Source organism: Homalodisca vitripennis, chromosome 1 (assembly GCF_021130785.1).
Source record: "Homalodisca vitripennis isolate AUS2020 chromosome 1, UT_GWSS_2.1, whole genome shotgun sequence".
NCBI lineage: Eukaryota > Metazoa > Arthropoda > Insecta > Hemiptera > Cicadellidae > Homalodisca > Homalodisca vitripennis.
In genome coordinates, this window is record NC_060207.1 from 234192474 (window position 1) to 234264562 (window position 72089).

The 72089-nt window shown below is 33.1% G+C and overlaps 1 long non-coding RNA gene across 1 annotated transcript; it reads right to left on the reverse strand.

Moving 5' to 3' along the window:
• Positions 1 to 14219: 14219 nt before the first annotated feature.
• Positions 14220 to 48415, reverse strand: LOC124356269. Its single transcript, XR_006921840.1, has 3 exons — positions 48210 to 48415; positions 30234 to 30289; positions 14220 to 14459 (listed from the first exon to the last, which is right to left on the reverse strand). It is a non-coding gene; the product is annotated as an uncharacterized LOC124356269 (long non-coding RNA).
• Between the last annotated feature and the right edge of the window lie 23674 nt (positions 48416 to 72089).

The window sequence follows — 72089 nt, forward strand, 5'->3', positions numbered from 1 at the left end:
AGAAAGTGTAGGAAAACACAAAAAACAATATATAAGAGTATAAAAATATCAATAAAGCAGAAGTATGTACGGGGAGTGTTTCTTGAACACACTTTTCTCGGTTCGTTTCTCGCAATGTTGAGGAGGAAGGGAGAATAGGCCAATTTCCCTTCTGTAGACGAGTAAACATCCCTCCCATGTGAGGATATCACTGTCCTTTGTCTTTCTATAGCACTCCTTATGTCTAGGAACAGTCTTGCCAACTTAGGTTGATTTGAGTTTCAAACACTTATTTGACAACGTAATGTTTATCAAGTATTTATTTAACAGATCACTTTGGTGATAGTAGTGAATATCACCAATATCAACATTGTTGTCATTCTGGTTGGTTATTTGTACCTTTAACAGTTTTTACATTAACTGTAAAAATTCCTGTAATTTGATTAAAAACAGTTTGTACTTATATGAGTATACGGATTTTAACATTTACGAATATTTGAACTATTTTTTGTTTTGAAAAAGTACACTATAACACATTACACATAGTACACATTAGTATACTATAATAAGTATAACCGAATGTAATTCTACTAAGTAATGTATCAAATTAAAACCAACTGTTGTTCCATATTTGCCAAATTCTAACCTTTCAGGTTGTTATTCGCATGAAAAGGGCAATAGGTTTGAAATTTCTACCAAGACAAAGACAAACCATTGGCATTGTCTTGAACAAAATAAAGAAAAATTTGAAAACATATACCCTGATGATGAAACTACAACAGATTGAAATTAAAGCACATATAGGAAGCTCATAAAATTATCTTGAAGACCCAAAATCTATTTGGAGTCAGTGTAAGATAATTTTGCGTAATTTTTAAGTGTTACTGGGTTAAAAATATCACTATTATACATTTATTTATTTAAACAAACTGCTCCAAAAAGATTTACTTTAAAAATTGAATGCAGGGAATTTCCGAATGTTATTAACTATGTTTTTATTAGGTATACACATATATATATATATATATATATATATATACATATATACACACACACACACACACACACACACACACACACACACACACACACATATATATATATATATATATGTATATACATATAATATACATATGTATATATATATATACATATATATATATATATGTATATATATGTATATTTGATTGTTCATTATTTATGTTATTAAAAATTTAATAATTTGTTTTTTAAACGTTCTGTATACGTTTGTTTTAACGTCTTCAAAATGTAAAACATACAATTTTTTTAATTAGATTTAGATGTTTATTATTATTTTAAATGGTATGATTATATATAGTAAATGCCTTATGTCCTGCCATTCTTTCAATTCATTCATAGCCAGTAATGATTTATAAAAAATAAGTTGTTCTACTCAAACTATTTTACATAATTACTATCAATACTCCTCCACCTGCAATAATAATCGTGACCTAAAGGACACCAATGTAGTCCGTTATACAAAATATAATATCTTATTCTCATTGCAAATTTATTGAAACAATGGAAATGCCACACTTAAATAACAACTGGAATGAATATTTCCAACACACTTGTTAAAATTATTGTTTAAATAGTGAAAAACAAAACAAACGTTAATGAAAGTACGTCATTGAGGAGATGTTATTATAGTTTAAAAATCTTTACTTTAATCAATTCTTGAGTCGCATTGTTCGAAGCAAAGTCCTACCCGCATTGCGCCAACCATCGCGTCGACAAGAAATTAAGAACTTTGGCTTACCCAATTTTGCTTTGAACTGCTGGGATGAGGGAGGTTGAGAATAAGCTAAGTAATGTTTCAGTGCTTTTCTTAGGACGTGAATTTTCTACACTCAAATTAGACACACATCTAATTATGTATCCTGACGTACATATTAAAAAAAATTATAAAATTCAGTCTTGAATTTTGGATACAGTTACACCGATTTCATTTTGATTTTCTAGCAATGCATATGATAGAGCTCCTTTAGGAAATTTTCACTATTTTGATCAAGGACACTAATATTTCTACAATCTTTCATGTAATGGCTTATGAATTTACTATAAACTAGATTAATAACACAATAATTATTACGTATAGTAAAATGGGCACAAGCGTACACTATGTGAAATTTATTTTTGATTACGTAATAAAAGTAACAATTATAATACAACGCAATTAGACAGAACCTACCTAGCTAGCCCTTAATAATATATAAAGTAAATACAGTATAATTTAGTGAAATCTATAAATTTCATTCGTAAGTAGAAGTTTGTTCCATTAATATCTAAGTATAAATTATGTATTCACTAATATCTAGGAAAACAGTAAGTTCCATGTTATTATTTGTAATCGCCTACATAGATTCACATGGCAGGTTTAAAATATGATTCAGGCTAATGGAAATAAAATACGAAGTACCGATTTCAAGTTAGTTAATAATAAGAATTGCGAGCTTTTACATAAATAACCCCAGGACAGGTATGCCCTCTCCGGTGCAAAATTATCGTATTTCATTCACAACACCTGCAGTTCGTATTTATCATATTTTCTTACTCACTAACTACCATTTAATCTCTACTGCCGGTTATTAAATAACGCTTAAACGTTTATATATTGTGACAAGCTACATTTATATCTAAACTTCATCTAAGGTTTTCGGTTTACCCAGCAGAGATCACTTCAGGCTGGTTTATACCTTCCAGTTGAACCTACCACTGGGCACAGCAAAAACCGATGTGTCACTTATATCTGGGCAACCTCTCAGTTTGACAAATCAACCACAAAAAGCTCCCACCAACCACATTCAACATAGCATTAATCAGCGAGAAGTTTCGCAGCAAACAATGAAAGAACACACAAGGTGTCACAATGGCAGCCATATGTTCGCACTTTACTGCCGCCCTATATTAAACACCCGAGGTTATTAACTCCCTTAACTCCAAGAGCACGATCTTGCAGGTACAACTCCCGCCTGCCTCCATTACCGTAATTGTTCCGTTAATCACCTTTAATGTTTTCTCTATTTATTAATCTCTTCTCGGCCAAAGAAAGCGAGTGCGGAACTGCTTTTATCCACAAATTACTTCCGTCAGACGCCAGCTGAAGCCAGTTGCGTATAATTTCCACCTGGGTGAATTTATTTGCTAAAGAATTCTTTTGTCTCTTATAATTGGCGTCATGATAAAAATAAGGAAATGTAAATGCGCTGTCTTCTACCTTCTTCATTCGTCTTAATGTGTATTTATCTTTCGCTATACTGAGCATTCCTAAACAGAGTGGTTCTAAAATTTGCAAATAAACTTAAAATTATTCGAAAGTAACTAAAATAAGTGTATTTTACCTACTAATTAAAATTCAAATATATTTACCCTTAGGTACCAAATTAAATTTTTATTTCGCAGTAGAAGCCATTGTGTGGGTGCTGACGGTCAATTAAAAATATTGAACGACCATATAACACGTTAAAATTGTATTTTATTATCTTAAATTTTAAGTATTTAGTTGCCTAGCAACAATTACATTTATTCCAGATCTACCACTAAAAATAAAATTATGTGGATCACTAGCTTGCCGTGGGCATTCCCGAGTATGAAGATTAGGCCTTGTCTTAAAATTTCTTCATCGTCACGTTCACTCAAAATTTCGTCACAAAGTTTCCATCCCTCACTTCATTTTCACTTTAATTGAGTATGTTCTCCATAAAGCTACTAAAATTTCAGAAAAGTACGACGCCATTTCAGGCGGCAACTAATAAAAAAAAAATATCAGATGGCACAAGTAATGAACATGTTATACATTTTAATAGATCATGGATATAATATTATACGATATTATACAAACACTAGTATACGATTTTATTTTTACGATAATACTTAAACCATGAACTATTATAAACGTTGTAAAATCATGGTAATATTTTTACAACTCTAAACGGTCTTCCAGCTGTATTGTCAATCATTCTAAACGCGTCAACAGTGAATGAATGCGTATTTTGTCTCTCTTATTAAAATTTATTATAGTAGACTTAAGTGTAGTCTATTTTTACACGATTCTTAATGCATATTAGACAAATACCTCAATATTTGCGTCCAGTCTGGCTCAATAAACTGGAATGTCGATACAAGAGACGAATTATCTTAAATTGCGAATAAAAAGGAAATAAATATATGAAATAAAAAACCACAATTCTATTTGTAGGGGCCGTGTCGACGAACGGGATATCTCAATCTAATAACTATAACGTATAATATCGATTTATCAAATTTTAATATCGTTCACTACAAGTTCGAAAGAAACTGTGAATATTACTTTTAAAACAATAATCTTACTTTTGATTGAATAATCTCGATCGTGTTTATTTACGTCGTGCATTCAAGCAGAAAAGTCAATAAAAGTTTCTACGATCAAACAATAAAGAACCTACGTCCGGTCTGACCCGATCAATCATAAGGGGAATGCCGATACATAGACGAATTACAGGGGTTCGTATCTTCATTTGCGAATTAAAATTAAAAATAAAACATTATTATGTTTGAAGTTTGATTAGACGATGGAAGGATTGTGAAGGAAACAGAATTTTTTTCGGACATTCACCATCGTTCAGTGATAAAACAGTATCTTTACGTTTCAGAGACCTGAAATCTGATCTCTTCTTCAGGTAAATAACTAATCTAACACATACGAGTAATTACAAACTGGGTTAAAATAAACAAATCAAGCCTACCAGAGCGTTGTGACACGCCTAAGTCAGAAATCACAACGACCATGTTGTGTGTAAACTTCACTAACTCTAAAACATGCACTTTCTTTGAAAAACCATGTCTTTTAAAGAATTTTCTCACGATAATTAATACCTAAAAATAATTTCAATGTGGCAACTAATACACTAAATATTATTCGTTTTTAGTGTTGACAAAACTAATTAAAACGTTGTTTAAAATGGTTCGATTATTAAGATTTTTCAGTACTTATTTTTAACAACATAATTGAATCTTAATGTCATTAAAAAGTAATAAAAAGTTGTCAATGGGTTAAGTGAAATTTCGTGGGGGGCGGGACATGACGGGGCCCGCCAAAGCAGAGTACGGCCCTGGTTGAGATACTAGATGACAGTGATTTTGGTCGTAAATGGTTCACTCTGTAGTATAATTTACTAGGAATATTGTACCCACACATTTAATTAATTGAGAATAGGCCTACAACTTTACATTGCAAAGCATCACTATTTCAATGGGTTTCATTTCAAAATGCCTTCATTGAGTCTTCCATTCGGGCTGAGTGGTCAGCAATAGGTAGATCCGACAGGAGATAACAATTCAGCCACTACCAGTAGATGTTCACACAAAGCGATCCTACATTGCAAATGTTCGGTGCAATAGCTGTTGTATTGTAGCCGAAGCATGGACTTGTGTGTTCAGCGTACCACTTTACCAGTCTCCTACTGCAACACAACCACGTGTGTGTGATTAAATTGTAATCTACATCTCGCTATCCGGAAAATGTGTTACGTCTCGTAATACAGGGTGTCCACAAAGTCATGTCACACTTTTAATTGCTTATAGCTACTCTATTTCTGATCGCAGGTCTATGAAACAGATGTGGATTCTTATTCTCATTTAAGCCTCAGCGTCAGCCATGCCAGCTTCGAAGTGTACTGATTTTTAAAAATTTATGATTATTACATTTTTGGACCTCTCCGGGATTTGAACCCGTGATCTCTCGGTTAGAGAGCCGAGACTATAACTATTAGTCTACGGAGCAGGACTAGATGTGGATTGAAACAGCTCTTTTAATAATATTCAAAATATTGGAATCTATGAAAAATATTGCCCTGCAGTGGATTCCAAATCATATAGGTATTTTAGGTAATGATAAAGTTGACAAATTAACTAAAGAAGCAATAAAAGATGTCACTAAAATTGAACAATGACATACAGTATAGCTTATACATTGACGATTTCAAATCGTACCAAAAACAATTATACTTCTCAAAAACTAACGATCTGTTTATAGGAGTATATAATAAAGCCCGATGGAATAAAGAGGTTGTTGAAACGATGCCAAAATATGCATGGTTCAAAAATGTTGAAATGAAAAGATGGGAAATATTCAACGTTCTAAGATTAAGATTTTGGTCACGCCAATATAAATAAAAACCCACAAGCACGCACGCACGCAAGCACGCACGCAAGCACGCACGCACGCACGCACGCACGCACGCACACACACACACACACACACACACACACACACACACACACATATACACTAGTATATAAAGGTTTTTAATGTTAAAATATTGGTCAGTACTTCTCTCTATTATGTCTGAGATGTACTTTAGGTCATAGTGAGACTTTGGAACATATCTTTTTTACGTTCCCTGCATATGACCATGCTATAAGCCAAGGTTTAGAATTAAAAAGAATAAGTATGGGATGAATTTTCAAAACTTAGCTAAAATTCTCCAGTCAAAAGATCTAGAGATTTTTAAAGAATTACTTGAGTTTTCGAGCTTAATTAAGACATTTATTTAAAACAAAATTAACTCTTTGCATAGACTGATAACATAAAGGTAACCTGGATAAGGTGCTTCATCCAAGGAAGCCTGATCGACCCTTAGCGAGAAATTATCCTAAATCCTTAAGACTCCTACGTCAAGAATAAAATAGTACATTGAGGCGGCATGGGATTTCCCGAAGCCTATTAGCCTAGGCCTAACAATTATTAGAGAAGAAGGAAAAAAATTGGGTAAAGTAAACTGATCCGGTTTTTATATCGATATTGACAAAAGATATTACTTAATTATAACTTTCGATATAAACAACCGATACTGATTTGTGAACAATAACTACTAGCTTATATCAACTATAAGCACTTTTTAATATAATAAACGTATTTTATTTTATAGACAATAACGTACAGTCGAAAGCTCGTGGAGGACCGTGAAATGAAGTTAAAAAAGTGACATATCAGCCGAAATTGTACCTAATTAACCATCTTTTGAGCTCAATTTAAAACTAAAATGGCTGTTATTGTAATTCGTAAGATTTATACTAATAACGATATCAAATAAAAATATGAGTAATAACGTTACTCTTTTACTTTCTGTAATATTGCGTTCCAGGTTAATGAGACGTTACTTAATTTTAGAATATGAAAATTCTAAATAAGAGATAAATTATGAGGTAAATTATCTCGTCTTGTATAATGGATATTTCGTTATAATATGTTATGTTATGTTTTGTTATAATATGAATATATTGATAATATAATGAATTAAATAAAATTAATTAACTTATTTTATATAATACAGGTTTCGAATATAAGAGAAATTGGGGCTCAGTTGTTCATCTATGTACATGAAACAGTTCTTCATGTTAGAAAAAAGGCACTGATCTTTAGAAGCTTGTTAAGTAAAATGTACCCATTCTATATTTGTCACAAGGGATTAGGCGCTCTGTGCGAGTAAACCTCTCTGTCATGTACGTGAGTGTATTTGCTCTCGTGCGGTCTTTAGCGTCAAGTCTTGCTGTATTTTTCGCTAGGAAAAACATTTATGTTTCCATCTATGTAAAACACCAAAGTTTTTTTTAGAGAGAATGCTTAATCTGTTTTGACTTAACCCTTCCCACACTCCGTAGACGGATATATCAGAATGGAATTCTTTGACCAAAACGCCAAACACGAGTATGTCCGTTATTAAACATTGTATCTCTTCGAGAGTTTTTTAGTTCACAAAAGACCTTCAAAATGGCAGGTGCACTGTCCGTGCTTATCACAGCTGATAAGGAAGTATTTATAGACCACATTCACTCCACGGCAGGGGGGGGGGGTGCACTTTGTCTAGCGCAGTCAACTGTTTTTTTTATGTATCCTACAAAACCATAATCAAATATATCCATTATCTGCCGAGACGATAAGATAAGACCTTTATCTGTGCACCCTTAGAAAGGAAATGCTCTACTAACTAGTAGTTTATATAATTTATTAGTTCGTACCAATAATTTTAATTTAGATCAAATTCACAGTATAGTAAATTGTTATTTTTTAGATTTTTATCAATAAATATGATTATTTTAGCTAAAATTCCATGTTTAATTTTTTTTTTACATTTACCTCTTATAATATAGCTAATACAAAATTAGCTTTGAACTTAAAGAAAAAATATATTTTATAGATGTCTTGGCGTTACAGGGAACTCAATGGATTTATTAGCGGCGTGCGAAGGGTTAATAATAAAATCTTCATTGTTTGTATGCCTTTTCTTATTTCAATAAGCTAATTATAATGTGATTTTTTTATTATGTATTATGTAAAAATGAGATTAAATTAATACAACTTTAATTGTTCGATAAAAACTCGGTTGCTGAATATATGAAATAATGAAATTTATTCCTTTAAAATCACAACATACAGTACAAAATATACAGCATAATGAGAAAAGATTTACAAACAGGAATATTAGTTCACAAAAATTACAAGTATGTGTGGCCAAATCCAACATAAAAAACGCTTGCAAGAAAAAATTATTTCATAGAGGCAAATATTAAAACACTATATATACTTTATCACTACCGGCATTAATTACAATAGTTATTAGTCAAATTAAATAATATATATATATATATATATATATATATATATATATATAAATGCGAATGTTTTTTTTGTATGTTCCGTTATAACTCTGGAACAAAATGCACGAAACATCGTGAAATTTTGTACAGTGATTCTACACGTTCCTGGAAGTAACATAGGCATACTTTTAGAGAGGTATTTGGTCCAATTTTAATAGTTTATTTCATTAATTTTTTAATAATAAATTTTTGTTGATGTTGGTGTGTTTTATATTGGATCCGACAGACTTGCGCTACGACACGTAATACAAAGCGAACTGATACTTAACAGCTGATAATACTTTCAGCTGAAGTTCATCAAAGAGGCAGAAACATTTTTTACATTTAACATTTAAAACATTTTTATTGTAAAGTGCTTGATCAGTAGTGTTTTTAAATTCAGATTGCATCAATGATCAATAAACTATTTAATTCAAAGAAAATACTATTAAACGCTATTATGAAAACAACCTCATTGTACAAATCCGTGAATGTTTGCACATAAGGTAATCGAATTTGGTTACATCGAAGGTAAATGAAAAGAGCCGAAAGAAGACACTTTATGATCGAAAACTTGGTTTCTTTGATACGTTTTCTTGAAGGCACACTCCTAAAATAATACTGGAAATATCTTAGACAGAAAATTAATTTTAACAGACCGAATGTGATTCTTTATAACCTAATTAGTTTACCGAGATTTCATCACTGTATAAGTAACTGTTTCTGAATAATTATCAACACCTAGCAAAAACCACGAAGATAGAGGCAGGAATATGATACATACCTTAATAATGCGCCCAAGAGGCTCACGAAGGAACGACTGTCAATTTATCTCAGCAATGTTTAGAATGTGATAGAAAAAGAATAAGTGAATATAGTGTACTGTTTTCAACGGGAAATTGCGTGCGAAGCCGCGGGAAACTGCTAGTTATAATAATAAGAAGTATTTTTTTTTTATAGTAAATTACTATCCCATCTTATAAATGTAAAAAGAATGTAAACTGGCACTTTTAACCCTAACAATAACATATTCTGAATATAAATTTGTAAAAATGAAAACATGAAACAATTACAGAAATAAGAAGTAACTGAAATCATAGCACAAAACTACATGGTAAACAGTTAATTTTAATTGCTGGAGTCGTTATATACAGGAGTTAGGTTTCAAAATAATAGTCATTTAGTTTTTGAAGAAAGTGTTAGGAAAACACAAAACACAATATATAAGAGTATAAAAATATCAATAAAGCAGAAGTATGTACGGGGAGTGTTTCTTGAACACACTTTTCTCGGTTCGTTTCTCGCAATGTTGAGGAGGAAGGGAGAATAGGCCAATTTCCCTTCTGTAGACGAGTAAACATCCCTGCCATGTGAGGATATCACTGTCCTTTGTCTTTCTATAGCACTCCTTATGTCTAGGAACAGTCTTGCCAACTTAGGTTGATTTGAGTTTCAAACACTTATTTGACAACGTAATGTTTATCAAGTATTTATTTAACAGATCACTTTGGTGATAGTAATGTAAACACTATTGTAATTCTGCCTGGTTATTTGTGCCTCAAACAGAATTTACATTAACTGTAAAAATTCCTTTAATTTGATTAAAACAGTTTGTACTTATACGATGAGTATACGGATTATAACATTTACGAATATTTCAACTATTTTTTGTTTTGAAAAGTACACAATTACACATTAGTATATAGTAAGTATAAACGAATGTAATTCTACTAAGTAATGTACCAAATTAACAGCAAGTGTGGTTCCATATTTGCCAAATTCTAACCGTTCAGGATTCGCATGAAAAGGGCAATAGGTTTGAAATTTCCACCAAGACAAAGACAAACCATTGGCAAGACATTGTCTTGAACAAAATAAAGAAAAATTTGAAAACATACCCTGATGAAACTACAACAGATTGAAATTAAAGCACATATAGGAAGCTCATAAAATTATCTTGAAGACCCAAAATCTATTTGGAGTCAGTGTAAAATAATTTTGCGTAACTTGTAAGTGTTACTGGGTTAAAAATATCACTATTATACATTTATTTATTTATTTAAAACAAACTGCTCCAAAAATATTTACTTTAAAAATTGAATGCAGGGAATTTCCGAATGTTATTAACTATGTTTTTTATTAGGTATATATATATACCTAATAATAACATATATATATATATATATATATATATATATATATATATATATATAAATAATATAATATATATAAAATATAAATTATATATATACATACATTTGTATTATATGTATATTTGATTGTTCATTATTTATGTTATTATAAATTTAATAATTTGTTTTTTAACTTTCTGTATACGTTTGTTTTAACGTCTTCAAAATGTAAAACATAAAATTTTTTTAATTAGATTTAGATGTTTATTATTATTTTACCATGTATATGTATATGGTATGATTATATATAGTAAATGCTTTAGGTCCTGCCACCCTTTCAATTCATTCATAGCCAGTAATGATTTATAAAAAAATAAGTTGTTCTACTCAAACTATTTTACATAATTACTCTCAATACTCCTCCTCCTACAATAATAATCGTGACCTAAAGGACACCAATGTAGTCCGTTATACAAAATATAATATCTTATTCTCATTGCAAATTTATTGAAACAATGGAAATGCCACGATTAATTAACAACTGGAATGAATATTTCCAACACACACTTGTTAAAATTATTGTTTAAATAGTGAAAAACAAAACAAACGTTAATGAAAGTACGTCATTGAGGAGATGTTATTATAGTTTAAAAATCTTTACTTTAAATAATTCTTGAGTCGCATTGTTCGAAGCAAAGTCCTACCCGCATTGCGCCAACCATCGCGTCGACAAGAAATTAAGAACTTTGGCTTACCCAATTTTGCTTTGAACTGCTGGGATGAGGGAGGTTGAGAATAAGCTAAGTAATGTTTCAGTGCTTTTCTTAGGACGTGAATTTTCTGCACTCAAATTAGACACACATCTAATTATGTATCCTGACGTACATAATTTAAAAAAATATATAAAATTCAGTCTTGAATTTTGGATACAATTACACCGATTTCATTTTGATTTTCTAGCAATGCATATGATAAAGCTCCTTTAGGAAATTTTCACTATTTTGATCAAGGACACTAATCTTTCTACAATCTTTCATGTAATGGCTTATAAATTTACTATAAACTAGATTAATAACACATTAATTATTACGTATAGCAAAAATGGGCACAAGCATACACTATGTGAAATTTATTTTTGATTACGTAATAAAAGTAACAATTATAATACAACGCAATTAGACAGAACCTACCTAGCTAGCCCTTAATAATATATAAAGTAAATACAGTATAATTTAGTGAAATCTATAAATTTCATTCGTAAGTAGAAGTTTGTTCCATTAATATCTAAGTATAAATTATGTATTCACTAATATCTAGGAAAACAGTAAGTTCCATGTTATTATTTGTAATCGCCTACATAGATTCACATGGCAGGTTTAGGCGTCTTAGACTAGAGTTTTCTAGTTCTATTAACATAATATATTTTTTTAGTATATTTTATTGTGTAATACGTAGGGAAGAATAACTTTAACATGATTTTTTTAAATGTTACCTTGAACTGAGTACAAACAATTTCGGCTTAAATACTGTAACGTTATCACAAGAAATCTCTATTTTCATAATTTACCGGTATTTCAATATATGAATATGAGATAAAATGTTTTAAATATGTATCATCTTTCTACTATGAGCAATTAAAAATTACACTACCTTTTGTACTATGTGCACATGTATGTAGTTCTGATCTCACCAAGAAGAGTACAATTAATAATTTTTTATATTTTTCACTGCTTTTATTAATAACTAAAATATGATTCAGGCTAATGGAAATAAAATACAAAGTACCGATTTCAAGTTAGTTAATAATAATAATTGTGAGCTTTTACATAAACACATAAACAACCCCAGGACAGGTGTTCCCTCTCCGGTGCAAAATTATCGTATTTCATTCACAACACCTGCAGTTCGTATTTATCATATTTTCTTACTTACTAACTACCATTTAATCTCTACTGCCGGTTATTAAATAACGATTAAACGTTTATATATTGTGACAAGCTACATTTATATCTAAACTTCATCTAAGGTTTTCTGTTTACCCAGCAGAGATCACTTCTGGCTGGTTTATACCTTCCAGTTGAACCTACCACTGGGCACAGCAAAAACCGATGTGTCACTTAAATCTGGGCAACCTTATGGATGTCTAGGAGCGGCACATCACTAATCGCAAATTACAAGATTCTGGGATGCAAGGGTAATTCGATAAGTCTAGTCTAAGATCTATTGGAGTTATTGGGGTTCGTCCCCTAAGTATCAGAGGTTCTTGCTAGCCTCAACAAGGGTGTAACCCCCTGCCTGCTTTGACTGGAGAGGCTGGTTCAGAGCTGGCCTCCCCTTCTTCCGGGGGGACATGACTTTGAGATTAGTGCCCTAATTAATCCTCATGGATCTCGATAGGAGGCGGCCCTATCCCCTAACCTTACCCATCCTGAATATCATGTCACTCTGGAAGCAGCGCTAAGGTTCTTACAGGACTAAATGCAATTTATAAGCTTCTTGTAGAGAACAAAAAGAGTTTTCGGTTAATCAATCATAAGAGGTTAACTTATTTGAGGCGTGAAAGGCAAGCGTTTTGGTGAAGGGGTTCATGTATCTTATGTAAAAAATTAACTAGCTTCGCCTATATTAGTTTCATCAAAATTACTGCTCCACATAAAATTTCATTTTTCCTTAGAGGCCCCGACTATGCAAAGCTAAATAGGCTCATTGATAGATATACACCATCTATGTGGTTTTAAATCCTCATGTATTATGTGGGTATTTGATCGGGTGGATCACATCATTCTAAGCGAGAAGTTTTTTAAAACATGGCGCGAGTGGTTTGCCAATCTCCTGGTTCAAATCCTATTTATCGAAACGCCATCAGTTTTGAAGTATTTGGGACTCGCTCAGAGCTTGTGGAATCGAAGTTTGGTGTACCCCAGGGTAGTGTTCTGGGGCCTCTGCTCTTCATCGTGTATATTAATGACGTAGTCCAGAGTTTACCCCTGTCAAAACCCGTAATGTTTGTAGATAACACCACGTTATTATTTATTGGTCCGGAGCATAATTTACAATCCAGAGTCTCTGAATCGAACTCATCATTTGAAACGTGGTTGACGAACATTCTGTACCTAGTTAAATGCAAATAAAATTTTTTTATTCAATTTTGACTAGGAATAACAATTCAATGATAATATCTCTAAAAGAATTTGGTATCACTAAGAGCTATGCAGTGAAATTTTCGGGGTTGACAGACGATAATAAATTAACATGGTTGCCTCAAATTTCGCAGCTTTACAACAAACTAAGCCGAATCAGTTTTGCTCCCAGAACATTATATCCTCTTTTACATTCGGATGCATTAGTTTTTTACGGTTATTTTTCCTCCGTTATGTCTTTTGGAATTGAAGTATGGGGAGGGTCACTCCTTGCATCCAGACTCTAACTATAACAAAAAAGAGCAATTAGGATAGTTAATGGACAACTACCTTTAATTTATTGCAAATAAGTCTTTCATTCATGTAGAATTCTAACCTTTACTTCTCATTACATATATTGAACAATTATTTTTAGACTGAAAAAAAAAAAACACAGGATCCTCATGCTGTTGGAGAAAATCACAAATTCCCACCAGACATGGTGGTAACCTCCGCACTCCAGCACTCCGTCTTGCACTCTCAGAGAGGGAAGTATCTCATGCTGGAACTGGAAGAAACTTTTTAAGGCGCTCTGAAAAATAGTAAAGTTATTGATAAGTGAATTTTACAGTATTGGTGAATTCATTTCTACCTGAGGCTAAAGAACATCAATTTTAATTACTGTAGCTCTTAGTCCCTTAGTTATAAATTAAGAGTCTAAAATCTAACGTATGAGATGTAAATATTGTATAAAATGTATACCTATTCAGAAAAATAAATAAATTGAATTGAAATTGAATTATGATGGCTAAATTTAGATACTCTGAACTTCTAGCAGTGATTGGGATGATTCCTTTGGGCAGAACTTTGTGTCTGATATGAACAATAGAGTTAATATAACAGCTTATACGCTTCACTTTAATCCAAGCGTCCATAAACTTGTGGTTTCTCTGATACAGCCTCTGACGTGTAAGTGAAATTAACCCCAAAAATGTCATACTATCCCGCCTTGAACTGTTTATGGCACACCGCCGGGCTATACTGGTTACTTAGTGTACTGAGCACTTACCCAAAATCACTTCTATTGACTGTGTCTTTCGTGGTTACAAAATCAATAATAAAGCCAGCTTTTACTCACACATAAATAAATTGTCTTCACTGCAGAAAACCAAGTAGTAACACAATAGGCACCAAGGCAATGGTTAATCGTTAAAGAAAATTACAGCCAAAGCAAACCGATATCGATTTGGAAGGCTTTCCAAATATTTTTAAGGAGCTGGGAAAGAATTCCACAAACGGCAGGCAGACACTGTAAATGATTTATTGAACACAACTTTGCTATGGCGAGGAATTCCCAAAGTCACCGAACCAGTGTTGATGTTCAATGGCAATAAACTAAAATTAGTTTACGAAATATTTTGGGAATCCAGGTTAGAGAACAGAGTTTAGTAAAACTCAGTATAGAGAGAAAAAGCAAAACTCTTAGATTAGGTATGCAATACATGTTAACGCCAATATCTGAAACATATCATGTCGTCTAAAATCAATCAAGAATGGTAAACAATAATTTTAAATGTTCTGCACCCTATTGCATATACATAAAATACAAGATGTCAGTAGACGCTTTATGAAGTGAGACAGGAATAGCATGATTCTCTTTAGCACATGAGCTGATGCAAATACGCGTACCTTTTACTGATAACCATAACGTAGTCGGTCTAGTCTACATTGTAGACTGCATATTCGTCAATCCCAAGATCTTCACACTACCACAGTAAGGTATAATACTGATATATCACGTGCATGTAATTGACTATATTTAGAAGACATAAATTTATTATTGGTCTAGTTTTAGTGCGTGTTTTAAACCATCATCTTTATTCATTCAATAATTAGTTTACTAGAAATCATAGTTCCAAAATGTTATGAATAACATTCTGTTTTCTCAGTAAGTAAGAAATTCTGACCCAAATACATTCCCTAGACAGCTACATCATATAAGAACACCATTAGAGAGGACAATGAGTATATTTTTAAAGTATATATTCAGAATAGGGTAAATAAGGGTTCATTCCTGTGAATTACATAACTAAATAAATGTTTAGTTATTTAATTACCTCATTATTTACGTGTTATTACCTCAATGGGCAGAAAATGTTTTAATTTGTACGAACCCTTCAGACAATTTGTCAACGCATTGCGAGTGTGAGCGCATAGTAACCGCATGATGAACTAGACTAGTTATTGCGGTTTACCGCAAACCAGAGGGTGTGACAGTTCATCAATGTTCACTGATATTATGTACCCTGCTGCGGTTCCCCACACAGTATTTAACATAAAATATGTACATCGGGTGTCTTAAAAGTTCCACCCCCTATTAACTTTCATGGTGATGGAGTGATCTACTTTGGAGGATGTTATATAAGCAACTGAGGAGTTTTTAGATGTATGAACATTTTTTATTCCCTCCCCCAAAATAGGGTATTTTGGGAGTAAGTAAAAAAATGTTAAACGATGTACTCAACGTTGACGCCAATACTTTTTCTCTTTCATCACACACAATTTATTGCCTGACGTCGTACGCTGCTTATTGCAATGCCCTCTACAGTTTCTTCAAGACAGCTATTTGAATTTATCTAGATGACTTTTCGAATTGCCCCGTTTACTTATCCAACGTGTTTTGGGTTATTAGTTGTAAAGGATTGGCTTTTGTTCGAATGATCGGCGATCTTCTCATAATTTTTTCAGTAAACATTTCAATATTTGCCAGTTATGTTGCTCAAAATATTAAAACAACCCAATATTCACGTATGTCGAACCCTGTGGATGGACACTTCCATAGGGCTAGATTTTTTAAAGACTACCATAATATCCCAGATTGGATGCTTCCAGAGGCTAGGAACTGTCAGAAGCACGCCCCGGAAATCCCATAGACTTAGAGCTCTCAAAGGCTGGACACATTTAGAGGATGAAGGTTTCTAGACGTCAAAATCTTTCAGACATAAAAAAACCTATGGGTTTGAAGCTACTAGAATCCAGAATATGTATTAGCTTGAAACTCCGTAAGGCCAGGAGCAGTACGTTAGAGGTCCAGAACAAAGATAGAAGTTTCTTGAAAGCAGAAACTGTCATAAAACTAATACCTCTGGAGAATTGTTGGTTCTAAAGACTATGAGTTAAGAGGGAGGAAACCCATAGGCCGGAAATTGAAATTTCTGACCAGAAGACTTCTAAAGGCTGCTTTTAGAGGACAAGATTTTCCGATTTGCTCGTATTCCGAGTAGTAGGAAATTCTCATAGGGCGAAAACTTGCAGTTTAGAGTCTGAAGATAAAAAATTCGTATGTAAAAAAGCTGGGAGCTCTTCGAGGCAGTATTTCCAAGAATCTATGAACATCTAAAGGCACAATAAATTGTCTAGATTCTACGAGTTCCAGAAGGTAGTTCCAGTGTCAGTAGCTGGAAAGCTACTAGGATCGGGAAGTTTTATAATGCGCAATGGTCGCGGAACGTAAGATCATGAACTAAATATCTCTTGATCATAATCATTATTATATCTTATGAGTTAATGATAATAACATATTAAGGTCATATCTCATCAATCATATCTCTTAGCAACATTTTTTATACTAGTTACAAATTTTCATCTATAATTATTGAAAGAATAGTTACTAGAGTAACTTTAGATACTAATGATTTGCTCGTAAGTGTGAAAACGATAGTACCGCCGCATTTAATATGACTTTGGCACTTAAAAGGGAAACATAAAAGAATCCCTTTCGTCGTGGCATACTGGTTGAGGTAAAATTTTATTTGTTCTGACCTGCCTATAAGAATTGGCACAAAGGTCTTTGTTATGAACAACCACATCTTTATTATCTAACTTTACCAGTCTTGAACTGTCCAGTTTTTAAATAAAATAATTTAAGTTTTTCCTTCTACTGTAAATAGCTGTTAACTGACATGATTGATTTTGTTTATTTTAAACAACAATCGCAAAAAAAATAAAAAAAAAAAACATCGCAACTCTTCCAATATTTGTAGTTTTATTTTTCTAAGAAGAACATTGTATTGTAATGATAAATTACTACTTTGAAAGGTCAACATAAAGCCCCTCTATTGGGTCTTCCATACAAGCTTAGCGGTCAGCAATAACCAGGACCAACGCGAGATTAACACTCAAGCTCAGGTCAACAGACGTTCAGTAACTTATTGAAACACAACACCTTTAATAAATGCATGCACACGTTCAGCATAGGTATATTGAAATGCAATTATTTACAATAATATTAAAATTATTACGCAGACTTTAATTATCGATACTTTTAAAAGAATGTCTTCATTTGTGTACGTTGGTTTTAGATACTTAAAACTAACATTTTATCTACGCATTTGTTATCACTCAAAAACTCTACATGTGCATTTATTCTTATGAGAGTATTTATTAAAACACACGTGTTGCTTAGACAATTATTATAAATTCAGTAAACAAGTTCAGCTGATTGGTTATAATATTTTCATAATAATAATAATAATACACAATTATTGATTGATACCTGCCATGAGGGTTACTTTCATCATTAATTATAGGCCTACTACTAATACTTACTAAATTTATTGAGCTAAAACTAAAAGAATAATATTTGTACTTTACATAGGATTCAATATTTTTATTAAAGGAATAAACCCATCAAGTATCCTGTCTCGGAAATGAGATGCTTATTTTTCAAAGCATGGTTATACTTATTCGAATACACATATTATGTTTACAATTTGCAGTTGATGTGACGTGTGAATAATGTGTGGAATGCTGAGGGAAAATTCCATTTGTGAAGAGATACGAGTAAGCTGGGGAGGTTTTATTACCAGCTTTGTTCTCGGAAGATGAGTGTTACTAGATAACAAGGGAGATAGAATGTGGTGTATTACCCGATCCCTACATGGTATACATTCCTCTCTTTGCTTTTCTCAAGATAAATGAAGCCCTATTTTTGCGTTGTTTTCAGTCACAAAAATTAGGGTTAAAAACTCCGGCTCATTCAGAGTGCCTATTTCTAATTTTGGATTCACAGCCTACAACAAAAATTATTTGAAAAAACTTATAAACGTACTAATTTCAAACTCTAAGAACAAGACGCCTAGGGATTTTCACTCCAAGTAAAACCTTAACAGGATAACAGGATATCGGAGGTTTGACAACAACGTTTGAACACAACGTTTCGAAGATTGGAATCTATCCTCTTCGTCAGGTGGAGGACGTTACGTTATTTTGTATCATATCATGATGGGAAATTTCCAAAATCCTGTTATCCTGCCAAACCTTCCATCATAAGTAACAAAGTAAACCTTACTTTCATTTGGTGTTTCTATTTGATCTGGAGCAATGCACGTCGGCAAACAATAATGTGTTTCCAATACTTTTTTACGTTGAACACATTTCATACTACAAAAATCTAAACGTTTAAGTATTTTGTGTTAATTTAATTCGTTAAAAACACTTTAAACTTTCTATTTTATTAATTAAAACAGAAAAAATATGTTAAATTACGTAAAGATAGGCTAAGTAAACGATATAAAATAGGTGAAAAATGTAATTAGATTACCCTAGTGTAACAATGTTTCACTATTTACCACACTAAGAATCTAGAGAACTCAATAACGCGCCGCTAAACCTGAGGGATGAAAAATAGGAGGTCAAGCTACGTTTCTATAACACACATTTCTTGCTTCATTCGTCACAATGTGATGGCCGAAGGGTGAGAAGTGTGAATCGGCGAGTTTCCCTTCTCTAGACGGTAAACATGTCTCTGCTGTGACGTCTCTTACCCTTCACTCAATCTCCATCAAATGTCATGGTCTGCAGTGTTATCACTATAGTCAGATGTGACACTTAAGTGACAAACTTGTGATAGAAACTGATGTAGTTCTCCAATATTATCAGCATGAAAATCACGGAATTAAGCCATAATGTCAAGGCTGTGCTGACATTGTGGGAACAGTATTTTATTTCTCATCTAAAAATTACTAAATTTCACTGCTTTAAAAAAGCTTTTCCTGATTTCTGATAGTGAAAGGACTTTTCCAGACATTTACCACCGTTCAGAGATACAAACAAATCAGTAAGGCTAGTTGCACACACACCGATTTTGGACGACCGATTTTTTACCGGTCGTCCAAATTCCAATAGTGATCTGAATGAGGATAAGTTGCACACACACACAGATTTTTGACGGTTGTTTAAAAAAATCTAAGTGATGGTTTTCAAGATAATATTTAGTAAATTCAGGTATATACGCTTTGTTCATAACTAACCAGATGGCTTGGCATACTTCTTTTATTATTTTCCTTGCAGTGGAAATCCCAACTCTGAAGGAATAATGTAGGTCGGTAAAGGTGCACCCGCTCGCTAGATACCTGAATAAAAAAATAGTTTAGTAGGAGTATGGTGATTTATGAATATTTTTTAAAACAAAAAAAGTATTATACCGGTGCATTTAGACATTAACCTGGACAATGAAACAACAGCTGAAATTTGGCGATTTTCAACCAACGAAACGGATTTGTTCGTAAGAGTCCTCTTGTCAGAGGAGTATATTAGTAAAAGAATTCAATACGCCACATTTCCATAAGCGCAGTGTTTACATACTTTCAAAGATCTGACGATACAATCTTTGTGACACGCCAAATTATTATAGTATTAATAGTATGTGAGACTGGTGTCTTGCATTTCAACATGGATTTCCTGACATTTAAAGCGAAACAAACTATTCCTCCTACAATAAGATGCTTCGTCACACAGATATTTTATAATATCCTAAATCACGGTCGTTGTCCCTCGGTGCTTTTTTATACTTTGAGTGTGTTGTATAGGATGGTATACCTACCATCTTCACCAAATTTCAGCCTGTTGTTTGAAATCCAGGTTGATGTTTCTTTTGTCAAATGCCCCGGTCTACATTTATATTTAATTGTTTCAGGAAAAGAAGTAATAAAGAGATGGGGCAATCTTCGGGACGCATTCTCGAAGTCGAAGAAGAAACTAGCAGAGTGTGTGAGAAAGTCGAGCTGGTGCCCCATACTATTTAAGAAATACATCTACGCTGACCAGATGCAATTTTTAAATAAATTATACCAGTAAAGGGAAGTTGCAGAAAGTTTAGAAGTTAGAAACAGACAACAATGAAGACAAAGCTGATAATAAATCTACCCGAAGCCCAACTACCGCCCAAGAAGCCTACCTTTACGGAGCCCAAACCACGAGAAAAACAAAAGATGTCGTCAGCTTGATGAGGTTGAACTAAAAATAAATAAAAAACATTAGAAGAACAAAGTCCTCATATTTATTTTATTCAAGGTCTTTTGCCGCATTTGCACAAGTTCGATGACAGTGAAATTCTTGAATTCCAAATGGGGTGTTTTGGAAGTAATTAATAAAATAAACAATATAAACGCAAACACACTGCTTCACCTCAACTACTTCCCCGCAAAACATATTTCCTATTATCCGAACAACTATTCCCTTTCCACAGTATCAATCATGTCGCACTTCCCAATTGTCTTATCCCAACCAATTCAGCGTAAATAACAGCTTCCAATCACAAACCACCCCCAAATCCATCAATTCCACCCAAAATCGAAATAAAATTCCAAAAATCCACAAAATCCAAATAAACAGTGATTCAAACCACCAGCTTGAACATCAACAACAAACCACTGCACAATACTATCAAGATTTTGGCCACACGTCAGCAACCGCATCTCAAGAGAACTATCCATCGGCGAGCTCTTCTCCAGCTGAATCTCCGTATTCAGAAGCCAGTTATTGACTTTAAATAATTAGTTACATCAAGACTTTATCATATTTAAAGTATTCGGTTTCAAGGTAACATGTAAAAACATTAAATTAATATTCAAAAAATAGCTTGTGTGTTTATTTGTTTTCTACAATTTCTTGAATGGCTATTTGTACCCCAAACTCGCAAACTGTAGAGTCCTTGTGATACGTTTTGAACCATTTTAAAATGATATCTAAACAATTGCACTTTTCAATATTTACTAAAAAGTTGTGTCCAAAATCAGTTCCAAAATCATAGATAAAAAAAATCTCAGAGTCTTGGACTTCTTGTTTTATTGTTGTAAGAATCTTTTGGTTTTATTTATTATAGATTATAAATAAATGTTACAAAAATATGTAATCACTAATGTTCAGTATATTTGGAATATCAATGAAAAGTGTCAGGTATATATTTTTTAAGTTACTACTTACCTCAATGTTAGAGCAAGGCTTTCTCTTGAAGAAATAGAATTTCTCATTTTAGTATTCTGATGTTGAATTTCATTTTTCAACTTATCATGGAGTTTGTCAAGGATTCAATGGACATTCTGAAAAAGTTAAAAAACTTACAATTATCAAGCCTTAGTTCTTCAAAAAGAGTGTAAAATGTCCCCGTGTATCTGCTTTGATTGATAGGATGAATCCAACACTTGCGCTTAATTCTACGTTCGCTTAATACGGCGATACAAAAACCCACCGTAGCAACTACTCGTTTAGGATTCATTATTATAAAATAAACCTCGTGCCACGACAATAGAGCAACTGATTCTTTGACCGGTAAAATTCGGTATGCTGCCGATAAAAAGTCGGCCGATTTTTTACAGACCGTCAAAAATCGGTGTGTGTGCAACTAGCCTAACACTATGTTTAGAGACTTGCAATCTGCTATTTTCCTGAGTTGGTTAAACTGCCCCAACATATAACTACAACTTAGTTTAAAATAAACAATCATTCCAGTGTTGTGATACTAAAAAGGTTTTGAGTTACTACTCTTATTGTTTAACATTAACAATGATATCGACTAGATAGCTTGAACGGCTTTAAAACATAAGCTGAGAATTTTTTCGCAAATTCTGACATACCAGAACTGCTTTCTTTGTCCCCAAAGAAATCAAATGGTAATAAAAATTAAAAAAAAATAAATAATTTATAGACTACAGCTGTTTGAGTGTCAGACTAGTCGATCCATAAAGCTTGCTGATCGCCTACTATAAAGACCGAACTTGGACTCACTCGATGTTGATGTGGATTGAGAACTGCTGCTTTGATCTGTATTTCTCAGAAGTCAGGACAGATGCAGAGATATCTAAAACCTATCTACAATTGGAGTCACTGGATGTCGATGTGGATTGTGAAATGCTTCTGTAATCTGTATTTATCAGGAGCAGGACAGCTGCAGAGTTATCTTATCTATTCTTCTTCGAAGTTGTAGCTCAAGCTATCATTCCAGAACTACTTGATGTCTTGTTTAGTTATATTTTTGCAGGTAACCACAGTTCAATATGTAGGGCACCGTTTTTCGTAAAAGTTATTCAATATAACGGACAATAACACCCCTATAATTATTTTAGTTACGATTCAAACCAATTTAGATTTTGTCACGTTTTGGAAGTTATTATCTAAAGCGTCCTTAACTCTTGACAGCTTTTAGTGTTTTATATAAATATGTTGTTTCTGCATTATTATCTCTATTCTATAATATTTCCTTTTTTGTAATATATCATCTTAACATATCAATCTTAACATTGGTCCATTCAATTTTACATTCTGGCTTTCCAAATTATTTCTTAAACGATTTCCAATTTGTCTCTCAAAGTGGTGTGGATAGAACTAGCTCTGGTTCGTCTGTGCTCCGCATGCCGTTGCACAGAACTACTGTATATGACAAGTCTTTTGTAGTAACGGCATGTCGTCTGTGGAATTCCCTTCCTCGTACCATAACATCCTTAGAGAGTCGTCCTCGGTTCGTGGCGTCGCTGAGGGAGCACTATCTGGGGCAGATGGTTGGGGCGGGGTCGGCATAGGTCTCTTTCGCTGCGGTTGCACTGGCATGAGTAGTGTGTGTGCGTGAGGGTAGTGTGTTTGTAAGATTCATTACATACAAGTATATGTTATTATTTTTGTTTGAGTATGTGTTTAAAAATAAGTTTATGTACCTTTTTAATCATTATATATTTTTTAGTTTATATTCTTCAATAAAGTTGTACTTTTTGTTATTCATATTTAAAATGTTTACAGCAAAATATTTAATTTTATTATTATTAAAAAATAAGAATATTTGTTTATAGCTACTATATGAGGTTAAATGTAAGAAAGGGCCATGAGGCCCTAATTTCGCCTCAAATAAAGAAATATTTCATTTCATTTTCATCATCGTAATCAGTCTTTATTCGTCCGATTATTCCTGTATTTCCCACTGTAGGAAGCTTATTGATTTTCTTCACTGTACAATCAATTCTCTTTTCATCGTACAGTTTTATAGCCGTGGTAATTCAAAACAAATTAACCAGACCACGATTCCATTTAATGTATGTATGGCCATGTTTAAAGTTTGGTTATATTTTGGCAAACCTTTTTTGTTTTGCGGATCCAAATATCTGATGTTTGATACGGATCAGATAATCGCAGCAGGGGACCAGATCAGTGAAAATTGATGGGACAATCACACTCTCCGCTCTGCGGTAAACCGCAATAACTACTCTACATCACGTGGTTACCGTACCCTAACTCGCATGTGTAGATTTATCGTCAGGACAGTTTTATATGTGACTAAAACGTTTGTGATTAGTATTAATATTGAATATTTCTTTATCATTTATAATCTTTGATTTATCCGGTATTATTTAGTTAACTTTTCAACTCAGATAAACTATCATGGTGTAAAATTGATTATATTTTTGTATAGTCTTGTTTTTTTTAAGGAGAAATAATAAAACATTACATCCATCCTGAGGAATGTAATACAAACCAAAGAAATGGCGTAGCTATGGTATGACGGGTTGATTCAATTGAATTTTTAGTTGAGAAAAGGAATTAATTAATTAATAAAGGATGGTGAAGTGGAGCTAAAGTAAAAATTCAAAGAAATGAATTACATTTCTCACTCGAAATATACTTCTTTATCATTTAAAAAAGAACTTATAATAAACATAATAATATACTGGTATTAGTTACGTTTTTACAGTTAATGTGTATAAGTAAATTTAACTATTGCAAAAATGAAAATCCTTTTAAATTTTATTTTTAACTTGTATAACTAAGCAAATAAAATTTTTAATCTAACGGGACATATAAATGATAAATGCTCGACATTGATTCTGTAGAATTAAGTAATTGAAAAAATTACTGTGCCGTTTAAGGGAATTAAACTGTAAGATATAAAAATAATTATATATTTTAGTTAATGCATTCGAAAATAAATCGATGTTCTTACAAATAAATGAATCACAGACGAGATTTTTACATTACCGAGCAAATTTAGTTAAGATCTTTGGAATATTAGAAATGATGGAAATAGTCTCCCAGTTTTAAATTCTTATAACGAGTTCTTCCTTGCGGTGTAATGTTTTAATTTCCTGCCCAAGATCATTAAAAGAAAACATTAACCATTCTGGCTTCGTTAAAGTAATCTAATACTTTGCGAACTTTTTTACTTGAAGTTTGTTTATTCCTCTTATACCAGGATGATTAAACACATTAATAACTTACATACGTCAAAACAATTAAGGGTTAATTTTTTATGAGTTTGTACTTAGTTTATTGTATCAAAACATTTTATTTTTTATATTTAAAGGCTTATACTAGTAATAAAGTGCAGAATACTGTTTTAAATTGTACAATTCTTATTTACTTTAGGCCAGTTAACGAATTTCCAAAACACATAAATCAAAGTAAACATGAATTTTTTGTGAAGGAAACAGGATTTTCCGGACATTTGCCATCGTTCAGTGAAACAAGAAATCAGTAACACCTGAAAGGTGTGAAGGTGATAAGAAATGTCCGGAAAAATCCTGTTTCCTTCACAATCCTTCCATCGTCAAAAATAACCTTCAAACAAAAAATGAATTTTTTATTAAATTTAAAAATTTAAAAACGAGAAGCTTTTCTTTGAAATTCCACTCTCAGTATCTCGTGTTACCTTCACTGGCTGAGGTAACTGCTTGAATACCGCTATGGAATGGTTTTCATGAGTCGTCTGAGGCTATCTTGAGGCAACCACGCTCATTCTTCTCGTAACGCCATTTCCAGCTCATCCAAGGTCCTAGGTTGGTTTGGCCGGCCCCAAATGCTTCTCCCTAGTTGATCCCAGACGTTCTCAATTTAATTTGATTTAGGTCTGTGCTGCAAGCTGGCCACTCCAATACTGGTATGTTATATACTTCCTAGTACTGTCGAACTACTCTTGCTGCATATGATGGGGCTCCGTATTTTATATATGTACAAAATCTTGACTTGATTGTTCTTGGACGAATAGGGACGTCCAACACCTCATCCACGTAAAGTTGGGCTGTTAAACTACGGTCTCAGATCACTAAAAGGTCTGTTTGATCATCAATTGTTACTCTGTCCTGCAATAATATTGAGCCCTCATCAAACAGAAGCTTAGGAGTTAGTCTAAAGTTAACAAACCGCTCATATCTCCTTCTCCACACTCTAATACGGCCGCCATTACCAGAAATTGTAGTTTTAAACTCGTATTTGAATATTATCTTACGCCATTGTTTCAACTGCCATCGTCTATGATCTCTTGCGAAATGCAATCTTGCTTTCTTGTGATGTGCAGTCAATCGCGGCACTTGGAAAGGTCTCACAGACCTCATTCTAGCTTCCCGAATTCGATTTTTCACAGTTCGGTCTTATATACCAATTTCAGTTGCTTGACTAAGGTCATTCTGAAGTTCCCTAGCAGTTAAAACCGATTAAGAAGTGCATTAAGTAGTAAAAATCTGTCTTAAATGTGCGTGGTGGACCTCGAGTGACCTTGTCTTGGTCTTTTGTCAATAGTGTCTTGCTTCGAGTATTAGTTCCACAATCTCGAAATCACTGAATGACTCACACCTAAGCGTCTACCTACATCCCGTTCAGAAACCACCTTCTTCCATCAAAGTGACCGCTCTAATGACTTCTGTATCGGACAAAACTCGTCTTTAACCCGCCATTACAATGAAAACCAAACAGAACAACCATAAACAAATCAACTGATCAATATCTAAACTGTTAAAACTTCAGGTCGTTACAGAACTACACGTGATATTTCCTTATCTTATTCTTGTTTGGAACTGATAAGCAAATCACCATTATTATTTATTTATTTTTATTAATATTATTCAGAAATAAAACGAAATAATTTATCTTTCTTATCAAGATACTGCCTTTATCTGTTGGCAAAGTATAACTCTCTCATATAATTTATATTTACCCTACACGAAGAAATAAAAGTGATCCCTTAATTGTTTGAGGTGTGTTTAATGATTAATAGTATAAGATGTGCCTTTAGCACATAACAAGCTATTTTTGTTCATTATGATACACACTTTACTGTATAATTAGCCTGAGATGATGTGTTACGCAGTTTTATAACCCAGTCCACAATGACACAGATTTATCATACTTTAGTTGTGTTTTAATTTGGAGGATGAGTGACACAGGGAAATATTCGCGGGTTCACACTAACTTAACATTTTTTAACATAAGACCTGAATAATTTGGAAAACTGGTGATGGTTAAATTTAAAAATACAAAATGCTATTTTCTATTTTACGTATCAACCGGAGTCACAAATTAAGAGTTTCCTTTTTAATCATACCGCCTGTGTTGAAAGTACGTATAAAAAATAAACAATATGGCAGAATTTATTTTAGACTTTTCCGGAAAGCCCTGTTTGTAACAATATTCGAACCAAACAATAATTTGTAAAGAAAGTTCTGTAGCTCACAACAAGGAAAATTTAGTTTTTAGGGTTGAATATATTTATTCCAAACGGGTCAAAAAATTTCCATGAACAGTTTTTATACTGGTTCACAATTAACTATGAAAAAACCGAATATTATTGTAAACCAGACATCATGTCTAGCCGTTTGAATGAAATTTCTTTCTTAAGTTTGCCTTTAACCATAAGACGAAGATTGAACTTGTATAAAAGTCAAGATTATGTAAAGCTTGATCGATGAAATATAATTTATTAATAAAATATTATTTAAATTAGAACTGTTATAAGCTTTATAAATTAGTTATAGAGAGTATAAAACAATAAATTTAAAAGTTGTAAACTACTGTACAAAGATAAATTTACGAATGAGTTGTTAAAGTCAGATAAACAATTATTAACTGTAAACTCACTTACACCATGGTGTCAACGACCAGGAAGATCCAATATTCAGATTGATTCTACTGCGATGCAAATAACAGACATTTTATGGGTTCTTGGCGTATGGCCAAACCGACCTGAACAGTATATGGTAGTAAATCCAGAAGATATTTGTAGACTTTTTGGCGTTAAGAGGAGATTTAGAGTTGAGTGTTTTAAATATGTTGAGTTAGATATTATGCAACGATGATGCCATAAATGCAAGGAATTACCAACTAAGAAGTATGTAAATATTTGGATTCATTAAAATCATTAAGAGTAGTAATTTTAATTTGTAACTTTAAACAGTAAGAGTGATGAAAAATGAGTTTCGGTTTCAATCCGAGGCGGTAATATTTTTGGTACAGTGTAATAGGAGCAGGTTACAGGGTGTTTGCTCATTTTCTGGAAATAAAAAATCTAAAATTACTGTTATTAAATTTATTATTACTACTAAAGTTAGTAGGTATGGCTATGAAAAGCGAGAATGCTTATTTACTCGTGTCCCACGAGTATCCCGACATCAAAATAATGAAGAAAGTTCGTATAAAACATAATTATGTCTTTTATAAACATTGCGAATATCGATCTGTAATTTATTTCTAATCTCTATAAACTGGGATTTAAGTATTACATTGGTCGGTTACTTTTTAAACTTTTTCACTAGTAAATATTTAAATGTAATCTGTTTGCAGATGTTTTCGTAAATTCTTGGTTAATTAATTTACGGTGCTGTTATTAGGACGTGAATGTTCTTTACTTTTGTGTAATAAAATAACAAAATTATTGAAACAAACATTAGAAGCATTGCGTTCTAAGAATACATCACTCCAGTCCACTTTATCTAGTAAATTGTTGAGCTGGTCATGGTTGATGCGATAAGAACGCCGTTATCTGTTTAATCTTCAATAAATTAGATGGCGCGACGCCCGACTCTGGCCTCAGGAACCAAACGGCTGCGGCTGTTAAACAATGATCCATTATTTGACTGTCAATAACTGCGGCCTTAGTTGAAAGTTTGGTTTTATTTCTTATTTTTACAGCTAATGTGATCAATACAAATTTTAGATTTGTTTGCAATTCTGGTGGGAGTGTTTATCAAAGATTCTAGTCCATTCGAACCTAGAGTAAGTTTCTATTTTTTTTATCAATAATACTATTTTCTTCTTTCAGATTTATGTCATCTATAATTACAAAGTTTTTACATGTCTGTAAATATTCTGCTTTCATATAGCTGTTTAGCTCAAATATAAATAGTTCGTTTAGTTGTTGCTGTAACGTGTACACTGCCAAAAGTATGAAATCATAACCTAACATCTTAAATGAAAGCTCAATAATGTCAGCAGAAAAAACTTTACATTTTTCATTTGTATTTCAATAAAATTTGATTAGATATAAATAGCAACTCCTCCAGCCTTGTAGTTGTCATTAGTGTTAAAAAAGTAATTGTAGTTAGGTATATTGATTAAATCTGCTTCATCACTATGAGTCCAAATTTCTGTTCGAACAATTACTTGAACATTGTATCCCTACAAATAAAATCTATGGTTTCATATTTGAATAAAGGTATATATATATATATATATATATATATATATACAACGTTATATATGCACCACCATAAAGAAATACACAATACAAATAATTGAAACTAACTATGAATAAGAAAAAATGTACATGTCAACTGACAAAAATGTGGTATAACTTACACTTTATCTAAGTCAGCCTCACATTTTACATGAAATACATGCTCTCCATTACATTTTCTGAGAAATATATTACCAGATTCGATCGGAATCCACTTGTAGTTTTTCTCAGTCTTGACTCTTCTATTTAGCACATTTTTATTTTTATAATTTTTTTTATAATTTTCAAAATTGTTTCCTTTTTCCTTGAAAAAGTTTAGTTAATAATTTTTTATAACTTTTGTAAATAATGAACTTTTTGAAATTACCTGTATGTGTTGATATTTTTTAATTTAGGTTTTAAGAAATCATATTAATTTGCCATAATATAAAAGACCAACTCTTTCTGAAGAAATCAGTATTCAACATGACTAGGTTATAGTAAAAAATTAATTTTGGTGAATCTTTGAAAAATACTCTGCAAAATGGCCAAAACGAGCTTGCCAATGTGGAAGTTTTGCATTACTAATTCTAGGGTTAACTTATTTGAGTATTTACATACTGAAAAGTTTGGAAGAGCAAATTGAGAATACGTGTCCACTGTTTAGCCACTGCAATCTGGAAAATTCAAAATACATTTTATTTGTCAGAGTGAAATAATATTTTACCAACGAAAATACTACCAAAACCTCGTTAAAAGGGAGTCAAATGTTATTTAAGGTTCCACTGAAACCGAAAATATTTGATGTTAGTATACAACTATCAGAATTTCACTAAACTTTGAAATAGGTTTATGTTATGAGAATAAATGTCCACATTCGTTTCCACTTGCCAGTCTCCGCCATTACAGTGATGGTGGTTGATGACAGCTGGCCCAGGTGTAAATACACATCTGTCGCACTGCAGCCCTGTGTTTGTCGCAAATGGGAGAACCACGCGTTTTTGTTAATCCATGTGCGGTAAATTCTCCCAGCTGCCAGTTTTCGTACAGAGTGCTAGAATATTCCGCTATTAATAGATTTGACAGTTTATAAATTACATTTTTATTAGTATTTGACATTAATTAAATTTCGTCTTATTTTTATTATTAAGGATATGCATGCCTGTGTATATTGGATGTACTCACACACTGTGACATAAAATACTACTTTATGTACTTATGTCACATGTGTGCTACGCTGGGAAATCAACTGGAACACTAGGAGAGAATACTGAAAGATTGTAGTTTTATAATATTATAGTACAACAGTTAATTTTGAATTTGCATTGTTAATATTGTTTATTTAACGTTCTTCTGATTCAAGTACAAACTTTCGAAACCATGGAGATTACATATATCACTAAAGTTTGCTAAGTTTTTAAAGCCAAATATACATCGTATGTATACTAGGTAAGTATAAAGTTAAGCAATCTTAAAAAGGGTAATAATGTTGTCTTATTTATCAAATTTTAGTATTTGTAGCTTTGGTTTGTTAGTCTACAATTTATAATAATCAAATCAATGTTAGGGATGTAGCCTTGAAAAGTGTTTTATAAATATGTATAATACAATATAAATAAACCTTTTAAACACTTTTTTGTAAATTTTTATTTTTGTTACTATGTACATTTCGAAATCTGTGATTTCATCTTCAGGTACTCAAGATGTAATTAAATATAAATAATAATATAAATAAACCTTTTAACACGTTTCTGTAAATTTTTATTTTTGTTACTATGTACATTTCGAAATCTGTGATTTCATCTTCAGGTACTCAAGATGTAATTGAAGATGAAATCACAGATTTCGAAATGTACATAGTAACAAAAATAAAAGTTTACAAAAAAGTGTTAAAAGGTTTATTTATATTGTATTATACATAATCAAATCAACTTTGAATAGACAATCGAGGGACGCAAAAACATAATCTTTAGGATATTAGGATTTTTTAATTAATTAGTCCTTACATAGTGTATATATTCCTCTAATCTATACGTAGTTCTAACAAAGCCACCTTAATAACTTGATAATTAGTTAACAAATAAATAATCATAAATTTAGTTTTTTTTTTTTAGAAATTCAGAAGTCAGTTTATAAAGAAAATGTCATAAAATATATACTTGATGTAAAATATGCATTTTATTGTACTACATTTACTACATTAAACCAATTGTATTATATAATTTATATTTTATACAATGTATTATGTGTGTGCTTCAATGGATCTCATTTTCGAGTTAGCCCAATTTCAACTAATAAAATTATAATAACCCACTTTTTGACTATTTTAGTGATAAAAATACATGAGGACAGATTTACCCTCAAAAAGTTTATTTCAAAACCACGACCTTACTTACACAATGAATAATTGAAATAAAACCAATAAGGTATAAATAATAAATATTTCATGAAAGATTAATTCCATTCCCAGTAATTACAAAATTAACTACCAAATAAGTTAGCAATTAATATTATAAACAAGAACTGTCTCTAAGTGCCTGAGTTACCCTTGCCTTTCCTGTAGTTTTGTTGGGTTGTGACGACAAAATAAATAAAAGACGCAAGCCATAATAATTATATAATGTAATGTACATCAGTGTGTACATGTAGCTTAGTGCTCTCACAACTGAGAGACCCATTGTAGTTTATGACATAGCAACTGTGCGCCTCACACTCACGTGCCGCAGAATATGAATGTTGTATTGTTTGCTAGCACCGTGAGACGATGCGCAGAACATTAGGTTTCATGTAATGTACATCAGTGTGTACATGTAGCTTAGTGCTCTCACAACTGAGAGACCCATTGTAGTTTATGACATAGCAACTGTGCGCCTCACACTCACGTGCCGCAGAATATGAATGTTGTATTGTTTGCTAGCACCGTGAGACGATGCGCAGAACATTAGGTTTCATGTAATGTACATCAGTGTGTACATGTAGCTTAGTGCTCTCACAACTGAGAGACCCATTGTAGTTTATGACATAGCAACTGTGCGCCCAACACTCACGTGCCGCAGAATATGAATGTTGTATTGTTTGCTAGCACCGTGAGACGATGCGCAGAACATTAGGTTTCATGTAATGTACATCAGTGTGTACATGTAGCTTAGTGCTCTCACAACTGAGAGACCCATTGTAGTTTATGACATAGCAACTGTGCGCCCCACACTCACGTGCCGCAGAATATGAATGTTGTATTGTTTGCTAGCACCGTGAGACGATGCGCAGAACATTAGGTTTCATGTAATGTACATCAGTGTGTACATGTAGCTTAGTGCTCTCACAACTGAGAGACCCATTGTAGTTTATGACATAGCAACTGTGCGCCCCACACTCACGTGCCGCAGAATATGAATGTTGTATTGTTTGCTAGCACCGTGAGACGATGCGCAGAACATTAGGTTTCATGTAATGTACATCAGTGTGTACATGTAGCTTAGTGCTCTCACAACTGAGAGACCCATTGTAGTTTATGACATAGCAACTGTGCGCCCAACACTCACGTGCCGCAGAATATGAATGTTGTATTGTTTGCTAGCACCGTGAGACGATGCGCAGAACATTAGGTTTCATGTAATGTACATCAGTGTGTACATGTAGCTTAGTGCTCTCACAACTGAGAGACCCATTGTAGTTTATGACATAGCAACTGTGCGCCCCACACTCACGTGCCGCAGAATATGAATGTTGTATTGTTTGCTAGCACCGTGAGACGATGCGCAGAACATTAGGTTTCATGTAATGTACATCAGTGTGTACATGTAGCTTAGTGCTCTCACAACTGAGAGACCCATTGTAGTTTATGACATAGCAACTGTGCGCCCCACACTCACGTGCCGCAGAATATGAATGTTGTATTGTTTGCTAGCACCGTGAGACGATGCGCAGAACATTAGGTTTCATGTAATGTACATCAGTGTGTACATGTAGCTTAGTGCTCTCACAACTGAGAGACCCATTGTAGTTTATGACATAGCAACTGTGCGCCCCACACTCACGTGCCGCAGAATATGAATGTTGTATTGTTTGCTAGCACCGTGAGACGATGCGCAGAACATTAGGTTTCATGTAATGTACATCAGTGTGTACATGTAGCCTAGTGCTCTCACAACTGAGAGACCCATTGTAGTTTATGACATAGCAAACTGTGCGCCCCACACTCACGTGCCGCAGAATATGAATGTTGTATTGTTTGCTAGCACCGTGAGACGATGCGCAGAACATTAGGTTTCATGTAATGTACATCAGTGTGTACATGTAGCTTAGTGCTCTCACAACTGAGAGACCCATTGTAGTTTATGACATAGCAACTGTGCGCCCCACGACTCTCCCGGCTCAGATGTTAAGTGTTTTAACCTTTTTCACTCCAGTGTTCTGTAAACAGTGCTCTAGTGATCACTTGCAACTGCGTTCGTTAAAAGTTACGATTCTGTTGTATGGTGTAGGAGTACTGTTACCAGTGATGTCCTTTTGTACGTTTAGTTTTTTTTTTTAATTAGCATAAAATTAATCATGCAATTTTTAACTTTTTGTTGTTGGTGTGATATGATTTAGAAAAGAGTCCAATTGCATTATTTTCATTGGAATTGCATAACAAAGTAAAGGAATCTAGATCATCCAGTGAATGTTTTATCCTTATATTTTTATATAATTATTACCTGCAGTTTGATTCGATTCCCACCAACATAGTATCCCAACGATTAATTATCTCTTTCTTGATTGTGCTCTATTTTTTTTATTAAGAGCATAATTAACTTGCCTATAAAGGCGTTTTAAGACAATTTCCTACAACAAATTTCAAATTCCTCATTTGTTTGGAATTTACTTCCACGTAACATCTACTGCAGAAGGCCAAATAAGTGAGAATTAATCGTTGTTAAATAAGGACTATAAGGCTTTCCACACCTGCAGCGTAAACACAATATCTCTTATTGCAAAACATATGTTAACCTTGGAATAAATATGAGGGAGTTTTCTACGTTATGTGGATTTATTTTAGTTTGTCGACTGTTTAAATGTTTTAATTCAATTACATGCACTTTCATTGACTTACTTCAGGCGATCAGTTTGAAATAAATTTTAATTACATCTATAAAATTAACCATAATAAGTTATAGTTGAAACTATGGAAATGGTTAAAAATATATTCGCAATTGGGCTTTCTATAGATAACAAAGAGAGATAGATAAAGAGAGGCGTATTTTTTAGAGATACAAATAAACAATCGGTATTAAAAGATTGCGTTATCTCTCTCGTCTATATTTAAAAGCGGATTCTTATCAATACATTAAAAAACATACCTTGGTTAATATAGTTATATTCGTTTTTATGTTCCCGGAATTAAAACTAGAATCCACCATCTGTTTGCTATACCGTTTTCTAGAACGTATTAATTAACTCTCCTATTGTCTCAATGATGCGGTTTTAAAATTAAATTGCTCAACATTTATATATTTTTAAAAAATAATTTAAGTGAGTTCAGAAGGGTATGTTTGACTGTGCTTGATATATAAATATTTATAAGCATAATTATATAAACCATAGTTTGGCATAACTTGTATTCCGTAGTTTATCATTCCATTTAATAAGTGATTGTACCCTTGTTTATTGCTAGTTGATTTTTTAATTAATTTTTATGTATACTATTTGTATATGTTGTTTTGAGTTTAATAGTGTTTTTAATGAATACTTTTTACTTGCTTACAATTGGTAGTTTTTGTTTGGTTTTTAGTACTGCTCTGTTGTAATTAGAACTTTTTAACTGTAACAGTGCATGTAAATAAATAAATATATAAACACATTAAAAATATAAATATATGTATATATAGCCTTAAATTATTGTAACATAATATTTTAGCTTATATTTTACCTCCATTATTCATACTCACAAACATGAAGAAGCTGTGTTTCAACTCCCCCGGAGATGGATCTGTGGGGATGCAATGGGTAATAAATATACCAAGAAATCATCTGTCGGTTTGTAGAGACAAAGGATTGGTTGGGATCTTATCGAAGTAACTTAGTGGAAGAGATATGGGACTTGAGGAATCAATGATATATAGGGTAGAAGATAAGAGAGAGCAAAGTCGGTGTGTTGAAAATTCCTGGGATTGAAGTAAGATTAATTGTAAGATTTAAATCCATAGCACGTATGTAGTAATATTAAACAGGTTTTTTTCAAAGCTGCACACCATCAATTTAACCATAACCAATGAACAGCTAAGATCCATTAATAACCTTATAGTCGTTAAATTATGGGCAAAATGAAAGATATTGTTTCTAGTTAAATTGTTGGATATTGGTTTTTGTATAGTTGTATACATGTGATATTTACTTTCAAGTTTCGTTGCTAAAGCGTTTAATATTTAACCATAACCAATGAACAGCTAAGATCCATTAATAACCTTATAGTCGTTAAATTATGGGCAAAATGAAAGATATTGTTTCTAGTTAAATTGTTGGATATTGGTTTTTGTATAGTTGTATACATGTGATATCTACTTTCAAGTTTCGTTGCTAAAGCGTTTAATATAATTAAAAACGTTGCTGTAAGTAAAGTTGCTAATTAGCGAATGAGAGTGTATGAAAAGTGTTATTTCATTCTACATTTCATTTATTACAAAAATTTTAATTTCTCTCCAGTTTTTATTTTAGTAAAAATTTCCCGGTATAGGTTTAGTAGCGCACTAATTATTTAAAACTCATGTTAAAAATATGTTAGAGGCTCCCTTGTATTATTAATTTAAATCCAGATTCAGTTATTACAACGCTAGATGTGACTTTTCTAGATGTGGATAGAAGAATATAAATACGTAGAAGTTATACCAAGTTTCTACTCGTTTTTTGACCGGTTATCGTTGTTTACCACGAACGTTATCTTGCGTTCATTTGATTTCCAGGCTGCTGGAATATTACTATAACTATTTACACTAATTAGTTGACCATTGTAACAACAAAAGTCGGCAAAAATTACTTGGTGTAGTCTTATATCTCCTTTACATACAATTATATGGGCTTATAATTTTCGCTCTACGTTCCAACCAAAACCTAAGTAATAGTTTTTGGTAGTGTTTACCTACTACAAATTGAGTACTAACTCCTTATAATAACTTCCATTAAAATAGCAATTACCTAAATAAATATTCAAAGGAGTATAGACATTTTAATTTGCAATTATGGATATCTTTCAGACGAAACGCAAGAAAAAAATTTGAAGTAATGGTTAAATTGTATTTATTTCCCGTGTATAAAAACAGGTAACTTAAAAGTGTTGTAAAAGAGTTATTCTATATATAATATCTATATATAATAGAATTTAATTTTGTGTACAAGATTGAGCTACGTTAAGCATTGATTTAACTCTTTTGGTTCGTTTTATGTATTTTATTTACTTAAAAAATTTAAAAACTTTATTTAAAATATAAATAGTTCTAAATTTTAGTTTTCGTAACCAAATTAGAAATATGATTTTAAAGCTAAAATACCAGAGTAGGTACAAATTTGACAATAATCTTAAAAATTACTGTATATATATATATATATATATATATATATATGTATATATATACAGGGTGTACATTAAGTCCTGCACGGGTATAATATTTTCTAAATGATAACAGATAAATAAACAAGATTTGGTACATCAATACTACACCTAAAAATCTACTTTTTGAAGGAACTATCAGTTTTCTGTAATATCATGGGGACGTCCCGCAAGGAGTCAGAAGGAAATCTTAAATAGGAGCATAGGTCAATATGGACATCATTTTAAAGGGCTTATCTAGCAGAGTGTAATGCCGCAAACCGCACTCAAAAAGATTGATCCAGTACAAAATGGCGGCTGTTCAAAGATTTTACTTGGTTACATTTTATTAGTAGCCATAACCCCAGTAAAGCAAAACTGCAACCAAACGAATACTGCAGCTAACTACTACATTATGCTTGTCGGTTGTACAGAAGTGAATTATGACATTAGTTATCCTCAAGGGTTACAAATTTGGTCCTAATATATTGATAACGGGGAAAACCTGATAACAGTAACAGAAAATATTATACCCGTGCAGGACTTTATGTACACCCTGTATAAGAATAAAGAATATTTATTGGAATAGTTAAGTACAATTATATTTAAAAGAAGAACTGTTGAAACCTTTTACTATCTTATCAGGTAGTGATGGCAAAAGAAAATCACCAAACAACCTTATCAGTCAAGATAACACTGATATCGTATGCAGCTCCTGCGGCAGGTGTCCACAACTCTCCTTCCATTAACAACAATGATAACCAACAAAGACAATCTTACTTCTACAAACTGAAAATAAATAATAGGTTTTTTTATTACTACCATATTTCTTAATTACATTAACAGCTTATTGTTCTACTTTTAGAATTTCGCGAATATAGTTTATTTCTGACAGCCAATTTTTTAAAAAGAATTTGTAATATTTTTAATAAATTAAGGTAAATAATTTTAGCACTTAGGCGCTATGACAACGAAAGGCTTCTTAAAAATTGATTTATTGAATTTGAGTCTTCTGAATGAACGTATAATGTTTCTTGTACCGTATTCAAGTAAAAGTCTTTGCCTATTTTTAAACTGGCCGCTTCTCTGGTAAAAAATCTTCTAAGCTTTGAATACAAAAAATGAATTAAAAATTTTAGTTGTCTAAATAAAAGAAAAGAGGATTTTCTTCTTTTTTTAAATAAGATTTTTCTAATAAAATGATTTTTAGTGGTTTCCAGTCTATCCAGTGTGTTTTGAAAAGTACCTCCCGAATAATGTATTCCGAATTTAACTCGTGAACTCGAGCATTATGTACAGTATAAATGATAACAAATCAATATCATAAAGGTTTCTTAAATAGTAAAAAAGTAAATACTTTTTCTAATGCGCGTTAAAAAAACTGTATATGTTCTCCATGTGAATACTTTGTCAATATATATTCCCAAATATATTGTCCAGATGCTGTAAACATATTTTAATACAGACTAAAAGATCCACGTGCAATTTTCTCAATACCCAAGTGAATAAATACATTTTCAGTGCTGAAGATATGAGACATTTACAATTTATAAAACTCAAAGTAGAACATTATGCATAAAGGACATTTGCCATCGTTATAGGTTATAAAAGGTATAACACAAAGTTTCGAGGGTTGGAATCTATCCTCTTCGTCAGGTGGGAGAGGTATTAGCCTAATACATACAAAAATAACGAATGGAAAGAAGTAAACAAGGCAAATAAAAGGAGATCAAACATACCCAAAAGATGCTTGGAGTCAGTCCAGTCCAGGCGATGTCACTGCTCAGGATGTATGTCCCCCACCTGACGAAGAGGATAGATTCCAATCCTCGAAACGTTGTGTTAAACATTTTACAACCTATAACGATGGAAAATGTCCGAAATACTGTTATCCTTTCAAACCTTCCATAGTTAATAACAAACTTTAAACAAAGAATTATGTACAACGTTTTAAACAGACACATGTAAGTGTTAACACCCGTTATCACAAAGCACATACTTTAAAAGGTGATATATCTATAAACTGAAATAACTGATGAAAATAAAGTTTTTGTTGCGATAAAATTTCATTAAAACATTGAAACTTCACGGAAGTGTATGTGCTGTTTTATCGGTGTAAAGCCTGATGTGTGCTCCCAAGACGGCTAGCTGCAGGACCGATGTTGCTCAGGGGACTATCTCCTGCAACCACTTTCCGGTAGTGGTGGGAATTTCCGGACAAGGACAGTCTGTTTGTCCAATAAAATATACGTCATACTGTAACAATCTACAATTGATTAAGTTCGAAATAAAAAAATTGGCATTACGTGTATTGTATTAAATCAAATCAAATCTTTAATTGCTCGGAGTCAGTCATAGAATTGGGCGGTCTCCCAGTTAAACGCCAGAAACTCGTAAACGCTGTAGAATGCATTTGACGCCAGAAAGCGTTTCAAGAATCTTTTGACGCCTTGCGTGTTTGGGCGCTTTTCATTGAATTTGGCAATCTGTTGATAAAAGTAACACCTGCCTGTGAAGGCAAGTGCTCATAAACCACCGTTCTTGTCTTCCAGGACGGCAGTTATTTCTGCCTCGAGTGTCATACCCGTGTTTGTCACGTTCCCTGGTTAGGGCAAATTTTGACAAACGGAACAAAAATGTTTCTAAAATGTAAAGACTGGGCAAAGTCAACAGTTGCAAATTTTTCAATCCTGTCCTGCACGACTCTGTGAAATTCAACTTTGCGATAATACAATGATTTAAGCCATAAGAGCGGCACGCCTCTGATGCCATGAGATTCTAGTCTGCCAAGCAGTATTTCATGGTCAACGCAGTCGAATGCTTTAGAAAGGTCAAGGATGCTTTTAAAGTGTGATCCTGACGTTCTAACCCTTTTACAACCATATCAACCATACTCACCACTGCGTCTATTGTCGATTTATTTTTCCTGAATCTAAATTGGTGTTCAGAAAGCTGGTTGTTTTTATTTCAGAAGTAAATTATTCTCGTTAGAAAAAGTTTTTCAAATATTTTGCTCGAAACAGACATAATTCAGTATTAAGTAGTTAATGAAGTACATCTGTAAAATGTACACAACACCACGGTCGTGTACCAATACTTGATATTTTTAACAATTTTCGGTCACAATGGTATGTTATCGACGTGCAATTAGTAATGCTCGGTTAGCTATTCTCAGTTGGGAATGCTCGGTAGGTAGTGGTAGGTTAATAAAACCTGGTTGGCATTACTCAGTGTGAAATACTCGGTTAGTAATACTCGCTTGATGGTGCCGGCAAGCAATATCCAGATGGCAATATCTGAATTGCAACAATACTCGCTGGGATTTCACAAGTGTCACTGTTACTGTGGGTCGTACCGGTTATTAATCTGAATATCGTGAATGTTCCTGCTCAGAATGATTCTAGACTGTGAGTGCGCGCGCTTGTGCGCCCGCGTTTGTGTGACAATTGAAACTCTACTAAGACCAGGCAATATTCAATCTTTTTTATTTTGACGCCGTAATCTGCAAAAGATTTTGGCCTTTAGAACTGCATCTTTAATTGAAGGAACATTGTTTTTAAGAGCTACAGATTTGTGGATAGATTTTGAGCCTCTATAACTTCCACCCTTTTAAGCTATTGCCTCTAGGAACCGCTGAACCTTTCCTAGAAATCACAATATAGTTTACGGAACTGCCAGTTCCAGTCGAAAACTAGTCTCCAGATATCTGGGACTTAGCAATAAGTGAGATTATCTTATCTCTTAGATCCTTCGACTGTTTATATCTCTGCGTTTAGAAATAACTAGTTCCCAGAAAACCTTAGCCTCGGGCAATCTATTCTAGGTAGTTTGTTTGTGCCTTTGATCTGTTTTAGTTTTGCATTGTAAACAGATGTTATAATAATCCTGGGATTCCACACATCGCCTTTTGATACAACGTATATGTAGGTGATATTCCAATGGCATGCACACATGAAATTGACATTTCTTCGATTATTCTGGACAAAGAACTGGTATTTGCTAGTTGTCTAAAGATAATCTGCGTTTTTGGGTTTCCAAGTTATGAATTATCTTCTACTTGATTAGCAACTGTTTCCATGCAATGTAAGAAGATCAGCGAAACGATACAAAAACAACCTTCCCTGAAAGTGGCTATTTATAACTTTTAGTAATACTTTGCTGATACAAAATTAATAGTTTAAATTTTAAAATGAGTTTCACAAAAAAAAGATTTCTCTTATTTCTTGAATTGATTTTTTTTCTACTTAAAAGTCTTAACAGCAGTGCTGCAGTTGATAGAATTCCACCGACCTGCAAAAATGCACTTTATACTAAAAGTTACTTCTTTAGTTGTCATTTAAGTTTTTAAAGAAAATAAATAAATCTATAACTAATAAAAAGGGGTTAGTTTTCAGTTCCAACGTAAACTAATGCGTTAAATATCTCATTAGGACTATAGAAAGAAAAACAATTAGAAAGTGCTAAAACGTATTTCTGAGATCTAAGATTTTGTTATAATTTTGTTGTTAGTAATCTTTTAAAATTTGACGTAATGATACATAAATTATTCTAAGGACATCATTTCTGATCACCATAGATATCTAATACCAAAGAACACGAAACTAGAGTTCAAGTAAGCCCAGCATGAAAATTAAGGTGATATTTTAGGCTTAATTAACCTTTACGGTAATACTTTTCTGATTAATCTTGATCTTCAAAACCTACATGAAGGTTATGTAACAATAATTAAGAACAATAACTACGTACCTTCGTCAAACAGTTCAAACTGTAGTCATACACTACTATAGTTTCGACTCTTATAAGTAATTTTCTAGTGACGGTGTCAGTAAATATTATAACTTTCAGTTGTCCTGTCTTCTGTCGGCCGAGACTTTTTATCATGTTTAATAATCGTGTGCGATAGGCCTATCAAATCTTGTTTTATCATACTAATTTATTTATTAGTTTTGTTTGTACTATTAGTGAATTTTAAACCATAACGACTCTAGATGGATAAGCCTCGTTTTAATATTTACTGACACCGACACCAGAAGTTGGCTTATTCAAAGTCTAAACTACAATAGTGTAGGACCACAGTTTGAACTGTTCTGTAGTTATTGTTATTAGTTAATCCGCATAATATAGGAACCAATGATAATTTCGAAATTAAACCCATAAAAATGGAATAGAACTGATAAATACGGTTAAACATATTACTCCGTTCTAATAATTCTATATTGACTTATAATAATCTAATAGATTACAAATTTAACATCAAGGTCAAAATTGAATAGTTAAGATTTAAATATTAAAGTATTAAATGAAGCATATAATGGAGAACTTTATTCAGAGTTCAGTTTCCTAACAATAGTCAAAGACAATTTATTACGTTAGCTTAAGTTCTCGACTCAGTCGATTACTCACGAGTAAGCCTACAGACAAATAGACTGATCCTGGTTCTGCAGTTTTGTCCTTATGCCCCTTTCATTTATATACTTTCGCTTTTCTATTGTACGCTGCCTATTATTGATGTAATGCCACGCACTGAACTCCCGGTTAGGGAATGTGTCAATAACCACCCCTCCTCGAAATTTTACATAAATACTATCTATCGGACATTATCGTTTAAAACAATTTTAATCGAGATTTAACAAGAATCGACTAGAACCCGATTTTTGAATTTTATCATTTGACAAGATTTAGGCCAAGATGTATTGTAATTTTCCCCATATTTTGGATAAATATTTTCTTGTTTGTAACGGCTTGAGATTAAATATAATGTACTCGAATGAGTAAAAAAATTATGAAACTATGTAATATATTAAATAAAAAAGTATAATATGTGTAAGAAAATACGAATTTTGAATTTAGCTTCAGTTCACCTTATTCTTACGTGCAGCATCCGAAATATGATGCTGTCGCAGACTTGACTCCTGAAATCTGAAGTCATGTTCGTCTGAAGGGATCCCAAAACAGTCGGCGACGAAGAACGAAGAAGCTAAAAATGAAACCCCCCGCATCGTTTCGACATCAGAGACACCCAGACTGCAAAAAGTAGTGCAATCTAGGTGAAGAGGTATTCTTATTGTCTTATCAGGTGACCAATTGAGTGCACTACGATGACGATTCCAAAACGTTTTCGTTTTGAGCTTCTTCGTCGCCGACTGTTTTTGGATCCCTTCAGACGAACATCACTTCAGATTTTAGGATTCTAGTCTGTAACAACATCAGGTTTCAGAAGCTGCACGTAAGTGGAAGGTGAACTGGAGCTAAATTTAACATTCGCATTGAATCAACCCTTCCCACCACAGCTGCATTATGTGTATGTAAGAAAATAATGTGCCTTTTTTACATAATTTTAAAACTTTGTAGTTTTTGACATTTTGACATTATTTTTGTATGTTATTGACAATATAAGGTTTGAAAGGATAACAGGATTTTGGTCACGTGCCATCGTTATATGTTACAAAAGGTTTAACACAACCTTTTCGAGGATTGTAATCTACCCTTTTCGTCAGGTGAAGGGAGGTATTAATAATCAGGGAGGTATTTCATGCGGAATTAGCAAAGCCTGTCACGCGACACGTAGCATGGCGACTTCCACCTTTTGATTAAAAGTAATTAATTGTGATTACTATATTTGTAAGTTTTGTCACAACACAAATCATACATCGATTGTAAATATTAAATTAGCTTTCATATGCGATTTATGCATTACAGTGAAACCTCGTTAATTCAGACTATCCAGGACCGCGGCCGACCCGGCATAACGAAAATCTTGAAATTATGAAAAAATAAAGAATAACATGTGCAAACAGTACAATATTTGTTTATTGCGAAGAACACTTAAAATACCCACTTCGATAAAGTATAATACAGCATATACAGTTTAAATTGTCATAAAGAATTTTGTTAATTTGAGTTTGAACACAGTTTCCGGTCACGCATCAAATTCAACATGAGAAATTCAGTCAGACTTGTCTATTCTTGTTGTTCAAAATAAACCATTGACTCGCCCAAATGAGATAATGCTTCTGTATGGCTTATAACATTACTGAGATAAGCTCAGTGTTTTCTCAGTATCCTCCTTGTTATCGGCATCTTTATCGCACAGTCTACTGATAAACAAATATCCGCCCCGCGCTCGGCAATCTGAGCGGAAGGCAAAAAGCTAATTTAAATTTTCCTGAACTGATCCGACATTATAGGGTCCGATTTAAGGAGGTTGCACTGTAGTTTGTATTTCACGATTAAAAGAATTGTAGCCCATTTGTTTTTGATCAAAACCAAACACTGCGACAGTGAAGTCTTTTAAAACAAGTCTAAGAAATATAGAGTTGAATTAAACCACAATCCAGGTACAAAGAGGATAATATTTGACTGTATGACACTACTACTGGTGAAAGTTACACATTTGTGTCTGTAATAAGCGTACTCAATTTCCCAGACAGACTGAGCTGAATACACACACGAGGAGATAGGCCCATCTCACTTCTACCAGACAATTAAATCCATATTCAGTTCTATGCTGAATAGCACTTCAGTTTGGTTATCTCATACATACTCATGAGGAATGTACAAGCATCGTCGTATACTCGTGGTTGGACATTGTTAGAAGCAATCTAATTGTTGCCTTTCACTCACGCCTGGGGATAACTCGGTTTGTCAAAAACGGATATCCTTATTGTGATGTCTATCTGAGATATACCGGATCGAGTATTACTCTTAATCCTTGGAGGAATATTTAAGAATTCTCGAACAAGGTGGAAAGTGTAGTACATAAGCCGGCACTATGAAAATTTGTTGCACTTTACATTTTGAATTATCTAAATAATTAAATAAGTTCGTTGAATCGTGTATATTGTTTTGACAAAAGTATTGGGAATTTTAGTTTCTAAAACTATTAATTTAATGCCTTTATTAAAAAGAGTAGAGTTAGGACTATCTCGACCATTCTTCCACTAAACCTCATGGGTGGCATAAACCAATTTAAGTTTTAACATTATTCTTATCTATCTCAAATCTAGTATAGTTGCTTTATGACATTTTGCTTAAGTGCCAAAGATTCGAAATGTTGTGAATCACTGCAATCAGCGAAGCTCAGTTAGCATCGTTGTGCAGAGGAACATGAATGCTGAGAGTGTACGAATAAGGTCTGGAGGATAGAATAGATTGTGTGAACTGTAGGAGATAAGGTCGTCGATCGAAGGGGTGTCCAGTCTATGAATGCTCTTTCTTAACTACAAAATGAATGAGATGACTACAGAGTTTAGAGATACAAGGAACATTGTGGAATCTACTACAGAGAATAAAAGTAAAAGTAAAATACATTTGGAATAGATATGGATCCATATATGGATATGGATTATTCAACAGTTTTAACTTGATTGAATCTAAAAAATCTAATAATTTAACAACTTCTTAAAACATTTCTTCAATATCTCGTGATGATCCTAAATTAAGATCATTATAAAAAGTGAATGAAAGAAAAATAATAAACTTCTTTAATTTCTTACTATCATTTATATTTTGGCTATCTCTAATAAATTACTAAATTATTCAACATGTTCATAGTAATCTCCGTAGAAACTGCAAAAATTAATAATTCACGAATACAGCACATCTACGAATGTGTACAATTAATTTCTATAGCACATCTAAACCAAAATCGCATAACTAATCAGTAACTCAATCTTCAACATATTAACTAACAAAATGAGTATTCATATGAAATCTTTGTGATAATCTTCATACCTTATCATCCATATTTTATCATATTACACTCGAATTTAAAGAATTTGATAATTTTACATCTACAAAACACATAAAACAATAACACATTGTTACAATTTAATTGGAATAAAATGTATTCAATAAATTGAACCGAATTTGACCAAGTAGAGTCTGGCCGTAAAAAACCGCAGCCATGAGAGAAATGGCATCGAGGAGTCGATACATTATAGATCGACGATACCGCTGGGGATTCGTGGCCTTATTGAATAAAATGACCCAGCTGACCCGAGCTGTTCCATCGGGTCGCAGCGGGAATAAACCCCCATGTTTTTAAATATATAATGGGCAGATACAGGTTTAAGATTTATCGTGGTTACATTTAGTTATAAGTTCACGTTACTATCGATGTTCGATTGTTAATTGAATCTCGGATTATCTATAAACATGGTCAGATACCGTATTATGGATTTGCAATAAAAAAATATAAACGTACGTTCAGACAAATATAAATAGCAGTAAAACTGAATTATAGACATACATAAAACTATGCGTCTTTCTTACTATTACATTTATTACACTGAACAAGCAAAAACACGAATCCTCACGTTCTGGTAGTCTGATTTTATATTTTAGTTACATAAAATTTAAGTTTTGAATTATCTAGGAATATTTATACACTTTATATTCATAGCAACATTAAATTCATTGGAAGTAGAGCTTTGTCTACCTCTAAAATTAATTTGTCTCTGCACTGTCCGGGAGTTTAATTTCTTTATCCTTTTGATGCTTTATAATATAATTGTCAATACGTATTATGCTTTTGATTTCCCCCAAAACTAGGCTCTTTCTAGTTGACCTTGATAAGAAATATGTCTACGTAAGAAGTCAAATCCTACATAGATGAAGGAAACAGGATTTTCCGGACATTTTCCATCATTCAGTGATAACAAAATCAGTAACACTACGTTTCGAGATATGCAATCTGATCTCTTCTTCAGGTGAATAACTAACCTAAAACGTAATTAAAATCTATGTTGAAATAAACCAATCATACCAGAGCGTTGTGACACACAAATCAGGAGTCATAACCAACCATGCTGTGTCAACTTCACTAATAAAACTACATAGATATTTATTTCAGACGTCGTTAAGATCTCTATTATGATCTTAGAATATCTTTTAATAATGTTACTACTACCTATTAATGGTTACTTATGACTAATTTCTCAAATGTGACTACCTAAGTAAACCTGTCACTCAATGTTTGTCTGGTCATAAAGTCTTAAATTTATTTGACATCGGGTCTCTATGCCACTTGTAGACATTTAACTTCCTCTGAGATGTTTTTACAACCTGCTATTTTTATCTGCTGACGTGTTTTACGCGTTATAAATAGTACAACTCACTTCCTGACTTGGTTCGTGATGACACATTTTGATTCGCCTTACAAAGAAAATATAAAATGACCGCTTAATTGTTAGAAAACGGGACGATGATGAATTCGTGTCAGTGAAGTTTGTAAACAAAACGCATCATAAATGGTGGATAAATGATTCCATATTAATTTACGATATTCCTAAATATTCACCACATTTGTTTGTGTAATTTAGCCTAGTGCAATTATAATGAAGAACATATTTTTAAAGAGCTCATAATGAAGTAAAGTTTAATTATAACTAGTTAAGTTAAAGCCTCATTTGTATGATTGGCGCATCTTTTCAATTCGTTATTAATAACGATAGGCTATAAGTGCTGAAACTAATCAATCAGATGGCTCTAGCACAAAACGGTGTTTCTATTTTCGTCAGATAAAACAGCTAAAATATGAACTCAATACTGTGAGAATTTTGTTTAGTAAAGTGAGATTTAAAAAATTTTTTGAGAGTTAAAAAATTGTTAGAAATGTTAAATTTTATTATTCAGAAGTAGAGAGCACAAAATGGTGTTTCTATTTTCGTAAGATAAAACAGCTCAAATATGAACTCAATACTGTGAGCATTTTGTTTAGTAAAGTGAGATTTTAAAAATTTGTTGAAAGTTGAAAAATTTTTAGAAATGTTAAATTATATTATTCAGAAGTAGAGAGCCAATAATTTGCATTTTATTAACACACAACCAAGTTTTTGTGAAATATATAGAGGAATTTACTTTACCAAAGACATCAGTTGTAAGCTACAATAGTTATTTTGGTGGTGTGGAAATGGAAGGGTTTAAAACTGCTAATACTAGATATTAAACAGTACTTTAGATTAAATTTTTCTTGGGTCTTCTGCGTTAAATACGACCTCATTTCTTTAAACGTGTACTTAGAGCGTTTAACTTACCTGAAATAGTGATTTGAAGTAGTGAACAAATGTTCTGCACTATATTCTACACAAAAAACACTATATTTCAATAAAACACACACACAACATAACATAACCTTGAACTTAACAAATGAATTCCTTAAACTGATGGTGGCCAAAAGCCAACAATGTCTTTTGTTATTTGTTCGAATGCATCGATCTCTTTATATTGTTGCCGCCTTAAACCCAACCCAACCCAACCCAACCCAACCAAATCCAACCCAACCCAACCCAACGCAACCTAACCTAACTCCTTGGTATCAATTTCCCCTACAAGACGTAACAAAGACATATTCCACCGTTCTCAACCACTGTACAACAAGACACTGCGACTGCATAGGAGACCAGGACCTGCGCCAATACCAGATAAAACCGGATTTTGCGATAAGATAAGGAACAATGATTACTGGTCGCCGCTCACTGATTACTGCTTACCTACTTTCATGTATTGTATTGTAATACAGGTCTAAAAATGTGTTCATAGCATTAATGCATCAGAGAAACACTCTTATTAAACGTAGGAAACTTTTAAAGAAATGAGGTCGTATAACGCAAAAGACCCTTTTTCTTGACTTGGGACACTAAAAACAAATATCAGATCATATAACATCAGCTAACAACGAAATAGATAGAATAACTGTCACCACATTCTTATAAAATGTCCGTATATGGTTTGTATATTGAATTCTTTTGTATTGTTCCACGTGTGTTAGGGTAAAAAAGGCATTACAAAATTGTGTGATATTTTAAACCTATTCTATATCCCCTCTCCATATCAAAGAAAACCAAACCGTCAGCAAAACTACTACAGATGACAGTCGGTTTCTTTCGTAAAGAAAATTACTCTATGGGTTCCACTGAAAACAAGGCTTCGTGATTATAAAATTAGGTCTCGGTTCATGAAAAGATGTTTTAACTAGCCAGTGAAGTAGCTAAATTTTAATGGCCACATTAAATCTGCAAATAAAATGTTTTGTATAACCGTATTAAACATCTGCACAATAGAGAGCCCTGTGTGTTCCCAATAATATATAAGTACTTCTGATACTAACTGGTACAACAGGAGTCAAGCCAAAGTATATCTCAGACTTCCGACTGATCGAACAATCCAAACTTAGTTCTAAGTTCAGTGAAGTGTGCACCATGACGTCGATTATGTGTGAACTTCTGAGGAGGTGTTAAGAGGGATTTACTCAAAACCGATCATTGAATATACTCAGCAACTTCATTTGCATTGCTGTAACTTCTGCAGTTCGGGAAAGCTCACATTTTACACATACAAAGTTCGCTACACTCAGCAGAACATATCATGTCCGTAACAGGTTTCATTTCCACTTACTTGAGAAATGCAACTTTTTATTGTTCTCTGTTGAATTGTTTGTTTGTTTCTCCGGAAGTCTGAAACTTTTCATGGTCTACGATATTTACACCTTGTTTTGTCATTGAGCTTTACGTTTAAAGTTTGTTATTGAAGATGGATAATTTGAAAAGATGACAGAATCAGCAATCATTACATATTAAAAAAAAGGAACAGTACGTTTCGAAGGGTTTAATCCATTCCCTTCTTCAGTTGTCTGAATTTATTAGTCATACGATTAATTACCTAAGCAAAATGATGCATTAAGCATGTACTAAGATTTGATGATACCCGTTGAAGAGGTTGAATCATAACTATGGCAATAATCCGAAATTCTTTTATCCTTTAAATTGTCTATCAATATTCCAAAGCTTCTAATTGAGATTATTTGTATTTAAAACTGTTCTGCAAAATATCTTTCTACATTAAACATTAATTTGTTGCCAGAATAGCTAACTAGGTATTCAAAACACCTTAACCTTAACAAAATTTACAAATCAACCATTATGAAGATTTTACTGTTACCTTAAACCTTTAAATGTCTATAAAACGCCTCCAAAAATGTGGTCGGTGTGTTGTTAAATATTTTACGCTGACACACCACACTAGGCCAATGGCCAAAATGTTACCCACAATGTGGGTATGTTCATTTGCTGACCAAACAAGTTATCGAAGTGTGAAGAGAAGATTTTTATTGCTTTTTAAAACTTTTGTTTATTGTAATTTTTTTGTTAAATGTGATAAAAAAGTAAAAGAATTAAAAAAAAATACCGATGTAAATAATTTAAATCGTACTTATATAAAAAAAGAAGTAATACATTCAAACACAAATTGTAAAAATCATACTTTTATAAGAACGTTTGAAAATATTAAATTTTAAAACGAATCCAATGAATTGATCTATTGTAAATGGTAACAGTCTAAAACTGATGGATAAGAATAAAATGTGTGATTATTTAAAAGAAATTGAGTTAAAATGAAAATGGAAACTTTCGTTTATCAATAATGTGTCTATTTTTATTATCTTAGTTGAATATGGTATTCATAACGTAACTTGAAAACAACAAAGTAACTTTTCGTTTGATTAACATAAATGTTCATTACTATAAATATTCGTATGATCTTATTGTGTTCTAAAATGCAGCATTAAACGACTTTGTGTTACCACGTTTAATGTAAGTTTTAATTTTATTATTTGGAACAGTAAAATATTTGTAGAAAGACATTACTAAAATTACGCAACTTTAAACTTTTACCCTACATTTTCAAAGTATTTATAAACATGCATAATTCATAATATAAGAAAGTGTTTATGTTGTATAAATCAGAATTATAACCAAACATATAATTTTTAACTGTATATTGTGATTTTTCATGCTTAGCCTTTCATATTGGATTTGTCAGAATTAAAACGAACTCTATGTCACATGGAGTGTGAGATTTCTTGCAAATATAAATCAAATTCCGTAATTCGGGTCGGCCAAAAAGCAATCAGAGCTTTCAGATCAGACGGTGATTGCTTTGAAATGTATGTTGTCCAAAGTTGATCCCCAGGGACCTCCATCTGTTGCCACTGATTATATCAAATCATATCACGACAATTTTTTAGAAAGTGATAATATAAATAAATATCCATTTTCAATATAAAACAGTGATTTGGGTACACCCAATGAGCTGGTTTCTATTGAAGATTTTGTTTTCCACTAACAGAGCACGGACAGGTCTATTTTTCTGCAAGAATAGTTTGTATTTTAAAACACCAATTATTTGATATGGATGTATATGTTTCTAAGATTGGGCCGATATTTTATTTATTTAATTTTATTACTATACTTCAAAATGTTAATTTATAATTTATACTTCCTTATGATTTATTACTCGTTTAAAGGCAGAGTAAATGCATTTGTAACCCAGGCTTAGCTAGGTAGACCTGAGTAAAACGACATCAATCGCGAATTTCACCTCAAGAAACACATTTTGTAACTATTTACTTTTGTATAATATAATACTTGAATTGGGAATACGTTCATTGACAGCTTTTAAACAGTCTATAAATCTAATAAGTAAAAAGTAAAGTAAGAAGCCCTCTCTAACACCTAACCTGGGACCAACGGCTAAAAGGTGACTTCCAAACCACCACCAATGGCCGGGCAGGCGGGCTGCTTGCAAGGACAGGATCGCTCAGCGATCACCCATCCAAGCAGCAGCCACGCTCGACGTTCCTTGAACTGGTTATCTTGCGATAACCGTTGTACCCGCTACACTACGCCATTGGTCAAGTTAATTGTGATATAATAAAACACAAAGAAACTAAACGACTCCTCTAGTCCTCCTGGCTTGTCTTTCCAGAGATTGAGAAAATATCTTCATGTCATTGCCTACTTTTCTTTCTCTCTCTTCAAATTCAAAACACATATTATGACTGAGGACCTAAACAGTGAATAGACTTATTAGAATAAATTAATTGCAAGTTATTCAAGGTGAAATTTAAAGAGAAAACAAATCTGGTTGGATTTTACGTACTGTTGAGATTATGAAAATTTAAACAGAAAGAAATAACCAAGGTAGAGAAGTAAAAATCATTTAATATAAGTTGAATAAAAGTTTAAAAATTAACTTTGGAAAAATAGATATCAAAACTTAACAATACCAAAAGTATATAGTGCTCTTAAGCGGTAATGTACAATTATATAAGATAAGAATAGACATGAAACGTTATTGATTGTTAGCTTGGGTCTTTTTCGTTTAAGGGCCAGCACCTTACAAACATACTATACCTGACTGACAGTGCATTTAATCGTTTTTTTTGTGTTATTAGTTCGTAGGGCAGTAGTCCAGGTACTACTTCTGGCATAAACTCGTCTTATCTTATCAGTGATAAACGCGCGCCGCTTATCTTTTGCCTGTAATGAAACCATTTTCTCATGAGTGAGTTATACTTAGTTTTTCTTGTTCAATAAAGCGTAGTGAGTTAATCTGGGCTTGGACTTTGCAAGCTCGAGTTAATTTTTTTTCTAAAAGAGCAAGCAGCGCAAAGCGCTGCGCAGCGAGCAAGCGTTGCGTGATCTGAGTTTTGAATAGGTAAGCTAGGGTCTTTTGTGCTGGCCCTTAAACGAAAAAGACCCGTTATCTTTTGAAGTGTATTTTAACAAACCCTATCACTTGAGGGGCTGGAGAAATTTAATTTGTCTGTCTGTCCTCCACACGACATCTCGAAAACGTACTGACATATTAATAGACGTAAAATTGTTTATGAAGCTTCGTTTTACATTAGGAACACGTAGTTAGATGATGGTGCATATCAATCCATGGGATTTGGCTGAGCGTTAGCGAATATCTTTATATTGGTCTCAAGGGTAACCGTGATGGCAAAGAGAAAATATCACAATAATTGAGTTTGTAAACAAATTCAATACACCCTTAAGAGGTTCATACACTATGTAGCCTACTATAACTACACATAAGACATAACTTTATGGCAGACTTTTACTATTTAAACACTGATATGAAGCTCAATTCGATGATAAAAAATATAAATGTACCGTATCAGGAAAAGATATGCAGAGAAAGAGTTCATATGCAGACTATAAATATTTCATGACACTTTATTTCCACAAGAATGAGTTCTATGATGTGTTATTTTCGCGTCAACTTCATTTTTGTATGATCGTCTTCCTCTATAACTGTCCACAGGATATCTCGAGAATAAAATGTGCTATAGGTTTGAAATTTTATATGTAAACTCAGAGAAGCCTGTTACTATGTATACGCGGTGTGCATACTACCTTGTTAATAAACAAACATAAAATAGTATATTTGGAACTAAACCATTATGAACTGTTTCTTGGAACATATATAAAAAATCAAGTATATATTGATGTAAATATGCTAGAAGGATATTTGATTTAATCGGTTCAGTATAGTTTAATACTTTGTCCGGAAATGGAGAGAACTCAGCATTCTCATTGAGATATTAGCGTTATAAAGAACTGACTAAATGAGAATATCATACTGAACGACATTCTTTTTATTTGAAACGATAATAATATAACTACAAAATTCAGTAAAAGAAAAAAATTTGGTATAAATTAATAAAAACCTCCTTAATGGCCTTTATAGCAGACACAACATAAATATAGTAAAATACTTATTTAGATAATTCATATTTACCACATGGAACTAGTTTACTGCATTGTTAGAGAGGAGACTTTTTCTAACTTGTGCTTACATTCTTATAAAATCTTAGTTATTAATAGCGGCCGGACTCATATCTACAATCTAGGGTTTTCTCAACGTATTAAAGTATTGCTCACACAATTCTTGAAATATTTCGAACTAGTTGTATAGAGCCATCTTCACCGAAAATAGTATTGGTTTAAATTTTGTTGACTTAACATTGCTCTCAAAAACGAGGCCGAAATATTTCAAAATATAATTGTGTGGAATTACTTCAACGCCGTGTAAACCAGAAAACCTAGATTTTCATGAGCAGCCTTATTTTGGCCGATTTTCAGTTAGCTTGTTCGTTGTTTTCTCCGGGAGACTGAAACAACGTCAAGCGCGACCCGGAAGGCTTCCTAAATTTGACCCTTTGAGATAAACATTCCTGGGACCGATGTAAACAAAGGACGGAGGATAGGGCGACGTATCGTAGAAAGGGCAGAGAACTGAGCCGCCTACGGGGCTATCAAATATTCAAGATGCTGTAGTACGTGAATTGACAACAGAGGCAGGCAGGTGTCGCTGGTGGTGCAGGGAGGGCAGGGGGGGGGTAAGAGGGACGCTCAGTCTGTGCGTCGCGACTCTGCGGGCTGGGTGTGCGCGTGTGAGAGTGAGTGCCATGGATACACGTGCTTCTGGCACCGTGGCAACCCTCTAAGGTCAGTCTTGCCAGTTTCCTATACTTCAGGTCTTATTCATGTATCCATACCAAACATGAATTATAAATTACATAGGATAATAAATTAATAATGTTTACACTCCATAAATAAAGTTAAAACAGTAATTATCGAGTTTCATCTCTAATTACAAACTTGCTTTTTTCTCTCAGCGTATGAGAGTTTTATCCTTTCTTCCAGGAAAAATAAACCGGGATTGTTTTTATCAACGGAGACTTAATTGAGGCCTCATTAGGAGAAGATATGTTGTGTACCGCGACACAAAACTTTATTGCTTTGCAGCTTCATTTGAAGGGTATCAAATTGTATACCGTGATACACGAGCGTGCTGTTAACGAGTGTGCTTTTCACAGAATGGAACAAGTGCAGCTCTCATCGACTTTGTATGGTGCTGCAGGCTCTGCTGCAAGAGGCGTTCTCGTAGTTCTGATTTGTTATCTATTCAGTATTCGCTTTTAATTCTTTGTTGGGGTGTAAATCATTGAAAAATCACACATTTGTTTTGTATTTAGAGTTTTAATAGTAACAATTATCCACAGTTTATTTAATGACTCGACGTTATTGTAAATCTTGTTTGTTATAATCCAATCTCGAAGTAAAAATCGAGTTGCTATTTTTGAGAAATATGTTTTAGGAAGTAGTCCATGGTATTTACTAGTTAACCTACTGATTAGAAATATAATGAAATGTATGTACGCGAATTAATTATAATGTCCTAATAACCTAAATTGTCCATATCCTCTCTTCAGTGGAGACATGTATTTTGACATATATAAACTTTTTCAAATTAAAAAAAAAGAACTTTTAACTGTATTTTCAGCAAACATTTTTGTGTGTAGTTCAATATTCATGATAACTATATTTTAAGACAAAGCCATTTGCCGCAATAGATAAAACTATGTTCAATGCATCTTTGTATAGCTTGTAAAATGTTGTCTCACCGAACGAAATATTTAGTATGTTTGGTGAAGGTTTATCCCTTTATTTTAGATTTTAAAATTTTTTAATTTGAGCTTAGTTGAGAACTTCTGTATGTGATTAATTTCTATTGATCTATAAGTAGATGCTGGAGGATTTCAACATCACCTGAAATCCATACATTGATAGAATATTAAAAACATATAACAAATCGATTCTGTGAGGCATATGCAATTTAAGTGCAACAAAAAGTCTAGTTTTATGTAAATCTACACAATATAGTTCTGCACAAAATATCTCCTATGCATGGTTTATAATGATAAATGAAAAACTAATTTATTTTAAATAAATTAACTATATTTAATTTTGATCAAACAAAAGAGGTAATGAATTATTACAACAATTTATTCCCGTCGATAAACTTTTCTATGAAGTTTCATAAACGTTTGAAAAAATATGTGTTTTCTGTAGTACAATTTCAGTAAAGAGTTTTAAGTTAGATTTTTTAAAACTAAATTTTTTATACTCTAGGCTTTTAAAACTGTTTTTTTGCTTTGGTGCTAATATAACGCGTATTGTTGGCATTTATGATTCAAATTTCATTGTAAATCTAAAACATATTAACAATTAATAGAGATAGAAGAAAATCTATCTAGTAGAAAGAGATTATTAGATATTCTAAATATAACATTTTTTTAAAATTAGTTTCTGAGATTTAAGCAAAGCGAATCATAGTTGTTAAATAAAATAGTTATGCAATAGTTTGGGATATGGAAATTTAACGTGGTTTAGTCCCATTATAGAAAAAGCGCTCTTAGGCGTAACTTACTCGGCTAAATAATAAAATATTACATTAAAATATTAAAAGTAGATCAAATACACACCGAACATATTTGTTAAATTGTAAAGTTTTTAACATTTCTTTTAAATCGTTACCATGTTACTAAACATTTTATTAGTAAAATTATGTTTATTTTTCTATACAGCTGAAAATACAATGTTACGGCTCAAAATTCTGTTAAAACATAATTACAAGAACGTTAAAGCATATGTATTCGTTATTGGTTAAAACAATACACGATGGTTGAACTAATACAGATATATTTACATATAACTTAGAATATCAATTTATGTAAATGTGAGTTAGCTGTATTTATTCAAGAGAAGTTCCATTTTTGTCAATTAAACAAATGTTTATCTTATTTGTCATAAAATAAAATAAATCCATATTTTTTTAACTTAATAAAAATGCAACTATGTCCATTACCGTTAATTAAACGTTATTTATTTAATAGAACGAATTATTTATTCTCTTTTTAATATCTGAAGTTTATTTTGAAATTAAAGATTGTCTTAGAATAGTGAACTAAACGAATTACCTATAAACTAAACCACTGAGGAAAGGTTAACAATATTTTCAAGAAAATACTGAATGTGTAACTTCCATAGTTCTGCTTTAACTCTTTTAACTGTTCATACAAATTAAAAGTGAATAGTTTTAATGACGTAAAAATGTAGGTTTTGGGCTTTAAGGTAGTGTAATCAGTTTTCTAATAGGATAATATTTCAATTGCATTGTGATTGCACTTCTGATGCCGTTTTGAAAAAACATATCGGTGATTTTGAAATATACTTGAGTTAACATCAATCTCACTATCAACACCTCTAATCTTTCATTACTATTCCAAACATACTCTAACCTAGATTGTTGTATAATTAACAATTGCCACTGTCAAAATCTCACTTAAATCAATGAAGTATATTTTAACGTATAAGGTAGAATGTAACAAAAATTTTTGTTTTCATTATGTTCTTAGTATTTGTGTAACATATTGATTTATACTTTACCCAGTCTAAAATAAAACTATTATATTTTATGTTACTAAAACTCATGTACCTCATAAAAACAGTATAAATTAAGAAACATCACTTTGAAAAATTTGTTTTTTTTAAATAACAGGCAGATTATCCTTTTTTCCTTATAATGCTCATCCCCAAGAATAAATTTTGGTATATTCTTATTAAAAAGCAATAAAAGACACGGTGGTTTTCTAGCAACATAAAAAGTACCAAGGCCACAGACGGGATTGGCACTGTCGATAATTCAGATCGGTCAAGCCACCTTAGACCGACCTGCAACTGGCTATAAGGTTGAGGTTTGTTTGTCACCTTAACCTATTTTCCACGTAATTTGATTCGCAAAATTCCATTGGCGAAATGGGAATTTCTCTTATCTTGATTTTTTCGAGCATAGTCCTTCAAGGAATGCACTTTTTGAATTCAGAGCACCGCTTTGGTCTTTGATAGTTCAGTTCTTTTCCTTCTTCAAGGCAATGAGATAACATTTTTTGTTGCTCATCGGTTTGTTTGGTGAATCCATCTTCTGATGGGGGAAAAGCATGGTGAGCATGGCGTACTCAACTGTAGAAGGTAGAAACTACGCCACGTGTTGTAAAAAGTTTCGCTGAGGTTGCCTGTAAAATTTCAAATCTCTATCTCATTTAATTCTCAGGATGTCCTGAAGAAAAGAAGTTGATACGAAAATGACGCATCATGTAAATGATTCTTGCAGAATTTAAGTTTCATGCAAAATTTAAAGTCTACATTGAAAGTTTTCTTAACATATATTGCTTGCCAGATGAGACATTTAAAGGTTTGCTCATAAAATTGGGTTTCATATCAGTGTTTACATAATATAATCTGCATACTAAGTTACTATAAAATGGTGCTGCATGTGTTGGGATAGTCAAGCTACACGTGTTAATAAATCACATATTTTAATCCCTTATTGGTGTGTTGAGTCTGTTTACAAATTTATCTATTCTGCTATTTTCTTGTTACCACCATGGTTATCCATAAGACCAATGTAAACATATTTGCTAACGCTCTGCCAAATCTCATAGAGTGACATGCACCATCATCGGACTCAGTTATTCTCGTATAGAGCTGAAGCTTCAAGCACAATTTCAAATCTATAGGTCAGTATTTGTCTAGGTATCATGCGGATAGACAAACAGAAAAATGAGAGAAATAAAGCTTTTCCAACCCCACAAGTGATAGGCTTCACTAAAGCTCAGGCAATCACGTGATTAGGTCAGATAGGAATGGAGACATTCCTTAGAATTTTAGGATGAGGATAAGTTGTAGACAAGGGCGAGGAATCGAACTTAGTACAGGAGAGGAACATATAGATGCGTTGCAATTAAACCAATCTCACAAAACTATCTGTAAATTACAGAATTCTATACCTCCATCTTGCCAGCTTTATGATAGCTATAGCCAGCTATAGCGATATACCAGCTTCAACACCAATCCAATCTTACCAGTCACGATAGCTTTGGGAATACTCCAGCTACACCAACAAGCCTATGTCGCTATCTTATAGTAGTATGGGGAATTCATCGGCAAACCTATTACACAACCACAATGCCGAATTGACAATATATTTGTTTACCTATGGGATTTTGCTATGCTTCATATACAAACATACGTTTTCATTTCAATACATTCTGCATATCCATTCCTAGATAATTGTTAATAATTATTCGTAATCGTAATGGAACGTTAAATTAAGTGTTGTATAATTATCCTCATTTTGGGTGATAACAATATATCGCATATCTGAACCAATAAATGAGCAAAGTATTACTTTAGTAAAATTAAAATACAATATTATATTACGTGAAATTACTATATATAAAACTGTGTTTTCACCATAATTTAAGAAACGAGAATAAGAGATGATGGTTTTTTTATATTGTGCCTTAAAAGGGTTACGAATAATTAAGCTGTTTCAATTTTCTCAATGGTTTAACAAATATTTTTCATTTGATTGGCTGATTTATAGGGATTTTATGCACTAAATATTTCACACTTAGCGAGGATACTGGAATCTAAAAATGGCAGCACTACTCATATATAGGAAGTTTTAAAATATGAGAAACAAGCACTGGTAAATCAAACCAGCTAATTTGTATCAATCTAAGAGTATATTTTAACGCTTTTTACTATTAAATGTTTTAATACAAATATTTGAATTCTATTACAAAACATAGAAACTTATAGGCAACATCCATAAATAATAGTTTTTACTTTATCATTGTATGTCTGGTATCCTCAATATAACATGTTTATATTAACAATCACTAGAATTCGCGGAATTTATTCATTGATGTGGTTTCAATGATATTTTGATTCTCAAATATAGTTTTGTATTTTTACACCTGATTCCCATCGAGATATTAAAAAATAATCAAGAAATTTGTTGTTATTACTATTTGCAACAATTTTATAATTTTCTAACGCAAACTATTGTGTAAAATATAAAGTTCACATTTTATTTTACCACTTTCCACAAATAATGGTTTAACTAATAGTAATAACTTAATGAACAAAAATGTGAATGAATCGTAGTGTGGCAAGATATCGAGAATTGTATCTAGAATTGTACCAAAGAATTTGGTTGAGCCACATTGAAGCCTATCACTGACACAAGTTGTCATTTGTCTGTCTGGATGATATAAAAGTTTTGGTAATTCTAAGCAATATATGGGTCAACCTCGATTTTTCTCATATTACAATATAATGTTCCAATAGTCAATTAGAAAAGGAAATGACTAGAATTTCTTGCCGGAAAGCAGTTATAGGGAGCAGGCAACTCATATTACAATATAATGTTCCAATAGTCAATTAGAAAAGGAAATGACTAGAATTTCTTGCTGGAAAGCAGTTATAGGGAGCAGGCAACCGCGAGAATTACCTATTAGTGATCAGGGGCACTGACGTGATCTGGGCTTCAAATTTGGAACTACTCGAGTTAATTTTTTTTTTCCTAAAAGAGCAAGCAGCGCGAAGCGCTGCGCAGCGGGCAAGCATCGTGCGTGATCTTCGTCTATACTGAATTGATTCAGGCCAAAGGAATGACACAGATTTCTTTAATATGTAATAACAATTTATCAGAAATTTTTAATAAAAAAAAGGATCACGCACGATGCCTGCCCGCTGCGCAGCGCTTCGCGCTGCTTGCTCTTTTAGAAAAAAAAATTAACTCGAGTAGTTCCAAATTTGAAGCCCAGATCACGTCAGTGCCCCTGATCACTAATAGGTAACTCTAAGCAATATATGACCGTCTGGCGGTTGCCTGCTCCCTATAACTGCTTTCCGGCAAGAAATTCTAGTCATTTCCTTTTCTAATTGACTATTGGAACATTATATTGTAATATGAGAAAACTCGAGGTTGACCCATATATTGCTTAGAATTACCAAAGTTTTTTTGTGATTTTGGTTCTATATATATGCGGTAGGACATCTCGAGAATTATAGACTTTAAATTTTGCGTACAGCCTTAGTGTAGCCTGTTACGCGGCTTGGTGTGGTGTACCATTTATTTATTTGTTTATTCTTCCAACGGAATTACACCAGTAGTAAACATAAATAAGTTTTTAAAAAATAAACGATTAATAGCACTAATAATATTTACTTATACAATTAAATTACAAATAGGAGTAACCATGTAGTATTATAAAGTTACGTTACGATATTTAGGTACTTTAGTAGTTTAATTAACCATAACAGTTATTTTTTCAAATATATCCTGTGTAATATTATACCACAGGCTATATGGGTATCAAATAGCCTAATTCATACACTAATGTTCTCTTACAATCTATCCTATCAACTTGAGTTGAAAATGTTTTGTAATCTAAGCATCACCAAAGTTACAAAATAATGTTCTGGAATAGCTTTGACATCGATAGCAATGGAAATATAAAAAAAACTTTGTATAAATAGTAGTTTGATTAAAGCACTTAGATATTAATAGAAAGATAGTAAGAAAATAGGTATAAATTGAACCTAACCTAAAATTTATAACCTGTAAGTTTAGGGTGATTAAGTTTAATGTAATTTTGTTACATTCTTTGCTATATAATTGTTTTAATAGGCGTAACTATAAAATAATACAAGATAGGATTACGATACACCATGTGTTACCTAATAGGCTTCGTTGAGGTTGGATGCAAAATTTCATATCTATAACTCATTTACATAACATTTTGGTCCATTAGATTAATTTTCATAGCAGCGTTTAAACAATAAAAGTGCGCTGAAATCAAATCTTGTCATTAACTTTTTACATAAAATTTTCACTCTAATATATATATATTTTTCATTTTACTCTATTAATAAAACTGTTGTTTATTCAAATCTCATATGACTGTAATCAGCTTGTTTACAAATTTATTTCTTCATATATTTTCTCGTTGCCATCATAGTTACCTATAAGACCAATGCAAAAATATTTGCTAACGCTCAGACAAATCCCATGGAGTGACTTGCACCATCATCTAACTCAGTTTTTATTATAAAGAAATGGAGCTTCATGTGAAATTTTAAGTTTATTGGTAATTTGTTTTAGAGACAGACAGACACACAGATAGAGTAGATAGACAGACGAATCGACAGTAATTGAATTGTTCCACCCTCTCAAGCCAATCAATTTGAAAGTATATTTGATAATATTGAGTAACGAACAGTATTGCTAAAATGAGTTATAATCAATTTTGTGGTAAGAAATAAGTCAATTAATTATATGTTCCATGATTAGATATTCATTTGCTCCTCAAATTGGGTTTCATAGAATTATTACCATGTGATTATTATTTCGAAATCGTTGCTATGTTACTTTATTTATCGATTGTTACTATGAAATTAGCATTTATATAGATTTGTCGTTTGTAGGACTCGCCAATTGTTCTTTCACACTTTATCTTTTGGCATTCTCTCTAGAAACTGAATATTTTACTTAGTTTATCGCTAAACGCTTTATGTACTCTTATAAGGAATAACAAACTGCTGTATTCAATGGAGAAATTTGAGTGGAAAACCAACTATAAAACGTTATAATGATAATGTGCTACATACTTACAGTGTTTAAAAATAATATAGGTTAAAACCACTGTATACATTTAATTGTGTAATGAAATATGACAAATGTGAGCAATTACTGGATCAACCGCGATTCTACACGATGAAAAAATATTATAATATGAATTATTTATACAGTGTTAGCGAACTGTCCGGTAATATTTTGGGAATTTATTTTTCAGATCAAGTCAAATAAAAAATGGAACGTAAAAATGGGCCAGAAATTACCGCCTTTCTGTCTTCATTTGTGTTTTAGATTATATGTTTTATTTAATAAAACAGTACAGTTTTGCACATTTATTTTTATAGCAGTTGTAAATCAAGGGAAAAATTAATAATATCATACTACGTTTCAAGATGGCTGACAGTTGAGATTTTTAAATAACATAACAAAGAACAGGATTATTAAAATATTGGAAAAATACATACAAATTTCATAAATTTGATTACAGACGTTGAGACAGCTAAAAATAAAAAAAAATGTTGAAGTAATGATTTCGCAATGAAAAGCATTACAAATGGTGTCAAAATATTCAATTAAAAATTAGCAACTTGTATTATTCTTTTATAACTTTCTTTCATTTTAAAACTTTCGTTATCATATCAATTTTACGACATTAAGCTTTAAAATGTTCAACTGTCCACCATCCTGGAACGTGATATAATAAATTAATTTATTTTCCTCAATTTATTTGAATAATCGTACAAAATTTGAGTTTTTTTTTAAAATCTTTACTGGTTTATAAAATAATCATACAATCTAAAACACGTTAAGAAACAAACGGTAAACTAATCATTTATGAGTAGTGTTTATTTACATTTTCTTTGCCTCGACAAGAAAAACAAATCATCCTGTGTAAATACAAGTAACTGGTATTAATTTTGCGGTGCCACAGGAAATATTAAACTATTATTACGTAGATTATCGCTCAGTTCCCCGAATTATTATCCCTGTTATCTGACGAAACACTTTGAAGTTTGTCACAGAACCGGTTTTAGATAAGATACTCCCAATTTCGCTCTCTTTATGCAGATAATACTAGCAGGTGCTTCATAAAAATAGAATCTGTTATCGCTTCCTTCAGAATTAATAAAACTCATGATTGTTGCGTCTAGTTTTGATTTACTTACATAGGCGTTTTACAAACCTTATTGATCTGTACTAACCAAATAAAAGTTGGTCCAGTAACAGCAGAGTTTTCCAAAATAATTTTGAATAATAATGATATAAAAAATTAATATTCTGTTCAACATGACCAAACGCATTTTGAACGCAATGTTTTGCCTCACTGGTTGCATAATTAGATAGACTTTTGGTCATATTCCATAAGAAATTCCATTTATTCCATATGTTAACATTAGTTTCAAAGTTTCGCTTCGATTTACATCGCATTACACTAAATGGACTTAATACAATATTCACATACTTTAGTATTCCAGTGAATTGCGTTTTTCTCACCTGAAGAAGAGGGTGGATCTCAATCCTTGAAACGTGAAGTATTGTTTATACCTTTTTGTGTCATATAATATGGCAAATGTCCGAAATTCTATTATCCTTTCAATATCATTAGTATTGTTAGTATGAATGTTTCAACTCAGTAACATATATAATTAAATAACTTAAAGGGAGTTTCAATAAAAGATGTTCAAATAAATTTAATATATACTGTTGGGATTTGGTAATATCCTAAGGTCGGAAAGTTCTTTGCCTAACTATGGCGTTAGTGTTATTATTATGAATGTTTTTCCAATTTACATTTAAAGCGAAAATACGTATGTTGTTTAAATAAGAATAAACTTATCATCCTTAATCATTTAAATGAACTTCTATAAGAATTAATTATATTTAATATATTCTTTTTCTTTTGCATTTTATGACAAATGGGTCATCGTTTGTAGTCGGATTTTCCCATACAATAAACTTATCCCATACGAAAAGTGGGGATGAGTGTTTCGTTATGAGCCTTCATCAATAGATTGTTTTAAAAGTGTTTCTTAAGGTATCTTCAGTATTATTGTGTTATATTCAAGGATTTCAATTTTTTTACTCCACAACAGGGGTTCTCAAGCTCTCCGAGACCAAGGAATCCATCTGCCATTCTCCATTCCTATATGTGGGAAAAATGTAAGGAGTCGTTGTCATGAGTAGCAACGCCCTTCCCATTATCTATTCCTCCGTTCAATATAACATGTACAACAATATGAGTATATAATATAACAAAAAATGAAAAAAAACACAAGAGATCCTAGTATTGTAGAAGAATGCTTAATACAAAGTGTGATAGTAAAGGTGATAAATGGTTAAGAATTAAATCCGCTTACGTAACGCTTGGGTACAGTTATGAATGGCTGCTTCGGTATTAAAATAGTTGATTAAAAATATGAAAGCAATCCCATTCTTCTCCAGTTGAAGTTTTGCTTCTGGCCCCGCCACTGGATTCAATTTCAAACACTCACTGTGATTCCTGCCTTATTTACAGTGCGTGCTTTAATACAGTGAGTTATTTCCTACGCATTTTGCTTTCAGCAGAATATCTGAAAATATATTTAAAATATCTGTAAAATGCTTAAAGAAATTCAATATACGTTTTAATCAACACTAACCAGTTTGAGGAATAATATTATTATTTAAAATTTGATACAGATTAATAATGATGTAATAAAAATTAATTTGAAAATTAAATTAAAAACAATGCAAGTGTTTTATTTGACTGCATTCAATTAGTTACGCGAACTATTTCTGATACATTCAATATTTACAGATTGCGATCACCCAATATTCGTTTAGAATAATAAAGATATGTCCAATATTATCATTAAAACAAATATAAATAAAATTTGCAAATAATTTTTAAAATAACGTTTTCTATAACCAAAACAATTTAAGGTAACAACATAGTGTCTTGCTTACAGTCAAGACATTTGGTGTAATTCATCACGATAACACATGTTCTTGCAAACTTCGTATATTCAATTAAATTGCGATACGAATTATCTAATTTTTAACAATGATTTTATTTTACTTAAATTTAATGTTTTTTGGTAAGTGATCAATTTTGAATGTGAACTTGTACACTAGATAACCTTGCCGTCATAGAAACATCGTTTTAGAGTGTGATGTTGCATGAATCCAGCTTCTACAGCAATTTTTATAGCTGTAAATTTATGTATTCTTGAAGTTTTGGCCTTCCTATTGTCTGATTATATAAAATTAGGTTTCTTAATTTTTATGAGCTCTTTAATAAACAAACGTGATTTAGATAGGATATTTTGTACAATAAATACTATACCTTTAGATATCTTCTAGATTTAATTTGGGGAATTTGAAATTGGATTTTGAAATTTTCAAGGCATAAGTATAAGCTTAATTTTGAAGTTTAAAATATAACTATCAGCATATAAAAGTTACGTAGCTAACATAATTGTCTCTGAAAGGTAGAATTTATAAGACAAGTTGAATTTTTTTCATATGATTGAAACACATATTTAGTGGCTGATTTTCGTTTTCGTCCATATTTTTCCATGTAACCTTAATACGAAGGGTTGGTCATTTGCTTTATAAGGAAATTTGCAAATAAACAACTATTGTAGAAACAAATTAATAATTTCTTTATATTTTTAAGTAATTCCACAGTACAACACAATTTGGAGGGTCGATATTGGAACTCAATTGAGTTAATTTGCATATAAATTTACTCTCAGGAACCACTTAATTTCTCGTCAACCAGTACATAACAATCTTTTTTTTTAATGAGAAGCCGATCGATCTCCTTTTTACCTTATTTTGCCCGTCCTCATGGGCCACTGGCCTGTGCAAGGATCTTATCAAATAGAAAACGGGGGAGAGCCGATACAGTACAAGGTCGATGGTACTGATAAAAATAATAATAATTAATATGCAGTAATTTTTATACGAGGTGTAGTAATTTATGTTAAGTGTCAAGGTTATGAATATCCTATAGAAGCTACTACCTACTTGAAATATGTTTCAACTTTCAAACATTTCAACAGCTCCCCTGCGTAATGTTTCTACTGACCAATCAGAAACGACACGTCAGTAATCCCAGATCAGCTGTCTGCAACAAACGACGGGCAGTGGCAAACCAAACACCACCAAACAACCACTGCTTGCCGCAACGTGCCTTCATAGCGTGTTTAACGTGTATGTTCAGGACTTTGGTCCAATCAGAAACGATACGTCAGTAATCCCAGATCAGCTGTATGCAGCAAGCGACAGGGCAGTGGCAAACCAAACACCACCAAACAACCACTGCTTGCCGCAATGTGCCTTCATAGCGTGTTTAACGTGTATGTTCAGGACTTTGGTCCAATCAGAAACGACACGTCAGTAATCCCAGATCAGCTGTCTGCAGCAGGCGACAGGGCATTGGCAAACCAAACACCACCAAACAACCATTGCTTGCTGCAACGTGCCTTCATAGTGTGTGTAACCTGTATGTCCAGGACTTTGGTCCAATCAGAAACGACACGTCAGTAATCCCAGATCAGCTGTCAGCAACAACCGACAGGGCAGTGGCAAACCAAACACCACCAAACAACCACTGCTTGCTGCAACGTGCCTTCATAGTGTGTGTAACCTGTATGTCCAGGACTTTGGTCCAATCAGAAACGACACGTCAGTAATCCAAGATCAGCTGTATGCAGCAAGCGACAGGGCAGTGGCAAACCAAACACCACCAAACAACCACTGCTTGCCGCAATGTGCCTTCATAGCGTGTTTAACGTGTATGTTCAGGACTTTGGTCCAATCAGAAACGACACGTCAGTAATCCCAGATCAGCTGTCTGCAGCAGGCGACAGGGCATTGGCAAACCAAACACCACCAAACAACCACTGCTTGCTGCAACGTGCCTTCATAGTGTGTGTAACCTGTATGTCCAGGACTTTGGTCCAATCAGAAACGACACGTCAGTAATCCCAGATCAGCTGTCAGCAACAACCGACAGGGCAGTGGCAAACCAAACACCACCAAACAACCACTGCTTGCTGCAACGTGCCTTCATAGTGTGTGTAACCTGTATGTCCAGGACTTTGGTCCAATCAGAAACGACACGTCAGTAATCCCAGATCAGCTGTATGCAGCAAGCGACAGGGCAGTGGCAAACCAAACACCACCAAACAACCACTGCTTGCCGCAATGTGCCTTCATAGCGTGTGTAACCTGTATGTCCAGGACTTTGGTCCAATCAGAAACGACACGTCAGTAATCCCAGATCAGCTGTCAGCAACAACCGACAGGGCAGTGGCAAACCAAACACCACCAAACAACCACTGCTTGCCGCAATGTGCCTTCATAGTGTGTGTAACCTGTATGTCCAGGACTTTGGTCCAATCAGAAACGACACGTCAGTAATCCCAGATCAGCTGTCAGCAACAACCGACAGGGCAGTAGCAAACCAAACACCACCAAACAACCACTGCTTGCCGCAATGTGCCTTCATAGTGTGTGTAACCTGTATGTCCAGGACTTTGGTCCAATCAGAAACGACACGTCAGTAATCCCAGATCAGCTGTCAGCAACAACCGACAGGGCAGTGGCAAACCAAACACCACCAAACAACCACTGCTTGCCGCAATGTGCCTTCATAGTGTGTGTAACCTGTATGTCCAGGACTTTGGTCCAATCAGAAACGACACGTCAGTAATCCCAGATCAGCTGTCAGCAACAACCGACAGGGCAGTGGCAAACCAAACACCACCAAACAACCACTGCTTGCCGCAATGTGCCTTCATAGTGTGTGTAACCTGTATGTCCAGGACTTTGGTCCAATCAGAAACGACACGTCAGTAATCCCAGATCAGCTGTCAGCAACAACCGACAGGGCAGTGGCAAACCAAACACCACCAAACAACCACTGCTTGCCGCAATGTGCCTTCATAGTGTGTGTAACCTGTATGTCCAGGACTTTGGTCCAATCAGAAACGACACGTCAGTAATCCCAGATCAGCTGTCAGCAACAACCGACAGGGCAGTGGCAAACCAAACACCACCAAACAACCACTGCTTGCCCCAATGTGCCTTCATAGTGTGTGTAACCTGTATGTCCAGAACTTTGGTCCAATCAGAAACGACACGTCAGTAATCCCAGATCAGCTGTCTGCAGCAAGCGACAGGGCAGTGGCAAACCAAACACCACCAAACAACCACTTCTTGCCGCAATGTGCCTTCATAGTGTGTGTAACCTGTATGTCCAGGACTTTAGTCTAATCCTGTCAGAATTACTGAGATGTGAGGCGATTGTTATTAATTAAAAAACAATGTCACAACTATAAATAAAACATAGGACGTAAAAATTAACGTTTTTTTGGTCATAACTTTATAACTAAATTTTTAGCTTTATAATAAAGTCGACTTTGTATTAATTTTTTCGCCTAAAAACTTTTCATATGCTTACACTAAAGTCAGTTATATAAGAAATGGGTGTTATTGTTACTAAGTTTGTGTGACTGTCTCGAAAAGATTGTTCTAACTGAAATAAACATAAAAATCGTAAAACCATAAACTGTACAGAAAGAAATAAAAACAATAAATTGACAGTGAAGGTTGAAAGACGATGTTCCAGCGCTCTCTTATAGATTGTTCTATGATGGTGCATGTACAGCTATGGAATTTAGCCGAGAGTCGTTCAATGTTTATTGATATTAAATTAGGCTATTCCCACTTATACAAATTTAATAAATGTAAACAAAAGTCATTTGACAGGCATTTGGTCTTCCGATCATATGTTAGTTTGGTTATTTAAACGCATATGTGACAGATACGGCCAAATACAATATAATTGAATCGTAAAAAGTAAGGGCTCTGTGGTGTAATGGTAGCACATTCACCCGGCAAGTGAGAGATCCGGGTTCGAGTCCCGGCGGAGCAAGTACTTTTTGTGATTCAATGTTTATTGAAATTAAATTAGGCTATTGCCACTTATACAAATTTAATAAATGTATATTGCAGAAAAAATGTTAGTTTTACTCAATTCAGTTCATTTCAAGTGTGACGTTTGAGATAAGGTGAAGTCTTCTCCCGGTCTATTGACATCTATATACATGCAGTAGTCCTTTTAATTCAAATTTTAAATGATTAAACATTTTTCATTGGTCCCTTCAGCTTCAATTACTTATGTTCCACAGCATTGTAAAAATTATGGCAGAGTATAATGATTACATTATACAATGATCGTTTTCACAGAGTTTATAAAACCTAGTGATATCTGAAGCTCGAGGTGTACACTTTTACTATGGTCCTAAGAGTGATCAAATGATATAATTATGTAATATCAACACCTCATGGTGGTAAGTGGGGAGTGATTCAGTAAAAAGACCTGAGTCACGCGTCACTGGCGGAGTGTGTGGGTCAGTACCAAATCTCAGGATAAAGCTCTCTCTACCTCCACAATCACATTTCTTATCGTGTACACCTGCGCCAACTTTCTACTGCTTTTATACCACTTTAAACCGGGTATTTTCAGTCTGATGTACAACAGCAATTAAAATGTTTTATTTACTGTTATAAAAAACTCGTATAAATCCATAGTCGTATTTAAACTAAATGGCCATTTAATACGTGGAATTAAGCAAATACAAGAAATGAATAATATCTAAATTGAAGCTACTCTGGAAAGATAAGATAAATATTGTTGATAAATGTTTACTACACTAATTCTGTCTCAGGCCAGACTATTTTAGTACGACGATAGCATCAGGTATAAGGTATATTTAATCGTATTTATATGGACTTGTGCTTCTGATATTAGCTGAGTAAACAGATCAATTTAGGCAAAGAAAAATCTACATAGATTTAGATCTTATTATTTTAATTATTATATGGATTAACTAAAATAAGAAGTAGAGCTATGGCTGTTAATAGAATACGATAACCAAGTAATAAACAAAGGTGCATGTTTTCATCTACGTTTGTTATTCGCGTACTGTATCTTTAAACTCAACTTTAAATTACTAAGAATAATATTCACTCACACGGTTTAGTTTGTTTGTAATATGGTAATCTAACCTTCTGATAGGTATGCAATAATCTTTTTTCGTTTCAGCCGTCAGTGTGGGTTATAGGAGAAAGTAAAGAAAACAATAGTAAATAGGTGTTATTTTATAAATATTTCAGTTAATTTACATTCTAGCGCAACTAAAAATCACATAATTAAAATTTATGTTAATGACCAACAAGACCTAAAGGTTCACCGGTCACAAGATTTAGTTCGATTTCAATTTCAGTTCGTTAGCGCCTTTTATTGAAACCACTTGGCTCCATATGTGCCAAATGAATGCACATTAAACTAACTCCAGCCTCTATCAGATCCCTGATATTAAATGCTTCTAAGGCACCGCGAGCTCTCAACTCCACGACCACCCAGCCTCTAGCATGCCACATCTTCTAGGATCTCTTATGCATGTCCCGGGCGTCGGAAGCCCCTGGGTAATGAAAGCTCACCACCTTTTAGCAGTTCTTGGTGGAACTCCGTTTCTAGAATCTTGCAGTCTCCGGCAAGACCCGATCTCTGGCAACTAGAATATTCCAGTCTCCGGCAAGACCCGATCTCTGGCAACTAGAATATTCCAGTCTCCGGCAAGACCCGATCTCTGGCAACTAGAATATTCCAGTCTCCGGCAAGACCCGATCTCTAGCAACTAGAATATTCCAGTCTCCGGCAAGACCCGATCTCTGGCAACTAGAATCTTCCAGTCTCCGGCAAGACCCGATCTCTGGCAACTAGAATCTTCCAGTCTCCGGCAAGACCCGATCTCTGGCAACTCACCAACTTTGGTAGTTGATGGCCAACTTTTATCACGAGGGCAATTGCAATATTCAGATTTCTACGAAGTCAATTTAAAAATGATAAAATTTTTTCAAACGAAGTTGAAGAAAACTTTTATGGAATATTTGCTGCACACTGTGTAACTATTACAATTAGAGATAATAGAAAGCTGTTTTTTTAAGTGAAGCATATAAGAACATTTATTACATCAATCATGTTGTCTCAAGTTTTCATTAGGAATTACTATAAGTATACCTAGCTTTGACATCAAGGAAAGTGTTAGATTTATTGAGAACAAAATGTGCGTTAAATTTACAGTTTAAAAGAGTGGGCCATAACCCACGATATGAATTGTCTGCATTCAGTGATCTAGTTGAGTAACGCACAAAGTAGTCAATTTAGTGACATTGTACGGGAATGGCTTCATTTTGATTGTTACACAAACGATGGCGAACAATGGCTATACGCAACAACGATGGAACATGCCTCCATGTGTGGCCACTGTGTGTATTTTACAATGTCCAATTAGTGTCCTGTGTATCGCCCGCATCATACATTAATTATTTGGTTGTTTGTGTTTACAAATATACAGTCCTCCAGTAACACGAGTCAGAGATGGGTTCTGAATTATCAAATGATGGAAAATACTTAACCGAATTTTAAGGAGTTTATACTCATGGTTAGCACAAGTTCCTATAAACGTGCTGTACGCAGTATTAAGGCAGCAAGAAGTTGCTGGGATTATGGTTACCAAAAAGACCAATGTAATAATATTCGGTAATGATCAGCCAATCTCATGCACCATCAATCTCAGTGTTGCCGTATAAAGATGAAGCTTCAGGCAAAATTTAAAGTCTATTGATCAGAACGTTTTCCATATACCGGACGGACAGACAGAAAATCTTAAAAAAAATATTTCCAGCCCCTCGAGGGGCTTCGCTAACGCTCAGCCAATTACAGTTTGTACCACAGACAG